Below are 72,089 nucleotides of genomic sequence, written 5' to 3' on the forward strand. Positions count from 1 at the left end.
TTAGTTGATAATTTATTTTGGCGAGGGTTGCTTGGAGACCGACTACCCCAATCCATGTGAAGGTTGGGGTGAGGCATGTGAATGTTGAGGTGAGGCATATAGAAGAGTGTCTGAAAGCTTAATTTAAAGTTTATTCCAAGCATCAGTTAGCGCGTTCCAACACAGAACAAGTTTAGAATTGGGTGGAGAAAGAGAAGTCCCTACTGTCAGATTACTGCCGCCCAGAAGAGGGGCCAGCTGCAGGATCCATCACAAGGGTTGTGAGCACTGGATCCGAGGTAATTATAAAGTAGCTATTTATTTTATTTATGGAACAAACCGTTATTGAGAAATTAAATAGGTCAAATTTCTATATATTGAATGTTAATGTCCAAATGAATTTAAGCCATAAAAATTTGTAAAGCTTAGTAAAAGGATTAGAACCAACATCCCAAGATCCAAAACAATTAATTGAGTAGCATGAATGTGAAGAGAGAACTAAGTCTATTATAGTACTATCTTTGTCAGTTTAACAACTTCACGATATAGACTTAAGGAAATTCCTCTTCATAACTATGGAAAAAATTAAGCAAGATATTTGAGGAAAAAGTAGTGAATGCAAAATTTTATTTGAAATTATAGTTATGTGAACTCAAGATTCATAATGGGGTATCATTGTTTGCACACATAAATTATCTAAAAACACTCATAAGGCAGCTAGAAGAAACTAGGGAAAAATAGAAGAAGAAGATGTTAAGGCTATTTTTTTAAATAGTTTATCTTCAAATTATGATAATGTTATTTTCACCTCAAGTCAATTATCCTCTTGATTATTAGATGACATGATTGAATCACTCTTAGCAGAATAGAAGAGGATGAAAACAGGTATTGTCAAAGGGTAGATTCAATAAAAAATAACTTAGTAGAATGTTTTTACTGTCGAAAACATGAACACAAAACATTCAATTGTTAAACTCGTGCTAGAGGGCTTCACTAGGGGAGTAATACCATACCCTGTGGGTTCATATTTGAAGATATATATTGAGGAAAAAATGACATAAAAATGGAGCTCAATGTTAATGAAAAAATATAAAGAGGTATCAAAAATGTTAATGTAAAAAATTATACCTACAATATCTAGTGAAATTAGGGGTTTTTTAAATTGTGAAGGTGTATTGGGTTTGTATTGGTAAGGGGTTAAATATTGTGAATTTTAGAGGTATTTTCCGATATGTAGTCAAATTGAGGGTATTGTTTAATATGCCACTAACCCACGTGATATGTCAGAGGTTCATTGAGTGAAGCCTCCATGGCCTGAGATCTCTTAAATGGAAAATTAAAGGAATCAACCAACATATTTGCCATTGAAGACTTGCCAACCTTGAGGAATTCTAAGATTGTGAAAATGTTAATGAATTTAATATAGAGCATCTCATGCTTTTCTAGAAAAACTATCAGTTATAGTATTAGTTAGATATTATTGAAGTGTGTAAGTAAGTGTGTGTGAAGAAAGGTTAGTTGCATAATTGATTGTCAGATAAGCTTTGTACTTAGACAAGTTACCTATATAACTCTAAGTGTGTATTTCCGTGCATACTACTAGGATGGAAACTTGTCCATAGAGATGTTCAGTATCTAGGCTATTCTTTAGTATAATCAAGAAACATCAATTTTGAAAATTTCATCAACGATGGTGAGAGGTAGGTATGTTTCAAATGGAGGTCAAGTGGTAGCTCATGTGGTGGTGAAAAATGAGCAGTGTCTATAAGATCCAAGACTGAACGTAATTGCTGATGAAGACCATATTAGGTTGATATGATTTATATGTAATTTGTTACTTATGTAATAATGTAAGTGTTAAAGGGGGGGGCTTGGAAATAACCCTTACTTTAGGAAAATAGGTAAGACTCGTTTGTTGAGTGAATTGGACAATTGAGATATTTTCTCAACAACAATCCTTCATTTTAGAGATGGTTGGATCTCATTAATACGATAAATACATGATGTAATTGAGTGATTCTATGTAATAGAAAAGATATTGTGCGTGCACACATCTCTCTGTTCTTTCTATTGCTAGTTTTCTCTATCAAGTTAATAATTGTGAGTGTTAAAAACACAGTAGCCAGGAGTTGAACTATCTTCTATAAATAGATGCTCCTATATTGACAGGGAATATTGATCAATACTAACAACACTTAGCTCTACATTGATTTTTTTTTGTCCAATTTTCAATGATTTTTATGTTATTTTAAATAAATTAGTTAGATACAATAAGAAATAATTATGATTTTATTCAATGTGACTTTAATTATATATATATATATATATATATATATATATATATATATATATATATATATATATATATATATATATATATATATATCTATATATATATATATATATATATATATATATATATATATATATATATATATATATATATATATATATTGATTTTGTTCAATTTTGGTGATAAATAGAAGTAAGGATTTGATCAAAATATGTTTTTAGCACATTTAATATTTATAAGCATTTGCTCACTCAGAAGGAAACCATAATATAAGCATATAACATGATATTATGAGATCCACAATGTCCATAATTTATTATAAGTTTAATCTTCTAATTTTTAAAAGGTTTAGATACTATGCATTCAATCTTGTTAATATATATATCCCATTATCTAAATCAATGCTAAAATATAGTATATATTAGATCATATAAATCATAACATAAACCATATTAATTAATCTACTTTGAGTTCTTATTGATAACATTCAATAGTTTTATTATGTTAGTTATTTTATTTGTTTTACAAAATCTCTTTACTTATATATCATATATATATAAATGCTATGACATGTCAATGTCAAACAAATTTAATTTAAAATTTTAAAATTTTTATTTCAAATATTTTATACAATTTCAAATTAAAATTGAAAATTTAATAAATCAATTATGTGTTATAATTATTTTTTTTATTATAATAAATATATGAAATTTATTAATCAAAACATTTATGGATGAAATATTAATTTATTTTTAGAATATCAACAAAATTTTAGACATAATATTCCTCGAAAAAAACCATAAAAACTTCAAAGATAAAACATAATAATAAAATGATAAATTAAAAATGTATTACGAGTGTAAAAAAATCCAAATTTCACCGAGAACTAGTCATAGAGCACTTCAAATTTTGAATGCACTATCTCTGAACGACTTTTGATAAACCAATGATACGACCGTGTAAAGGTACACCTCTCGTTTTTTCACTATGTCTGCGTGATATTGTTGCATTGATAAAGACTATATTGTTAAGCAATTATTTCAATTCTTTTAAACTTAACTGGCCTCTTCATTTGAGGACTACGAATAGATTTTAGATCAGCGAGCAGATGTACTATTTGGGTTGGAATTTTAAAATAGATTTACTTATTAAATTTAAAGGTTGGAATTTCATACTTCGTTCACTTGTTTTCACAATTTTAAAAAAAAATTGACATTTTTACAAATTTTTAAATAATACTTTACAAAACAAATCACCCAATAACAACTAATTTATCTATCAAATTACATCTCTATACACCATTACACCAAATTCTTTACTAGTTTGACTTTCATTCCATATAACATTGTCACTCCATGTGATGTGTTAGGATTTGAGTAATTGACACTGTTTGATTAAAATCGATTCACTTATTATAAAAGTAAATTGGAAAAAAAAATATTAAATATAAGTTAGAAAGTGGGAAGGAATGATGATTAATTTTATATTTATGTTGTAAATTGGATTTATGTCATATGGGTAGAAGATTGAAAGAATGATTGTTATTTTTATTTTTATTTTTTAAAATTTAATTTTAATTTTAATGATACAATAAATTTTATTGTTTTTTTTTTTGTGTAAATCAACGTATTATATTAGCGTAAGAATACATATTTTACAAAAGGTCTGCACGAACAGACAGCAGAGTGCCATTTTACATAGCATTCACCAAAAGATGACCCAAAAGACCAGCCAAACGACCCCGGGCACACCACGCAGGGCGGCAGAGAAAAAGGGGGTTGACAAAAGCAGTAGAGACCAGACCTCTAAACAACTAGAGCCGCGGACAATGAGCGATGAGTTCTTGAGCAAAAATATAACAAAACCAAGAAAACCCACCAGGGTAGGTAGATACAACAATTGACCCAACCTCACGTTTTGAGCAAGAATGATAGCCAAGACCCGTTACATTTCAAGAACAATATAATTTTTGGAGGTATCCGACGTAGATGCTGTCTTGGCTTTGCCTGCCTGAGCAGACGCTGGACGAGTGTTCTAAAAATCGCCAGTGCGCTCCTCCATCCTGTCCTCAGCATACCTGGCATCAGGACCTATAGTGTGCCTCAAGAGACTAATTAGAACCGAGAGTTTCTTTGACATGGTGTCAAACTGTTGTTCCAGTGCGCTTATCTTGAACTCCAAGCTTTCCAGAATTGCAATGTGCTCCTCTGACGCAGCTGCAGTCGCCTGTTGGGCTTGACGCACTTGGTCAGAATAGTTCCCCTGCATACTCAGAGCCTTGGCCAACATTGTCTTCATTCTCCACATCTCTACTTGCGTTCGCACAAACTGAGTTGCACGCGTTGTAATCGAGCCAGGGTCCTGAATCCAGTCAATCTCCTTCTCCAGCTCTTGAGCCTCCAAATTTTCCTCCTCCTCCGTGGCAATGGCCTCCAACTCCTCGATTTTCCGTTTTTCTTTCTGCGAGATGCGGGTTTCATATGCTTCGCAAGCTCTTTTTAAATCTCTGTTGGCCGAAGCATTACGACTTCCCTCTCCCGCCATGATTTCAACCACACTCGATAGGCAGCACAGCGTTCTTCGGCCGAAAAAAGAGAGTTTCAGCCTCCAAATTGAAGAAACAGTGCCTCTGCCTCTGCGTAGAGCGACTAATAAATAGATAAGATTGGGGGATTCACTGGCTGTATGCCGATCCATTCCCTGTTGCCAGCAGGTCTTGTCATCATTATTCCTGTGAGGTGGTGTATTATTTCGAGTATGGCTCGATCTCTTGCCCTTACGGTAACCTTCCTTGCTATCCTCCAAAGCATGCCAAGTGTACTATCTACTATAAGGGCGTCAGCGGTGCACATTCTTTTTGATCATGTATCGGATGCGAATGCCTTCCTCCTGCTCGAGCATTGAATGCTCCTAAACTGCCTGTCCTTCACTCCTCCGCCAACCTTTAAATCTACCTGCTGTATGCATGATCCTACTCATGTCGTAACCTTGCCTAAAGCGCTGACCCTTCGGCCTTACTTTTCATTCATCAAATCCTGCCTCGAGAGCAGGGTACACCTTTCTCTTAATTCCGAGCATATGACATCCTGCCAACAGCTGTCCAATATGCGAGTGGGGTTCTCTATACCATAATTCGCCAGATGGTCCGCGACTACGTTGGCTTTACGTCTAATAGCCTGAAAGATCAAACCTTTCAACCACCCCAAATGTTCAGCTATGTTTTCTGTCACTTTAGTGAGTCGCCAATGCTGAGTGACCTTACTAGCTTTGGCTCCTGCATACATCTTTCTGGCTGCTATTATCGCGAGCTGAGAGTCCCCCTCAACCACTGTTGTCCCTGCCTGTAAGTTTCTGAGAATTCTGAGACCCTATTCCATAGCTGCGAACTCCATCTCATTGTTCGTTCCTTCTCCTAAGGCTCTGCTATAGATATGCTGAATTTCTCCTGCGTTATTCCTTATAATGCCCCCGATGCCGGCCATTCCTGGATTGCCTCTCGAAGCTCCATCGAAATTTAGCTTGAGGAAGCCTGCAGGTGGTCATTTCCAGATACTCAACGTGGTACTCATCTCCTGTTGGTGATTCGATGTAGCCACACTCATTCCATTATCTAGGTTAAAGGATTTTAAAATTTGTAAGTCCTGATTTGATACTTTGTTATCTTGGTCTGCTTTGCTTTTGACAAGAACCGATTGTCTTACATTCTGTGTAATAATTTCTAGAACGTGAATTATATCTCTGGTTTCGTTTAAGAATACTCTCCTGTTCCGTTCTTTCCAAATTATCCATGTGATGAACCCCGACATTATTTTCCAAATGGTATTGATCCTCTGATTACTAGAAAAGTTGCCCCGCCAATTCTCAATGGTCTCTTGGATGGAATTTCTGGTTCTTTCCATTTGCTGCAAAGTGTTTTCCACCCAGTTCCACAGGTGGTTAGCCCACTCGCAAGTGTTGAAGAGATGATTCATAGTTTCTTCTTCCTTATTGCACATGGGGCACCTAGAAGGGCCACAAAACCCTTTCTTGCTGAGATTCTCCCATGTGAGAGTTTTCCTGCGCATTAGGATCCAGAGGACGATTTTAATTTTCGGACAGAATTGAGAATCCCAGACTTGGTTGCTCCATTGAACCTCTTCGACTAACTCTGAGTTTTCGATACACTCTCTGGCTTCTTTGAGCATGAAGTAGCCCCCTCCTTGCTTTCCCCATCTTAGTTGATCTCTATCATCAGCCTTCCTTATTCTTCTTTTGTTTAATAGATTCTGCAGGTTCTTGACGTCGCTGTTAGCCTCAGTTGAGTTTTCTGTATCATTGATCGTCCATTCTCTCCATTCCAGGTCACTACTATTAGGATTCCAATAGTGATTCACCGTGGTTCTCCCCAGCCCTTGATAATTTCTCTACAGTTCTGCAAACTCTGGCCTCTCTAATTTCGGGAGTTGTTGCTAGGCATCCTCCCAAAACAAGGCCGTTTCCCCATTGTGAATTTCCCAAAAGCTATTCTCTTGTACAATACCTCGATTACTCCTTGCAAGGTTCCAGATCGGAGATCCTTCTGGATTCTCTTGCATTCTGATTAAGTTTTGAGTGTTGTGCAGTGGAGCGTATTTTTGCTTCCAATGTCTAGCCCAAGGAAGATTGGGTTCCTTCAGCCATTTCCACCAAAGCTTAGCCCCACAGGCTCTATTGATGGTAAAGGGATCTAGCAGGTTTAACCCTCCCAATTTTTTGGGTTTGCACAATTTATTCCATGCCACTAGTGCCCACTTTTTCTTCTCTGCGTTTCCTGTCCATAAAAAGGATCTTTGAATCACCCTCATCTTCTGCAAGACTCCCTTGGGAGCAGGGATTATGGAGAGCAAGTATTGAGGAATAACTTGCAGAACTGCTTTAGTTAACACTAGCCACCCTGCAAAATTGAGAGCTCTATGGGTCCAGTGATGACATCTCTTCTCCAAATTGGCTAGGATCTTCTCCCAATGCACTTTTTGCCAATGTTTGTCTGTTAGGGGAGCGCCTAGGTACCTCGAGGGCAGACTTCCTTTGCCGAAGCTTAGAATGCTAGACAGATTTTTTTGCACAGCTAGATGCATAGTGAAGAAAAAGATGGTAGATTTAGATAGATTAATTTCCATACCTGAGGCTTCACTGAAAATATTGAGGATCCTCTTGTAGCCTAGGGCTTCTTTGACTGTAGGAGAACCATGCAACATTGTATCATCAACAAATTGTTGGTGAGTGGTTGCTGGAATATGGGGCAGGGGCTGTAACCCTCTGATCTTTCCTTCCTCTTTAGCGCTGCGAATGAGTCTGCTCAAACCTTCCATCATGATAACAAAAAGGAACGGTGATAAAGGGTCTCCTTGTCTGATTCCTCATGAGGGGGAGAATTGGTTGGCAGGGGAGCCATTAACCATAATAGAAAATTTGGTAGATTTAATTAGAGCTAAAATCCATTCAACCCATTGATTGGCAAACCCGAAAGCTTTTAAGATTGCTTCAAGGTAGTTCCAGTTGACCTTATCGTAAGCCTTAGATAAGTCCAGTTGCATCATCATGCCTGCGATTTTCCTGGATTGAAAAGTATGAATCATTTCCTGAGCCAGTAAAATATTGTCCAGAATTTATCTTCCTTCAACATACCTTGATTGTTCTTCTAAGATGAGGCTCGGAAGAATAGGTTTCAATCTATTGGCAATAACTTTAGAGATAATCTTATAAATGACATTGCATAAAGCAATGGGCCTAAACTTTGTTGGGGTGTTGGCTTCAGCTTCTTTGGGAATCAGGGCTAGGAAAGTTGAATTTAGAGATTTGAGAATTGAGGTCGAGTGCCGAGAGTCCTCCACCACTTCCTAGACCTCAGATTTGACAATTTCCCAATAGGCTTTATAAAAGATGATGGTAAAGCCATCAGGCCCAGGCGCTTTGTCATTCGGCATACTCTTCATAGCTTCTTCCACCTCTTCCAGAGAGATTTCCCTAGTTAATGCAAGATTTTGCTCATTGGTGATTGTTTTGGGAATGGATTTAATGAGTTCAGCGATTGCGTCTGTTCTGTCCACCTCAGGCTCCTGAGCTATGCTGTTAAAATGCGTAGTGAGCAGAGTTGAGATTCCTTGATGATTCTGAAGAATGTCTCCCTGATCGTTTCTGAGACTGAGGATTTTATTGGCGCCTCTATAGTCTAGAGCTGATCTGTGAAAGAATTTGGTGTTCTGTTCCCCTTCCTTTAGCCACTGAATACGAGACTTTTGCGTCCATAGGGTTTCTTCTCGTTGGCAGCGAAGCTTCCATTGTTGCATCAAAATTTTTTCTTGGTCTGTAGAGTCTGAGTTGCTATCTCCAGTTATCCATCCTTTGTGAATCTGCTCTAGCTGCTCCTCTATTTTGGCTTTCTCTTTAAATATATTCCCAAAAACTGTTACATTCCATGCTTTGATTTTATTTCTGATGTATCTCAATTTACCTTGTAATTTGTACATTTTGGTGCCTCTTATGTCCATCGGTTCATGCCACCACTTCTCAACAAGTTGAATAAAGTCCGGGTGATTAAGCCGAAACTTCTCAAATCGAAATGGATTGTTTCTAGGAGTGCCCTGGATCGCAGCCATTAGAGAAATGAGCCAATGGTCTGACCCTCCACTAGGTAGAATGTCTGATTCTACTACCACTCCCTCCATCAGAATTCTTTCAGATATAAGAAATCTGTCAAGACGAGAGGCAATTTGTCTTTCACCTCCCCTTCTGTTATTCCAAGTGAAGGCCCCACTCTTGGGTTGAATATCCACTAATTTAGCTGAAACGATGAAATCTAAGAAAGCTTCAGAATCTTTGTTGAGTCTCCTGATCCCTCCTTTCTTCTCTAAAAGTGAAGTGATCATATTGAAATCTCCTCCTATGATTGCCTTTGTGCTGGGATATCTAAGCTTCAGATTCAAAAGAGTTCTACGAAAAATGTATTTATCTTCTAATTTCTTATGTCCATAAATGTTGGTGCACAGATAAGTCTCTGAGTTGCCTATCACTTGAACTTCTAGAGCTATAAAGGATCTGTTAGCTTCAGCTGAGAGGATATTGATTACATGCGGATACCACAGGGTGACTAAACCTCCTTCCCATCCATGACTAGCAGTCTCCATATATTTCATTTGTCTACCTAGCTTTTTGCTTACATTATCAATAATATTACTTGCGCATTTGGTTTCTTGCACAAATACAGTATCAGGTTTTTCCTTTTGGACCTTCCTCTTTAAGAGCCTTTGTTTAGTTTGGCTATTGAGCCCTCTGGCATTCCAAGAGATGACTTTCATTTAAAACTAAAGAGAAAATTAGTGAATAAGAGAAAAAGCTTCTAGAGCTTTCATCTTACCAGAGTTTAAAAGCAGTAGTCCCAATTCCTACAGAGCCTCATTGTTGGATTTGTGCCCTCTCTTCTTCCTTTGTTTAAAGTTGGTTGAAGTGTGAAGTAGGCTTTTTGTATGGAGTCCCATTCCTTTTGCTACACCCAGATTCTTGTTTTGCCTATCCAGCTCTGCTTTCTGTCTTGCAACAAATAGCTCATTAATTCTTCTCACCTCCTCTTCCGGAATGTTTTCCATCCCTTGCTTCTTCCATTTTTCCACCATGTTTGGTAGGTTAACTCCTTCCTGCTCTAAAACCTCATTGAGCTCCATATCCTCACTTCCGGTGTCACTTATCAGCATTTCTGCATCTTCATCTGTCCCTTCTGTTACTTCCTGAGTCTGTTCTGTGATGTTTTGAATGTTTTCCTCCACTGCTTTGGTTGCATACTCTGTTGTATTTTTGTTTGCTTCAGAGGTATTTTGTTCCTTATTATGGTCCTCTGATTCAGTTTCAGTCTCCAAAACCTCAAAAGCATTACTGGTATTACCTTGTGTTGCGCCTGTTCTGATCGGTCGTTTCCTGTTTTCTCTCTGTCTTGCTCTTGGTCTTATGAAGGTATCCCTGTTCTTTTCTGCCTGCTCTCCCTTAAGTTCTTCCACTGATCTGTTTAATGGACATTCTCTTATTAAATGTCCATGCTCATGACACTTCCTGCAGCGAAATGGAATTTGCTCATAGTCAATAGCTTGGAAATAGTCCTCATCCCTGTATTCCAACCACAGTCCTTCATGCAAAGCCCCCGACACATCCAACTCCACACAGATTCGTGCACAGGACGTATATCTTCTTTGCAGAGTGGCTTCTGAGGCTTTGATAAAAGTTCCTAGCTTGTCACCTATATGTTTTAGAGCTGAGTAGCCCCAATAGTCTATTGGAAGGGAGAATAGGTGAATCCAGACTGGCACCTGCTTAAAGGTTTCTTTCTCTGGCACGAAGTTAGGCTTCCAAGGTCTCATATAGAGACCTGCTGAAGCAAATAAGTAAGGTCTCCCATCAGATATTCTATCCTTGTCCTCTAGATTCGAAAAAACAACAGTGAAAAAACCTTTGGCCCCTAAGTGTAGTCTAACATCACCTTTGGGTTTCCATTGTTGCTTGATCCATTGACACAGTGCTCTCTCCGTTGGCCATAGTCCCATGAACTTGCAGATCACTGCGTGTCTAGTCATGTGTTCTCTGTAGGCTTGAATTTCCGGGTCTGTGATCACCACCCTTAGGGCCTCTGTTGTTTTAGGCTTGCATGGTCCCCGGCTTTTTTTGTCATTGAGATTGTTTGGTTTGTCCCCTTTCTCCTCTCTCTCTCTTTCCAGTGCTTCTTCTTCTCCGTCTTTTTTCTCCTCTTCTTGTTTGTTCTCCTGAGTAATATGTGCCTACGCTGTCTTCTCCCTACTCCTATTGTTTGCTCTACCTTCACTCTCCTTTCCTTTCAGTTTCTGAGTGCTGTCTTCCGTCTTGTTCACATCTTGTCTCCTCCCCTTGTTGGTTCCCTCCTCTTTCTGTGACCTTTCATACCCTGTGATTCGCACACCTTCCTGTGCTATTTGTTTTTGCATGATTATTTGTCTGAAGGTAGGGGTCCCTATGGACCCCTCGTTGACCATCTGTCGGGTCAGGCTCTGACCCCTCCTGAGAAGCTCTGCTACTCTGATCCTGTTCCTCTCTAGGTCAAACCCAAGGTCTGCAAATTTCGAGATCTGTAAACCCTCGAAACTTCATGCTCGAATCGTTTTTCTTCGTATTTCTATACCAAATCATGAGTTCAATACTATCATCCATCAAGGTTCACAATAAATTTTATTGTAATTACCTTTAATGTTATTATTTAATTTTAAATAATTAAAATTCAATCATCAAAAACATATATATTTCTTATATATTATATAAAATATTTTTTATTAAAAATAAAATTAATTTTATTTATTTATTTATTTATATTAAAATATAATATCATTTTTATCTATTAATATGGTAGAGGATCTAACAATATTTTTTAAATTTTGAGGGGTCAGTGCTTTATGACTTTCAATATATACAATGTTATATGGTCATTAATGTGCGGGGTAATATATACACCAAATGCTTTATGACTCTCAGTATATACAATGTTATATGATCATTAATGTGCGGGGAAATATATACCACCAACTAGATTTAAGCAAATACAAAATTCAAACTATCTTGCACATTAATGGCCCTATACTAGTTGTCATGCTTTATAGAAGACAATATTGACGTATCATGAATCTCAAAACCTGTTATGACTATAATTAGAATCATATATATTATATAAGACAATATTGACGTGTTAACTCGGTATCATGAATCTCAAAACCTGTTATGACTATAGTTAGAATCATATATATTACAATGAGGCTAGCCTCTGGTCTCAATGGGGACATTAACATGATTGCAATGATAATAAATTTGTGTTTCCAATTTCCTTGATTCAGCTTACAATGGAGAATCATTAACCATAGTAAAAAAAATGTCGGTTTTGGCTTATCATTTCATTTGGTAAAAGTGTTTAGAGGCAAAAAGATAGAAGTTAGAAGTTATGAATTTCTTTTTCATGCATAATGAAGTTCTGGCATTATTATGAATAACAAAATAATTTTGCACAAAAAAACAAAAATGAATAGAGGAATAAAAACTTCACTTATATTACCCTGAATTCCAATATATATCACAAGTTGAACCAAGTGAAAAATAAAATACACCCAAAATAGAAATGTCAATACTTGAAATTAGGAAGTTTGTTCGTTTGTTTGTTATTTTTTTAAAATAAATATAGTGGGAAAATCAGGTTTTTGTTTTTGGTTTTTATTTTTTTTAAATAAATATAGTGGGAAAATCAGGTTTTTGTTTTTGATTTTTTGTTTTTAATAATATAGTGAGAAAATTTATTATTATTTAGTTGTTAAATTGGTTGTTATTTTTCAATATTAGGTAGATTGATTATCACAATTATTTAAGAAAAACTAAAGCACCTAAGATTATTTTGTTGATGATTATTATTTTGCTAATGATTACTAAGAGGTAAGCTTTTATTCTTGTTAGAAGTCTTTAAAACCATTAACCTAAAAAACCATGACAGTTAAGATTATTTTGCTAATAATTAAAAAAGACAAACTTTTACTCTACTCTAGCCAAAAATCTCTGAAACCATTAACCTATTTTATTACCTATGAAAAAAAATAAAAACCAATTTTAAAACATACTCCCATTCAAATCAATTAACAATTCAAATCCATAAACCATTACAGAAAATCCGTGGTAACTTTGTCTGACACTCAAATTAACAAGACGCATGCATAAATTATTTATTTCAACCTAGGGATTAAATGTATATATACCGATGTTAGCCCCTGTGAGGAGGAAGCAAGTCCATACTGTCAATTCGTAATATCAGTGGACCCGTCTTAATTCGGTAGTCTCTTACCTAAATCGAAAGGGCACTAACACCGTTCGGGGCTTACGTCATTGGATAAAAGTGCATTTTCCGTAGACATTGGAATGCTGAACTTTGTGGGCTGTGCAATTGAATGGTTCTGGAAATGTAAACTCTTACCTGTCTGTGTGACACCCTACATCTGCGCGACAATATTTTTTAAATAATGTAATATTGTAAGTTCAATGTACCTTCTTTGATCTTAAATCAGCATTAGTCAGGAAGATCCTCAATCGCATCCAGCATTGAGAAATCGACCGGCTGACAAGATACTGTGAAACAGTGTAAGCCCACAACATCACACTGTCATGAATTCTCAAAAACAAAACTACCGTGATCCGTTATCCACATGCTAAAGATTTCGGTCTAATTTTGTGGAATTTTTTTGGGTGCAGGAATTGTAGTAAACTAAAGCGGCAATTTGTACTAAATTAACTTAGGTTCACATCATTATCTTACGCTCACAGCTGACACCTGTTCTTTTATCAGATTTCTAACAAAGTAGACCATCCATCGACACCTACTCACGTTTTTAATCACATGCTAACAATGCTCTTGTTTTTATTTATGAAAGTTGTCGGAGCAGCTTGGAGTTATTGTTTACAAACCCCAAAGCTTCATTGATCACTAAGTGCTCCAGTAAGCGTGCCTGCACTTAAATAAAAGAGAAAAACGGAACGCATCCCTCTGCAATTTGCACGCTTCACCTAAATAAAAGAGAAACACTGAACACATTCCTCTGCAATCTGCACGTTGCCCCTATAAATAAGTGATACAAGCTTGAAAATTACCCATCAATGCATAACAGCATACTAGGGCAGGCTGTAGGCTCTTAGAGTTCACATATTTTCAGGCTTCAATCCAAATCCAAATCCAATGGAGAATTACTGTAGGAGTCTATGTAAATACCATCCGGAAAGCTCAGCATTAGCTTACTCAGAAGATATTCAGGCTCACCGTCATGAATACACACCTCCTCAAGCAGAGGATGCTCAATATTTTGAAATTGATATTTCATCCCCCGTATCCCCAATAACAGCCACCTATCCAATCCGAAATTCTGGCTCAAGCTCAGACGAGGATCATAGCGAAGATGAATTTGAATTGAACTTCTCTATTTGTAGCTCTAATTCCCCAAACCCTAATCAGTGCCTTTCTCCTGCAGATAACTTGTTTTACCAACGCCAGTTGCTTCCCCTTCAACTAATACCTACACCTCTTGAATATGATGTTGATATTAAGGATATCCATACCTCACTGCACTCTTCTAGTAACGTCCCTTTAGGAGTCAAGTCCCACTTCCCCAACTTGCTGAAAACTGCTACCAAGTTGAAGATATCTTTGTTTGGATTTAGAAAGCCAGCTAAAGTCGATATGGATTTCCAGTCTACTTGTGCTAAGTGTGGTACTGATGTTGGTATGGACACTCCTGTGCCCAAGCAGAATAGATTACTTACTCTGAAATTGAAGGTGGTGGAAGTACCACTGATGTCTCTATTCACTCGAGATAATTCTAAGGTTGCCAAGAGAGATGGAAGCAATTGGTTTCTGAAGAAATCAGAAGATTCTGATTATGGAGAAGGACACTGTAAAAATATGGATAGGGATAAAAAGAGAGCTAAGGAGATTGTTCAAAAGTATGTGAAGAAGATCAAGCCTTTGTACGTTAAGATTTCACAGAGGTGTAATGAAAAAGTTAGGTTTGGAGATCTGGAGAAACCCGGAGGAAGGAATGGAGTGAAAAATGGTAGATATCTGGATTCAGAGAGAAGTGAAAATCAGATGTTATTCTCATGTGGTTCGCCCTCATATTTCCCTGGTAACTTGAAGCTGCTTTACAAGCATTTGGGTAAGGGGAAACAACAACCTTCTGAAATGCAGCAGAACCTTCCTAAGTACCGCAGTAGTGAAAGCGCATTGATGGAGGTGCAGAGTGCTATTCAAGGAGCCATAACCCACTGCAAGCAGTCCATTGACATGAATGGAAAGTAATATGGTAACAGCCCTACTCTTGGCACACAGCCCTTCCTCTTATTGATTTGCAATGCTGCTTGCTGAAGCTAATAGAGATTTCTCTTGTTGTTATGTGTGCTTATCTTGGGGTGCATTTTTGTTATTGTTTTGCAATGCTGCTTCATGAGACTCATAGGGAGTCGTCTTCTTGTTATGTACGCTTATCTCAATGTGAATTCCCCTTATTTTTTCATTGTTGACAGTGATCCCTGTAGATCCTGATAGGCATCACTGTCGACCACTGTTACTATTTTTTAACAGCGGCCCTTTCAAACTCTTCTAGTGTTCCTTTCTCACTTTCCTTTCCTAAGCAAATTATTTTTGATTTAGAGCTGGCGAAGTTCAAGTCTTAGGGCTTAAATGCATGCCCGCAAGCTTAGTAGACACCCAAGTTCTCACCTTCATTCCGTATCCTCACAGGCATTATTCATATTATTTCCATGGCAGTGCCTACTTACCTTCATATGCATTCTTCGTATTGTTTTTGCATCAGTCCCTCCTGATCCTGATAAGCCTTCATCTTTTATTTTTGTTAATGCCGTAGTGACTGCTGATACTTATAGGCATTCATCTTGAAATTGTAAGCATATATTTTACCTAATTGTAAGCATTCATCTAATTATTTATTGTGTTCAGCAAGTGACTGAGATGACCTTCAGTCAGATACTTAATGGTGCCCAGGGAGTGTGAGCTTCGATAATACTTTTTTTAACTTTTTGTTAAGACATTGTTTATATGGATCCTAGTAATTGATAAGGTAACAGATGCATCTTTGCTATGTAGAGATGTTGTAGCTTCTGAGTTAAACCATCTCTTTCTCCAATTTATAAGTTATGGCAGGGATATATGGGGACATATAAACTTGATAGACACTTTAATTATAGCCATTTTGGACAGTGCATTCTTCCTATTCTTCATAAGCAGCCTGTGCAGACCACCCAAATCAGAGTGATAATGTGGGTCTCAAAATGAGAGATTATAGATGCCAAATAAACGTGAATTATGCTTGAGCCTAAAAGATATTGAAATTGTGGAGATTAAGTTTTAGTTAAATATTGTTTAGGCTTTGTTCCCAGGCTCCGGCCTGATTCAAATTACGCAGTCTCTCCTCTATCCGGTTATCAAATTGCTTTTAAGACCATCAGTTATTTCTGTGCTATGTCTCAAATATGAACTCCACATATAATACTCTATTAGCATGGGTCTAAAAGTTTTACATTGTCTCATTGCGCAGATACACCAAACTGTCCAAATTCCGGATGCTCCATTGAGACCTAAGCGGGCTGTTATGGAAGATGACTGCAAGATTATTGCTGGAAGTACATCACTGTATACCCGAAAAAGTGTTGCTGAAGGTCTTGCGGAACGCTGCTGTAGATATTCAAAGGAAACCAAATGATTAGAAGCACAGGACAGTGTGAATGGCCAATGTTTTGACAATACCACTCTTAAGTGTCATATTTTTAAAGTCAGTAATTTTTTAGTTTGATGTCATCAACATGTATTAATAAAAATGGGTACCTACCATTCTAGTGAAAGATTTTTAATATTGGAAAGGCTTATTGTGTTGGTATTTAAATAATGTGAGTTTTAGAGGTATTTTCCAATATGTAGTCAAATTAATAGTATTGTTTAGTATTCCACGAACTCATTTGATATGTAGAAGTTCATTGGGTCAAGCCCCCTTGAGATATAATTCATTCTACCAAGGTTGAAGCTTGAAACTTTGGCTACAGACCTGTATTTCAGAATTTTCGAACTCGTTGCCAAATGCAAGCAGTTAATCTGCCAACTCAGTACTAATTTCTGTTTTTTTTTATGAAAGTCAACCAAATTTGCATTGCTTCACCAAAATTCACATCTAAAATTCATTTCAAATCCAAATTCATTGATTCAACTTTGAATATGTTTGTCTCTCCATTCCCCCACTTCCTATAATTCTAGGTTTTCATTTCTCATCTCAAAAATGCCTAATCTGCCAAAATACCATAAAATTTTCTTCTTTACCTAGTATCAAAATATTTTTTTAAGGATTTTACCAAAATGCCCACCCAGTCTCTTTAAATGAAGGGTGAAAATGTGAATATGGTTTACACTTTTCAGTAATGAAATTTGAAAATTTGACTCTTTTATCCAATTGAAGCCCTTAAAATTCATACAAGCTTTGTGAATTCTGATTTGGAGGAAAAATTCAAATTGTGGAGTAAAAATACAATTTTCCATTAAATTAAATACTCATCCTTGCAATTTTTAGTACATCTTAACAAGTATGTGTGTGTCCACTTGCAATAACTTAGTCTAGTATATATATATATATAAGAGCAAGATGTACATAGTGAGAACTAACATATGCATATTGAAACCTCTTTTTATGCAAAATTATATTTTTTATTATTTTTCAAAGTTGGTGAATTAATATTTGATTTGCATTTTTGAGACACATGCATTGATCAAGTATTTTTTTGTACTATTTTAATAGATTCAAAAACCAAGAATACTTTTATGAAGAGAATGTTATTTTTTGAAATTATTTAGTTTTGTATATTTTATGTTAATGTTTTTCATTAAGCCCTTTTGAAATTGTCCAAAAAAAATTCAAGCATAACATTTAAAAGAAATTAGATGAAAATATCATATGAATTAGAAAATGTCAAACTTATATGTCATTGGCTTAAAGTTTAGCTCACAAATCCAATGTCATCAACTCTGCCACCTAAGAACAAATATTGCCTAAAGTTCACCACGCTACAAGATGACCTTGCACATAAATCTACAGAAGAGGAGCTAAAACTCTATTTTTTAGGCTCTCAACAGCTAGATCAAGCACTTAAAAATCTCCATCGAGTGCTTTAGGTAAAATTTGAAGAAAATCTCTTGATCTAGCCCTTGTTTTCACGAGGGGTGAAGAGCTGGATTGAGCTCTTTTAATAATTAACCCCCACCAATAACCAAATATTAATTGATAATTTAACAATTTAAAAGAACTAGATCAAGCCTTTTTTAAAATTATTTTGATAATTTAAAGGAGCTCAATTGAGCTCTATTTTCAAATATCTAGCCAAAACCAACAAGGCTCCGGATCAAGTGCCTAAATAACCACATGTTACACATGAGCTTGATCCAGGGTTTGTTTTGTAACTTGATCAAGTAATATTTAAGCCCTAGAATAACTTAATCTAGGAACTTGATCAAATAATATTTAAGCCTTCAAATAACTTAATCTAGGGCTAAAATATTGCTCGATCTACTACTTATAAAATACTCAATTGAGCTTCTTTTCTCCTAATTACACCTCTCTTGCTTGCCAAAAGGTGTAAACAACAATTGTGGGTTGACCCTGAATCAAAAAAGAAAATTGAAAACTCAATTTACTTTTCTACCATGTTGAATACTAAATGCATGCCCTAGTTCTCCTTTATTCATCTTTAAATGCATCTGGTTGGTCTACAAAACTGCTCTCTAACACTGCTTTTAACATTTCTAGTAACACTGCTTTTAACATTTCTAGAAAATACATGTCATCATCACTAAAATGCTGGCCAAGATATGATCAAAGACTCAAAAAGAAAAAAAAGAAAAAAAAAGTTTTCACAGATGTTTTTGATTTTGCATTCAATTATCTACAAACCTATTTTATAGCTGCCCTAAATCAACTCCTAACTTCTACTATACTTGAAGAAAATTTTCCCTTATTTCTAAGGTTGCACACCGAGAGCAATGTCAACATGCTCAAGTTATGAAATATAAATTGGAATACTTTTGAGTATTCCACGACCCTATTGGATCCGTTGCATCTGCACTTCAATTTTGGTTTTTTATATCAAACATTGATTTCAGTATCGATATGTTCCACTTAGGAATGCTCACACTAGAAAAGTTAAGTTTAAGAAATCTCCTTAAGCAATATATTATGTTATCCATGAATGGAAAAATAAAGGTGAAAAAGTGACATACCGTGAGAGATGTGTTGATATTACATATGATTCATATATACAAAAGATGAAAGAAAGGGGATGACCTAAGATACTCCCTTAGCCACTACAGTGAAAGGTTGGGCATTGCTTTTGCTTTCATTAAAACAACTTTAGAGCATGTCTAGTCTAGATCTTGAAAAAAAATGTTCACATGTGTGGGGACTAGCACATTGATAATAAGTTTATCTCCAAGATTGTTAGCCATGGAATCTCAGTAGTTTATCTCCAAGATTGTTAGCCATGGAATCATAGTAAGAGATTCTACGCACTTTCTTATTTCAAAAATTGACTCCACTCCTGTGGTGATTATTGGTGGTTTTGATTGATTATTGGTGGTGTGGTGATTATTGTTGATATTGATTCAGCAAGAAATAGACCACATGATGTTTAAGAAAAACAATGGCTATGGATAATTTTTTGTGCAATGTGAAGTCTGCAAGGAAAATCTATTATAAATAGATCATTGTCTTTATCTACTGGCTGGGAAGTAAGGAAATTGATAAAACATAGTGTTATGCATTAACAATATAATATCAGACTCATTAATATCATGCACGAACAAATTATTTAAATTCTTGACATGTCTCATTTGAAAATGAGTCCAATGCAATATTATGCGTTATGTTTCATTACGTTGGAAAACAAATCGAGGTATTCTATAAAACAAGAGAAATATGTTTTAACACCAAGTTCCAGAGGTATTTCATATATTTTATGTCAAAATAAGGAAAAAGAAAATAATGCAATAATTAGGGATGAAAGTATAGAAGTCCTTAAAACATATTTCCTATGTCTGAATGTAATTATATCCAAAATTCAGAGTATCAAAGAGAATCCCAAAGAGAAAATTATTAGTCTCCCTTTATAAGTTTTCTAAAATTGAGTCTCTAATCCTGCCATAAAACAAAATTAAGAAAAGCCTTGCGTATCCTCATCTCTCTCACATATCGTGAAACGTCATCAGATTGTTCGAATTCAATTTATGTGTGATAAATGTATCCGATACAAGAGTTTTGGAAATACATTACTGTCCATATCTGTTCTCTTAAATAGTCCACGGACAATTTACCAATTCTCGTGCCTACGACAATTTTCAAAAAGAGTAGAGTACTGATTGAAAATATGGGATCTGAACTTGGATTACAAAAGAGATATCAATTTTTTGATATTTGCATGATTGTCCAATCATGGGAGAGAAATGTATGTTCCTGGATTAAGTTTCTCCTAAAGATGATATACTTGAGGGTGATCAGTCAAGTTCCATGGGAAAGAAGAAGATTGATGAGGTTTGCTGCATATTAGAAGAAGAAAGTGCCTACCTCATTCTTAGGTGTTTGAGGTCTTGGTAATTGTCATGAGATTGAATGAGGTGTTTGAGGTCCTGGTAATTGTCATGAGATTCATTCTCTTGTTGGAATTTGTTTTCACTAGGAAAATGTATTGGGATAACCAGCGGAAAAGAGATGCATGTGCCATGCAACCTTTGCAAACATAAAGAAAAAATAAAATATGAAGATGCTAGCAGTTAGTAGGTTCATAAACTGAAGGTCGCTGAAATTCCATGTTTTCCCATGATATACATAGACAAGATGTTCTAACATTTAATGTGTACCGTGTATGTTATTTTTAAAATTATATTTATCATATGCCATTTAGCGTGTACAATGTAAGTTATTTTTAAAATTATATTTACCAAGGAGCCCAGAATAAATAAGTATAAGATGTAGTTCTGTGAACTTGTGATTCTAACCGCTCTGCTTGATATTATGGGTTAAGACTACGAAAAAAATAGAGTTTTGCACAAATGAGGCTGAGGTAATGAAGAAGCTAATCATTTTCAACAATTCTGTAAATTAGTGTTCAGGCATTCCAGTGTCTAGATATCTCAGTGAACAAATGCTCATGTTTATGTTTTTGTCTTTGTTTAAGATAATCTTATAAGGTTATGGGTCTGCTATGTAAAAAGAGTTTGAAATAGAAGAAAGCTCGAACTTGGATGGCTTTGATTTTGATTATTTTCTTTAGTTTATGGGGATGGACAGAATCAAAGATTCCATTTTAGCTTCCTATGGTAGGAAAAAATACCCATTGGAGGTTTATTGTGCAATCCTCCTCTCCTTCCAACCATACTTCAGCAGCAGGGAAGAATAGCACTGTCTTTGCTAATGAAGATAATCTGATCAGCTTATTCAAAAATATGTGTATGGACCATTTCCATGTCTTTACATACGCATGAGAGAATATGATGGAGAGAGGTATAAGGAAAGGACTAAGAGTTCTTCCACCATTGATAGCCTAACGCTCTGCAATTCTTAGATGCTATGGGAAATTGTACATAAGCTTGTTCTACATCTTTCCTATACACAAAAATGATGTTTGTCTTTGAGAAATCATCATCATTATTTGTTGCCAGATCTGTGTCATCTCCTTTGAGATTTCGGAAAATGGGATTGGAATCACGCAGCTCAGACTAGCAATCTGATTACTGGCCACGAAGTTTGATTAGACTTCCTATGCGTGATGAGCACTGCCCAGCTGATAAATATGGGGGAAACAAATGCACAAGCGTAGAGGAGCCTATACAAAAGTGCAAAGGTAAGATTAGCTTTTATTCAGATTTTCGTTATAATGTGGAAAACTACAAGAGGAGTTTGCTTTTTATGAATGATGATGAAGGAGGGAGACCGTTGGGACCGTGCTTGTTAGATAACTGTGTTGGCCTATTACTGTTCCCGACGACATTTGGAATGAGGCTTTTGTAGACGAATAGGAGAACTAGCTCTTTCGCGCAGGAGTCAGAGTCTAGATGGCGTTTAGATCAACGGTTTACAACAATCTAATTGGTTAGCATCTATAGGATTGTGCAAAGTGATAGTGGGAGGGGAGTGTTGTAATTAGCATTTGTACGAGATGTTGCAAAGGAAACCTGTAAGGCATAAATTGAGGAACAATCGCAAGGCATAAATTGCAAAGTGATGGTGGGAGGGGAGTGTTGTAACTAGCGTTTGCATCAGATGTTGCAAAGGAAACCAGTAAGGCATAAATTGAGGAACAATCACAAGGCATAAATTGATGAACAATCTGGACATGAGAATGGGCAACTCTAAATAAGATGCAAAGATGTAGCAAAAATAAAATTCTAAAGCTATATAGAGTTAAGTTGATTTAGGGTGCCTAAGACTATATTTTCTATTAATTATTGAATTAATATTGCATATAAACCTCATAAAATTAAACCAACTTATAATTCAGGGCTCTCATCTTTGAGTTTGACTTTTGGTCATTAACATGGTGATGCCTTGTCTCAACCACTAAACCACATGCCAACAAACAAAAGACTTTAAAATGTTACGATCATTACCATAGTAAACCAAATGACTCTACGCACAAGAATTTATTCTTTACTGGAAGAGCATATTGCTTACCCATATCCACAAAAAGAATGCAAAGTGGTTACCCATATCCACAAAAAGAATGCAAAATGGAAAGCATTTTGCAAAATAGAACCTATGTTATTATAACTTGTAGCATTGTTCCAACCAACAAAACTATCTGCACATTTTGGAAGATCAAATGGCAATAAGTTTTGAAGAATTCAATCAAAAAATGTCCAAGATCATTGACTCACATGATTAATGGTACCCTGTCCTATGAATCTAATATTTTTATGCACTTACAATTAAGGGAGCAAACAAGATCCAGAGAATGTATACCACAAGCAACAATAAATAGTCTATTTGATAATCCTTACTAGTCTCAGGAAAAACAACATTACTGTTTCTTAAATGCTTTATAGTCAATACAAATATTGTACAACACAGTGTTCATACTGTTGTCAATCAAGCAATAGTTCTGATTGATAATGCCATCAGAATCCTTCAATGTTATACAATGATTAATGCACCAAACATAGGTGTACCAGCAGCAACGACTTATATAATTTTACTGATGTTGTCATGTCAAAATCAATGTGTTACAATTAAGTCACCTTTAAGCAGAATCTAATTGCGATTTCTATAGAAGGTTATATGTCTTATCATTACTCATTCTAACTAAAATAACTTTAGTGCTCACTATTAACACCTCGACCACAATATGTAAATATGATGTAATTTTGTAGAACAAATCTTCCACAATAGCCTCAAGAAAGGATGCAAATTGGTGTTGGACTGTTTATCTTGGATAAGCTTAAACTGTGCATACATAATTCACTCATACCAAGGAAGAGTTGAAAGCTTAGACAATGCCAACTCACAGAAGTTGCCTCAAATTTGTAAATTCAGATCTTTGAATTTGTTTGCAACAACTCTCCAGACTTACCCTTATAATTATGCCAAGACTCTAACATGAAAAATGTGCCAAGCATTGTCACAAATCTACCTTCCAAATGCCCTTAAGAGGATTCAAAATAAACCCATCGTTTGTGCCCTCGTCAGTGTCTAGTTAGGGAATCACTGGTCAACCTTAAATTCTTGGAATAGCTTCAAGGATTAGGCACCAAATGCTTACTTCATGCACAGACTAGTTAATTACCTTTTACCAAACTTTTGTTTGAGCATTGGAGCTCAATGTTCATAAATATATGCCTTCAATCACTGAGATAAACTAGTGTATGTGCTCAAAAAAGGGAATCCGAACGACTAGCGAAAAACAAAGATCTCAAATAAGTGTCGTTGGGACCCACAAATTACTTCAACGAAGATGCCATAGTTAAGTGGATTTTATTCTCAAAGGAATACATCCAATCAGAAGGAGAATGTTAGTTTAAACAATTGTGGATATGTAGAATGAAGACTTTGGAAGCAGGGTAGAGTATTGAAGATTTACCATTCACATTAAGTGATCTGAAGTTAATCATGATTGCAACAACTTACAAATATAATTATAAACACAGAGATGCACCAGAAAAACACTTCATTTCATTAATATAAAAATAATGAACTATGCTTACAAACATAATGGAAATAAGATAGTTCACATGATGTTAGCTTATCTCTGAGAAGAGATGTGGTGGCTACATCCCTCTGAATTGTGTTACAATAAGGCTCAAGGGCCTATTTATTATTGGAAAACATGAGAAAACCCTAAACAGCCAAACCCTAACCCCACAAGATGTAACACCAAGAGTTTGTGGACCTCTTTGGAGTTAGTTGGGCAACCAACTTCCCGGTGTCGTAACATTTTCATATTATCTCCATTTGGCATGTATGATACCTTGTTGGAAAGGTCTCTCTTAGTGCTACAGGTTTCGTTGTAGGCCCCTATCTATAGTTATGGACCTGTCATAGACCCCAAAAAACATCATTTAGGGGGTCAAAACTGCTCTGAAAGTTCACGACCCGAAAAAAATGCTAAAAATAGTAAATGCTCAAGTGAACAAGGAAACAGATGAAACTGACTGGGGGGTCTAGGTGGAATAGGCAGGTGGCCACCAATATCCACCTGGATCATTCTTCCCCTTAGGAAGCAATGGTCCCCATTGCGTGCAGAGGCTCCATGAGGTGAGAAAATTTCTGTTGAACCTGGTCCCTAGTGAACCAGTTGCCCTCATGAAGGAGTTAGCATGCTTTGAAAACTCGATATAGTTGTATCCACTGTTGGCGAGTGTTTTTGATCTATGTGTCCATGATCTGATCAGTTGTGGTCTGTTCCATGTATTCCAGGTTGAGCTCCATTTGTGTGAGTTGTTCTGCAATGTCAGATGTGTTAAACAATGGTGGAAACTATGGCCGAAGGCGATCTACATTGAACACTGGGTGAAGACCAAGGAACGGTGGGATGCTGAGCTTGAAGGCATTGTCAACGATGGACATGGTGATGGTGTATGACCCATATCGGATTAGGTGAAGCTTGCGGTGGGGTCCAGGAAGGCAATCTTTCTGCGAATGTAGCCAAAATTTATTGCCCACCCGGAACTTGTGCAACACTCAATGTTGATCATGCCGCTACTTGTACTTAGCATTGGCTCTATCCAATATATCATGGACCTGCTCACGGATGTGTTGAATGTGCTCATTAAGGTTGTTAGCCCTTTCAACTTTAGACTAAATGTGAGATGAATCAACCTGAGTGGCTGCAAATGGTATGGCCACATCAATGGGGCATAATGGTTGAAATCCTAGCCCTGTCTGAAAGGGGTTGTGGCCTATTGAGCTATGGAGAGATTTGTTGTAGATGTGTTGGACATAGGGGAGACTTTCATTTCACGTGCATGGATGCTTCGAGTTGTACATGTGCAGAATGTGTACAATCATCCTATTGACAACCTCTCTTTGGCCATCAGTTTGGGGATGGAAAGTCGTGGACTTAGTAAGTTTTTTATCCAGCATCAACTAGAGACTTGACCAAAATGCATGCAGGAATTTGTTGTCCCGATCTGAGACAATGGACTATGGGATCCAAAAGTGTACCCATATTCGCTCAAAGAAGAGCTTAGCAGTGGCCTCTTTAGTGATACTCTTCTTGCAGGTCACCATGATGGCCATCTTAGAGAATTTGTCGATGACAATGAAAATGCAATCCTTGTCGTGCTTAGTAGAAGGAAGGCCCGACATGTAATCCATGGAGGTAGATTCCCAAGGCCAGCTAGTAGTAGGTAGAGGAGTATAGAAGCCTTGCTTCTTCATGGATGGTTTGGAAATGGTAGAGTCGGTGTAGGATCTAATGTACTTCCCAACATCCTTACGAAGTTTCGGCCAATAAAAATACTTTTGCTATACCGTGACTTTTTTATCTACTCCGAAATTTCTAGCAACCCAACTGTAGTGCGCCTCTCAAATCATCTTGGCACGCTCACTTGAAGGAGAACAGATGTGTCCCAGGTGGCATAACAATGCATCCTGAAGGTGAATATTTGGAACTTGTTTCCCTTCCAGGAGTGTGTGGTATATGTTGTCGAATTCTGGATCGCTCTTGTAAAGATGTGTCCACCTCGATGTCTCATGACCATAGGAGTCGATCACAGTAATCAACGCCATGACCGATGGTCAGCTGTGGCAATCAACAACATTATTGGTGTTTCCCTTTTTATACTTAATGTTCAAATGGAACTGTTGCAAATAGTTGGACCATTTCCGATGGCGATCATTCTACAACTTCCCTTGTGTCTGTATGAACTGTAGAGTTTGGTGGTTTGTGTGGATGACCATTTCCTTCCACAGAATGTAATGCTTCCATTGACGGTAGGCCTGCACAATGGAATACTTTTCTTTTTTATAAGTGGGGTACTTTCGAACTGTGTCTAAAAGTGTCTCATTGTGGTAAGCCACTGGATGCCCGTGTTGAGTAATAACTGCACCAATAGCATAGTCAGAGGCATTTGTCTCAATCTCAAATGGTTATTGTATGTCTGGTAATGTGAGCACTGGTGTAAAACAAAGGCGATTCTTCAACTTAGAGAACGCTTATTGTTGGTTTTTTGACCAAAAAAATTATTTTCATTCCACCCTTTGTGACTTGACTTAAAGCTAAGTGATATGAGAGAACCCCAACACGAACCTACGGTAGAAATTAACAAGACCAAAAAAGCTACAGAGCTCTGTGAGAATGGTTGGGGTTAGCCAAGCCCGAATGACTTGTATCTTGGATGGGTCCACATGTACACCTTGCTCATCAATGATGTACCCCAGATATTGAACTTGGGTCAGGCCAAAGGTGCATTTCTCCAAGCTAGCACACAGCTTGTGTTGTTGCACAGTTTTAAGGACTTGTCGAATATGGTGGAGGTGTTCTTCCCAACTCCACCTAAAGATCAAGATATCATCTAAATACACCACCACAAATGCATTGGTGAAGGGTCATAAGGTGTCATCCATCAGTCTCATGAAAGCTGCAGGGGCATTCTTCAATCTGAATGGCATGACCAACCATTCAAAGATGCCCTCCTTGGATTTGAAGGCATTCTTTTACACATTGGAGTGGTCGATAGGCACCTGGTGATAACCTGACTTCAAGTCAATCTTGCTGAAATATTTGGCCCATTTGAGCTCATCGAGAAGGTGATCAATTCGAGGGATTGGGTACCTATTTCGGATAGTGATCTTGTTCATCACCCGATAGTCAATATAGATCCTCCAGGTCTCATCCTTCTTCTATACCAATACAATCGAGCTCCCACTAGGTGATGAGCTTGGCCTGATGTTCCCTTTCTTTAATAGTCCCTGAATCTACCTCTTGATCTCATCGTTCTCCAAAATAGAACGTCGATAGATCGATTCATTGGGCATCAGTGTGCCCAAGGTCATATTGATGGAGTGCTTGACCTGACAGTGCAAAGGTACCCCTGTGGGTGAGGCTAAAATATCCCTATACTCCTCCATGACTTTGTTTATCTGTTGCTGTTGTGCAAAGGAGCCATGCTTGGAAGCTATGGCCACAACCTTCTTCTTGACCTAGGGCTGAATCATAAGGAAAAAAAATTTCCTGGTCTGGGAAATGATCTTACAACATTGCTTTACAATGATCAAAGAGATGGCAGTAGGCGGGGCTACCTCCGATATCCTATACAACTTATTAGAAAAAGTAATAATCACAGGGCGAGGTCTAGACTCATATACAGTATGTTTCTTCCACAAGTATGGTTTTCCTAACAATACATCACAAAATTCAAGAGGAGCAATGTCACACAGTACCTCATCTATGAAGGGCTTGATGTTGTAGGGAAGGCAACACTACTTGTTGACATGGAGATCTCGTCCTTGGTGAAGCCACCTGATGGTGTACGACTATGGATATGCTATAGTTTTTAGGCATATCCGCTTCACAACCTCTGCTGGAATGGGGTTCTTTTGGCTCGCACTTCGACAATGAACTGTAGCAGAGAGCCCTTCACCCACATTTTTTAGTGGAAGAGGCATTCCCCCTCGTCTAGATCTATAGGCTCAATCTTCTAGATATTGGTGGTGGCCATGGTGGCACTGGGCTCTGCATCAATGATCTGCTTCGCTTTTCCAGTTCCCTTATCAGGTTCTGATTCAGAGTCGGAACCTTCGTCTCATTCGGAAGCTCTCAACTCAGCCACTAGTGACTGCTTGGCCTGACAATCTCTTGTATTGTGAGTGGAGCTTTTATGGATATCACACCATTTTCTCGTGTCCTTCTTCATCTTCGAGGTGTTGTTCTTTGTTTGCGGTTTCGATAGGCTGTCCTGGGTAGCATCGCCTTAGCTTGGTCCTTTGTTCTGTGATTTGGGGGTGCCTTTTCCTTGCTTTGGATTCGTAGATCCAAAGTCCCGCTTCTTCTATTTAAACTTCTACTCAATCTTGACAACCTACCGATACGCCATGATGAGTGAGGAAATGTCTAGCAACTTCATCTCATCCTAGATGTACTTGTGTAGATAGTCATGGTACTTGAGCACCAAATGCGCTCAGTATCCTTTATACCCAGCTTCGTGCGAAGGGTATGGAAAGTATTTATGAACTCTAGCACATCTTGGTCCCTTCCATGTCGTAATGTGGTCTACTTTATGTATTTTCCTTCATAGCTCCCGATAGGGTAATATTGTTCCTTGATGGCGTCTTAGAAACAATTCCAAGTGGGTATAGCTAAAAATAACAAGGGTTTACTCTCTTCCTTTTGCTCACAGTAGCTTTCCCACCAATCATTGATGTGTGGGGCGCCTTTAAGAAGTGAAAAAGTAATCTTTTCCCAATTAGAAAAGTCATGAACTGAAAAATATCCTTCCAATAGGTTTAACCATTTATCTACAGTGTCTGCATCTATCAAGCCTTCGAATATGGGAATATCGAAGTTAACTTGTACCTTAAAAGGAGTGGCACCTCCAGAGTGGCTACTAGATGAAGATGCATCGTGTGTGGGTAGTCGTTGAAGGATCTGGGCAAAGTTATCCATCATCGCGTCCCTCTGTCACTCGAGGGATTCCTCGAGCAAAATTTTGAAAGGATCTCTTGCCCCCTCATCTTTATTTTCTTCCACCATGGGAGTTCATCAGGTTTTATGAGGTTGATCTTGCAATGGTTCAACCAGATCAAGCCCTAACTCCTTATACCTTGACCTCGTTGGGGACATGCAAAGAAAAACAGAGAAAGAGCAGACCACTCTAATACCATTGATCCAAACTTAAACAAGAATGCAAAAACTTAAAAATATAATCATAAACATAGAGATGTAGTAGAAAAACACTTCATTTCATTAATAGAAAAATATTGAACTATGCTTACAAACAAAATGGAAATAAGATAGCTCGGGCAATGGTAGCTTGTCTTTGAGAAGAGATGTGGAAGTTACATGTCTCTGGACTATGTTACAATGATGCTCAAGGGCCTATTTATTATTGGAAAACATGATAAAACCATAAACAAACAAAACCCTAACCCTGGCAGATGTAATACCAAGAGTTTGTGGACCCGGTTGGGGTTAGTTGGCCAGCCAACTTCTCAGGGTCGTAACTTGGTCATATTATCTTTGTTTGGCGTGTATGATACCTTGTTGGAAAGCTCTCTCTGAGTACTACAGGTTTTTCTGTAGACCTGTTCCTATGGCTATGGGCCTACTGTAGACCCCAAAAAAAATCCATTTAGGCAGTCAAAACTGCTCCAGAAGTTCAGGACTAGAAAAACTGCTAAAAATAGTAAATGTTGAAATGAACAAGGAAACAGATGAAACTGACTGGGGCGTATAGGTGGAAAGGGGGGTGGCCACCAATATCCACCTGGATCATTAAGAAGAATAAATATTATAGAAAAATCACATTATTTACCATTCACATTATTTTACACGCCTAATTCCCATTGAGCTCGATCACACCCGTCTTCTATCAAAATTGACTTGACATAGACAACCCTTGATTTCCTCTTTTCCTTTCTCTCAAGATCAGATCGTAATATCATGCACTACTCAAGTTCTACAGATAGTCCAAACATCTTCAACCTAAGGAGGATACAGAAGTAAACAACCTCGGTGTCATTAATATTCAATGCTAAAGAATTTCATTGCCACAATTATGCTTGTTGTTGGGAAATTTTTCTAGAATCATTTTGCCAATATGTTTTTGAATGTCATGTTCACCACTACTCTGTGAAGACAAAAATGTACAACAATTTTCCTTTTAAAGGTACAATCTGGTACAAGGTGGTACTATCCTCGATGTATGTTTCTAATCTAAGAATGATATCCTAGTGGTAAGTGACCAAGAGATGTTAGCCCTAGTCAATAGTTTAACTACATCTTACCTGGGTAAAGCCACGATCTTCTGTCAAAAGGACTTGTCATAAACATATATAAAGTTAAATTGATCACACTAAACTATGAGTACAGTAAGTTGCTCAATGATACAAAATATAAGGTAAGGAAAATCCAACAAGCACTCAGTTGGCCAACATAATATCATAAATCTACATGCTCAAATACATGATTAATATCGTAACCATCATAAACTAGTTGAGAACAATATGTTCAAACTTGGCTGAAAAAAGAGTCATACAAGGACTAAATTCTTAAGTATACTTACCACATCTGAACCATTAAAACCATATGGTTGTCTCAGAGCAATAATACAAAAAATGGTAAGACAACCTGCCAAAAGAACTTTAACAATGTAATGATGTCTTTTCCCTGAATCTACATGATCCATTTCTGTAAACATATTTGCATCAAATTAGTTATTTTAAATTCCATAGATTCTAACCAATAAAGAGACTATTTTGAAAAATAAATTCTTCTAGGAAATTCAAATGCAAAAAGCCATGACAACTAGAACATTCCCATGAATAAATTTGCTAAAAATGATATCCCAAATGTTTAAGTCATGAATAAATAAATCACTTGTTTCAGATAGGTATCCAACAAAGTGGGTTTCACTATGGGAGGAAACTTCAAGGTTAAACACACTTGATCCTAGAGTCCTGGGATGAAAGACCTTTCTAGGAAGTCATGGTTACTGGAGTGCAAGCCCTAGAGCTAATTATTGATGCTACTTGATTCATTTTGTTAATTTTAATCCCACTTCTTCAGCCCTCTGAGCGTCACTTGATGCAATGAGTGTTGAGTGGACTATTCAAAATCATGTGAAATTGGTCATTCCACAAATCCTCATGGAATATGGGTCTTTCCTTAATAATTTAATTAATCCACAAGTACAAACTGCAAGATTTGAGGTCAAAGATGGTATAAGGAAGCACAGTAGAGTATTGAAGATTTACCATTCACACTAAGAAAAATAAAGATTACAACAAAATCCCACAAGGAGGACTGCAGATAATGCATCAAGGGTGTGTGTTACTTAAAATTCAACATAATTTCTTTTTCATGGAAAAATTTATAGCCAAACTTAAAAAGTGATTGCATACTTACCGTAAGATGATTCTGATTATGATAAAAAAAAATGTTATGAAAACAAGATCTTAGGCCAAATTCGTATGCAAGCATAAATTCAAATCTAAATAAGATGAAAAGATGTAGTAGAAATGAAATTCTAAAGTTGTATAAACTAAAGTTGATTTAGGGTGCCTGAGACTATATTTTTTTATTAATTATTGAATTAATATTGCATATAAATCTCATAAAATTCAACCAACTTATAATTCAGGGCTCTGATCTCTAAGTTTGACTTTGGGTCATTAACATGGTGATGCCGTGTCTATACCACTAAACCACAGGCCAACAAACAAAAGACTGCAAAATGTTACGATCATTACCATAGTAAACCCAATGACTCTACACACAAGAATTTATTCTTTATTGGAAGAGAATATTTCTTACCCATATCTAGAAAAGAATGCAAGATGGAAAGCATTTTGTGGAATAGAATCTTTGTTATTATAACTTGTAGCATTGTTCCAACCAACAAAACTATCTACACATTTTGGAAGATCAAATGGCAATAAGTTTTGAAGAATTCAATCAGAAAACATCGAATATCATTGGCTCACATGATTAATGGTATCTTGTCCCATGAATCTAATATTTTTATGCACTTACAATTAAGGGAGCAAACAAGATCCAAAGTATGTATACCACAGGGATTATAAACATTGTATTTGATAATCCTTGCTAGGCTCAACAAAAACAACATTACTGATCCTTAAATCCTTCACAGGCATACAAATTATGTAAAACAAAAGGTCCATGTTGTTGTCAATCAAGAAATATTTCTGATTAAGAATGCCACCAGATTCCTTCAATCTCATACAATGATTAATGCACCAAACGAAGGTGTACAATTTGAAACGACTTATATCATTTTATTGATGTTGTCATGTCAAAATCAATGTGATACAATTAAGTCACCTTTAAGAAGAATATCATTGCAATTTTTATACAAGGATGTATGTCCTATCATTACTCATTCTGCCTAAAATAACTTTAGTGCTCATTGTTAACATCTGGACCACAATATATATGTATGATGTAGGTTTGTAGAACAAATTTTCCATAGTAGCCTCAAGAAAGGATCCATATTGGTGTTGAATTGTTTGTCTTGGATAAGCTTAAATTGTGCATACAAAATTCACTCATACCAAGGGATAGTTGAAAGCTTAGACATTTCCAACTCACAGAAGTTATTTCAAATTTGTAAGCTCATGTTAGGCCCCTATACTACTAGTGTAACCCCTTATTGTTATTAGTACAACCCACTTATTATATTGTTGTACCCATGTAGTGCCCATATTGTTACTATTGTGCCCCATAGAAGCCCACTATTGTTATTATTGTGCCCTTACATTATTATTGTTATGTTGGCTCTTATTATGTTATGAACCCTTAGACTCCTATATATAGAAAGGAGGTCTTTTCATTTGTAACATCAAGGAATCATTCATTTGTGTAATGTAAAGAAGGTTTCCCCCTCGAAGAGGCTAAATTCTAAGGTGTTGATCTATCTTTTCTATCTTTTTGAGAGCCGGTTTCATAACATTTGGTATCAGAGCTTTAGATTCTAGGGTTTCACTGCTCCATAGGTCATCGTGGCATTTTCGCTATAACTTTTTTCTGCGACATTTCAGAAGCTAAAAAAAAAAAACACTTGAGAAGAAATCGTACTGAACCTCGTGTCCAAATTTCAGAGCTTTTTGCACTATATATTCAGAGATATGATCTAAGGAAGTTGGTATTTTTATAGACTCCTGAATTACATTCCAAACAGGTGACCTAGGGAAAATCATCATAACATTCTCTCTGTGCATCGGATTGAAATTTCGTAAGAAGGTACAGAAAGAGAACGGACTGTAGTTTCTTGTATATATTTTTCAGTGCCAAAGGTTGAAACAGTAACACGTGGCACTTCATACAAGTTCGCTCTTCTGGAAAGGTCTATAATCAGGTCATCTTGGGAGATTGTGCATAACTCTTTCTTGGAGAATCCAATTTGGATAAGACTGGTGGCATTGGAAACAGGACATAGAGGACTACTACAGGTTACAATTTTAGAACTTAAAGATCCGAAAGTACAGAGTTACAGTCGTTTCAAGAGCGAGCTCCTAAAATCAAGAAAAAGCAAGATGAAGAAGTTTGATGGCAAGGATCCGGTAAATTGGATACTTCAGATGGAGCAATATTTTGATCTACATGGTGTAACACTGTTACAAAAGGTATGTGTTGCATCTTCATATTTATAACTGGATCAATCTTTATGGTATGAAGTGCTTTGTTCTCGTAAACAACTTGTTACGTGGTCAATTTTCACGGAGAAAAGGATAGCACATTATGAGGATACAAAGAGCAATACCTTTTTTAGAGCAACACCACAACAATTGAAAAGAGTAAAAGGGCTTTGTGACATAGTGGAAAGCAAAATTATGGAAACCAAGAAGCATACCCCTCACAACTATAAAGATGGAAGTGTTGTTTCTCCTAGCCTTCCACAACCTACAAGGGTTACACCACAACAATTGGAAGAAAAAAGAGAAAAAGGGCTTTGTTACAATTGTGATAGCAAACACACTAAAGGTCATAAGTGTATTGAGAAGAAATTATTTTACATAGAATATGAAGAGGAGGAAGAAAAGGATCAAGAAATATCAAAATAAGAAGATATACGCCAGGACCCCACCCCAGAGAAAGAAGAAATGAATCAAACCATATCTTGTAAAGCAATGGCAAGAATTACCACTCCTCAAACTCTCAAGATAGAAGGACATATCCAGAAGAAAAATGTGCAGGAAGTGAAAGATCACTTTGAGAAAGAAGAAATGAATCCAACCATATCTTGTAATTCATTGGTCGAAATTACCACTCCCCAAACTATCAAGATAGAAGGACATATCAAGAGGAAAAATGTTCAAGAAGTGAAAGATCACATCGAGCATCAAGAAATGAATCTGACCATATCTTGTAAAGGATTGGAAGAAATTACCACTCCTCAAACTCTAGAGATAGAAGGACATATCAAGAAGAAAAAGGTTCAAGCATTGAAAGATCACATCGAGCATCAACAACAAGTTCTCCAACTTTTAAAGGATAACGCCACTTTGGTGCAAAATCAAATGAAACAACAGGTAGATACACATTGTAGTGAAAAATGTTTTGATATAGGTGATTGGGTATTTTTACTGCTACATTTCAAGCAAGCTATTTATGAGAAGGAAATGTTGGCAATACTACATGCACTTAAAAAATGGCGACCTTACCGAATGGGAAGACTCTTCAAGGATGAGGATGTGGAAGCATTGTTTTGTGCTATTTCTATTATCCAACCAGATTGGATAAACGAAGCAAGGGATGAATGGAAGAAGGATGAAGAAGTATGGCCACTTATTCAAAAGTTGCAAAAGATCCCAATTCAAACAATATTGCTAGAAATTGAAGAGGAAGGAAAAATGATATTGGAACCTGGAGCAGTCTCAAAAACAAGAACCCGACAGCTACGAAATTGATAAATTTCAGAGTATCTCATCAAGTGGAAGAAATTACCTGCTAAAGATTCCACATGGGAGGACAAGAATTTTATATAGAAGCATCAAGAACTACTCAAGCATTGAGGACAATGCTTTTTGAAGGAGAGGGGCATGTTAGGCCCCTATACTACTAGTGTAACCCCTTATTGTTATTAGTACAACCCACTTATTATATAGATGTGCCCATGTAGTTCCCATATTGTTACTATTGTGCCCCATAGAAGCCCACTATTGTTATTATTGTGCCCTTACATTATTATTGTTATGTCGGCTCTTATTATGTTATGACCCCTTAGACTCCTATATATAGAAAGGAGGTCTTTTCATTTGTATCATCAAGGAATCATTCATTTGTGTAATGTAAAGCAGGTTGCCCCTTCAAAGAGGCTGAATTCTAAGGCGTTGATCTATATTTTCTATCTTTTTGAGAGCTGGTTTCATAACAGTTCAGATATTTGTATTTATTTGCAACAACTCTTTGGACTTACCCTCAGAATTATGACAAGAATTTAACCTTAAAAATGTGTCAAGAATTCTCACTATAAGAATGGATTAGAACGAAATGGTTTTACATAACTTTGCCAGCATAAAGCCTCTTACACATAGGTATTGCATGGATACTTACAGCCTGGGGTGGAAGCTAAGTTTTACTAATATAACAAAAAAACTATCTTGAATATGGTGTTTTTTTTAATTACGAATAGATGAAAGGCTAAGATAGATAGAAATTTTTAATATTCATCAAACCTAGGTGGAAGACATATTTGTCTCTTCATGTAACACTAATCAAATGTAATGGAAAACAATAATGAAAAATAAATAGTTGTTTTGCCCCATCGAAAAAAATATGGAGAAAGAAAAGAAACATACCATAGAGAAAACCTAACCTGTATGAATGGCATGCTTGTCAGATCTTCTTTAGATGAACTCACAATTTTCATTTGAAAATCTGATCATATGTAAGCACTCTGGTGCGTTTTCCAGTAGAGTGTGAAAAATGTGAGACATGTACAACCAACAGTACAACCACTCTTCTTCTTTGCCGATAGTGTTTCATTGTTTAAATCAAGTAATGTTTGGCATTTTTTTTCTTCAAGCACAACATCAATAATCATATTCAAAGTGATAAGCCATTGCACTCTCAGCAAATGTAGCTTGATTTATCATTTTGTGGGATTTTCATATTGATCAGTCAATTTGTGGTGTGAAGTAATACTAAGATTATATATTTTATGTCCAACAAACAAAGCCAAGGGAAAAAGCATTTGCAAGTATATTGTTGTTGAGAGAAGTGATCTACCAACATCTAACCACAACTAATTTAGTATTTCCCTCTAGAACACAAGGAGTATATGCATTATATTATCTTTAAGTGAATTCATTTCAATAAATTTGATTATATCTATGATGCAGATTGTGATTTGACATCTATGCATTAGTTTTAAGTGTGAAATTCTTCAAACAAATTCACAAATGCCTTGTCAATGCAAAAAATGGATTCACCATGAAATAGCAGTAATGATTGCATAGATATCCCATACAACACTTCTTCGGATGGGTCAAGCACAAAATTCACCTTCCCATTTCTGTTATCATGTTCTTTGTCTTTAACAATGGCAACATTATGAGGGCTTCTCATATATGACAATGCTCCATTGATCCTTGGTCCTACCATGCTCACCGTATCTTTCCCTTCCAAACCTCCTCTTTTCAAATGCCTACTATTGCATCTCTCAACATTAATATCCTTGCTGCATATTTTCAGAAGGGGCTCCTTCCTATTGTTGCTTAGATAATGATGTAGAATCTCTAAATTAACACCTTGATGTCTACAACAACAAAAAATGGCAATGAAAATTCAGAATAACCTAATAACTTCTATTTTACCCAAAGAGACACAACACCTTGCAAAATACCATCCATAAATCCACAAAACGACTTCAAATACTATCAATGACCCTGAAATCCATGTGAGAAACATTAATCCCATTCCTTTTTGCAAAAATGTTTAAATCCAAACCCATTAAAGCCCTTACGGGCAATACAACACCATCAAAACCTCTTAAACAGAAAATTAATCTCAATCCTATTACTAAAATAGAAATCCAATGCCATTAAAGCCCTTATAATCATCACAGGACCCATAATCTCATAATATAAAAATAAACAGCTTCATGTTGTTAAAATTAAAAACCCACTCCCTCATGAAAAAATCAATATTAAATAGCTATCAAACAAAATGCACCAGTACATGCAGATTCCATAAAACAAAAAAGCATTAATGACCACCTAAATAATCAAACCGCAAGCATTTGATTTGATCTAGTGGTTATGAAGAATCTGATACCAAACTTGCATAACAAAATAAAAATAAGTCTTTTTCTTCTAGATCTTCTTCAAAAAATTACCAAAGAGCATACTTTTGTTTGGTTTTTTTCCAAGAAAATATTCATATATTTATGCATAAAGACCAAAGCAGCTTTGTTCATCAAATACAAAATGTGCAACTGCTTTTGTATCCTCCATCCTGAAACCAGAAAAAATAATTAGAAGAGATATATAAGACCAACCTCATAGCAAAAAAGGATTCAAACAACAGAGAATCTGATTAACAATATCCATATAAAATTCTCCCTCAAATCCTTCCATTACCCACAAAAAATAAAGGGAAAAATCACTTCAATGGGTGTCAAAATTACAGCAAACTCTGTTATTAAAAAACCAGTTAAAATCCATGACAAGCATCATTAGATACCAACATTGCAAGTTAACTCAAATCTAATGAGAGGATTATTGAACCTTCTTTGAATAATTTTGCAGCCTTGCAGAGAAAAATCAATGCAATGAAAAACACCGAAATTTCCCTCGAGTGCCTGTTAAGTGTTGTAGAAGTGGCAGAGCATCGTGCATAAGGAAACAAGATTTATTGAATGAGAGATTTGGCTTTCCTTACACTACATCCTCAAACTGAAATTGAAAGCCCTGTCGAAACCGAAACACTCCCTTGTTGTTTTTCCTAGTCACCAAGCCCAAAAAACAATGAAGAGAATGTTGTTTAAACGCTCGAGAAAGAAAACTAGAACAAAAAAATGAATATTTACCCATACAATGCCTTGTACAGTGCGATGAGTGTCCTGGACAAAGGTGGAAACCCCGACTTGTATACAATTTTTTCATGTTTTAACCTAACTATTAGGGTTTTTTTCTTAACTATTAATCCAAGGACCTTAAAATTTTCAATGGTCTAACATCTGATCGAATGGTGCAGATTAGTACATGGTGGCAACTGGGGAAGTTGTTTTCGGAGGGGAAAGCCTTACAGCGTAAATATATGACAAAATTTAATTTAGAAATAGATCCATAATCATAGAAGATTCGACACTTAGTCAAACAAGTTTCATACACTCGTGATCCTCCACCATATTTTAATATATCTTAGCTCAATGTATTTGTGCAAAGTCAGATATTGGATATAAGTAATTTAATGAATATTTTGAATATAATAACGGCATGTTAAATTTATTGTTTTTTATATTAAAAAGGGTAAAGAGTTAAGCTAAATATTAAAAATAAATAAAGAAAGCTATAATGTAGAAAAAACTATAGATCATTCTTAGTTGGGGATTTTTTTGAAATGTTTATTAATAAATATGTTTTAAAATTTAATATGTAATAATATATTTTGAAATGTCTCTTGATATATATTTAAAAAATATATAAGATGTAATAATCTAAGAAAAATATATCTGTTATTGGTTCCATTTAATCCAATATTTATAAAGGGTAGTTTTATTGCTCATATTCATGTCCAAGTCATTTCATGCATAGTGTACTTTTCCTTGAGGTTATCCTAAGGTGAGTTGAATGGTATTTTGTAATTGAGTATGAACCTTTATTAAGATTTCTAACTATGTTTTTAATCTTGGACCATTTCATTTCTAACATTTGGATTTGCTTTTTCCACTCAATCAGGGTATTCATTACCAAAACATTTTGAGACATGAGTTGATGCTCATTTTCATGAACTTTGGTGACTATTTAGTCAATAGTTGTTTTATTATTATGGAGAAAATCCTCATGACCAAGAAGAATTCTATGAAATTCTAGAGCCTCTCTATCGTCTATCTTGGGGCAATAATACCAATTAAAAGAGAATTTAAAGTCTCTAAAACTGCAAGTTCCATAATGCAACCTTTATCTTCATTTTAGGTTTTAAGAAATGTGCCAAGGGGGTAGGCTGGGTGAGAGATGAAGTCCTAACACCAAACATCAAGTAACACCACCAACTTTATAATCCAAACACCTAGAACCCTAAACGCCAAGAAAACAACATCATCCTAGAACAAAGCATCAACATAGCACCACAACACCATCTAAACCATTTGCATTATATAAGAACTCCAAAGCACATAATATAGAGATAGAAATAAGTTCTTACTAAAAAGGCCCATGAGCCCATAGCACACAATCACTCACAATGATCCATGACTAACCACAAACTACGTTTTTATCCCAATTGAGTTTGGATTTATTATGCCAAAGGATTCAAAATGCTAGATAAGAATTAAGTCTAGCATGTGGAGCACTAGTGAACAAGTCCCTTCACTTCGTGTTTCCTCACTTATTATTGCATGATGATGGGAATATCCTAACATTTATTGATTGTGAAAATGATGATCTATCTCCATGATTAATAAAACACTCTAGTGAAAATGATGATTTTTCTTCTAGATTAATAAAACACAAATGAGCTTAGATGATGCTTTCAATATGAAGAACCCCATTTTTCTAAGAACTTTAGCATTTAACTTGGTTGCTTCATTTGCAAAAGCATTTATGTGTTGATTGAGTCCCTTAGGCCTAGAAGAAAGCAACCTCCTTGAATCTTGGGATCGTTAGTTTGCTATCTAACAGAGTCTTCTTAGAATTCACAATGTTGATGAAGACAATCAAAGGTTTTACTCTATACATTCACTAAAATTAGATATACAAGGAAAGTATAAGCCTTGACCTAATTATCTATGGATATCCTTAAACCCTTCAAATAAGTCAATTTTTGTTGTCTCTAGAAATCAAGGTCTACATATATCCCATCCTCTCTATAAACAAAATTCTTATCAATTAGAGAAACTAATAATTTTTAATTTAAAAAAAAACAAGAATAAAACTATTGATATTTCATTTATGAACTTATGTTTAAATATAATCATAATTATACTCTAATTTAAATTTTATAATTTTTTTTATAATTATTTGTTTTTAATATATATATATATATAGATATGAATTTAAAATGCAACCCAATTATTGAGTTTGATTGCTAAAAGCAAACAAATTACTGTATGGAATGTTTTATGAAGCCAATCATTTTTTAATGTTCACAGCTAAAATCAATTTAACAACTATATGAAATATTTGGTGAAATTTAACAAGAAGTATTGATGATTACAATTTAAAATCCAATCCATTTATTCAATTTGGCACTGAAAATTAATTTAACAATTGTATGAAGTGTTTGATGAAGCATACTCATTTATTAAGATTGACCACTAAAATCAATTTAACAACTGTATGGAATATTAGATGAAGTTTAATAACAAGTATTGACTTTTTTTACAATATTTAACCAAAAAAATTACTTTTCAAATTCCAACATTTCCCTTGATTCTAATAGATTAAAAATATTTATCACCAAAATAAAGTTGTTTGGAAAAAGGGGGAAGACTTAATGTGACGATAAAAAGGATGATTGTTTGATATTTATAGATGGGTAAGATATTAAATTTTGAATATGGCAGTTATAAGTTAAATTTATTTTGATTTAGGAATACTTTTGAGTTTGATTGATAGTAATGAAGTTTATTATTTAACCTGACTATTGTCAATTCCAAGATATTTTCAAAATCTACAATTACATAAAAATAAGCATATTCTTACTTCTTGAATCATCGTTCATGAAACATACTAAAATTTGATAGCATGAAGATCTAGCAGATTGAGATTGAGATTTGATGCCAACATGGAGTTGAAGTTATTCAAATATTTTTGTTTGCAAAATTTATGTTAGAGTTATCACTGCTACATCTGACATGACTGTGCAACAGGTTTTCATGATGTCTACGTGATTTTATTGCAAAAGATAAAGACAAGGCATTAAGGATGCACTTGTAAGTTGCAATGGCTCTTTCATTGAAGGACTTCATGAGTTGTTTCTGAGATCTCTGTTATGATCAAGCATATACACTATTAAACTTAACTCCTTACTAGTTTGACATTCATTCCATGTGGCATGTTACAATGTCAGTGAATGGCCACACATAGGCAGTCCTATAATGCAATCAGAAACTGAGGGAGAGATGTCTAATGTTGTGCAGGGACCAATAATTGTTATAGTACTAGTCCCACCAAGCCACCAGAAATTGAGAGATGTGCAATCAATATTCAAACAAAAATAAATAACATTAAGTGCAAATATCTTTTTATTTATGTCCATAAATATTCCCTTAATACTTAAGAGACAAGTCATATGTCCCAACTAGAAAATAGATAAAACCATAAATCCTTCCAATATGGACTATTCCAGAAGTACAAAGTAGCAGTCACTTTAGCCCCCATTGATAAAAACTGAAGCCATGTATCCCAAATGCATATCCATACCTGCACATAATAAAAGTGAATCTATGTCATCCATAATTGTTGTGTTATTCAACATTTAAGCCAATTGTGTTCAATAAGTGACACCCAACCCAATAACTTCAATAAATGACACCCAACCCATTCTATTTCCCATTAAAATAGATCAAAGCACATGGATCAACAAAAAACAAATTTCAAACCATTGGATCACATCCAAATAAATCCAAATCACACATTCAAAATGAATCCATTGCAATCCATGTTTATCCTTGCCACCAATTAAATTCAAGTGCAAATAACTATAAAAGAAGTTCAACCACTACTGAAGTTGCATGTTTAACTTTCAAACTATTCACTAGCCCTAGAGACAAACCATCATAGAACTTTTGACAGTATATTCAGGTTATTTATTTCAATTACAACACAATTTTCTTACAGTTTTATTTTCATTTCTCATAGTTTTTATTTCAGTTTTCTTACAGTTTTATTTTCATGAAAATATATATTTTTTCTATTCTTTTATATTATGAATCATTTTCAAGTTGACTGGAAAATATGACATAGCGATAAAGCAATGTATTGACTAGTATGGCTAGCTACAGATGAAAAAGAACATAGCTCATTTATAGTTGAACATCAACCTTTTCTAAAGTCCAAATTCCAAGCAACAAGGATTTCATTTAAAGTTCTACACATTCATCCCAAAGCCAAAACAATGTCATAAAAACTAGTTCCTCAATCAGAATTAATTGGAAAATGAGGCTACTGGCTATAATTTAAGAACAACTAGATGACCACTTAATTTAACAAGGAGTCTCCACAAAAATTTAAAGTTTGTCTAGGATTTTGCACAATTTTATGACATGCAGAAATAAACAGTGGAAAAGAATTTAGTGATAAATGACAGCAGTTCCTTGCTCAACTGGATATTAGTGACAAACTTGGAATGGAAAAAATAGACATAGAAACTCCTTTATGCTTCCCTTTCTTCCAGTACTTGTCATATTTGTTGAGACATGAAACCATTCTAGATGAAATTTAGATTAAATTTCTAGTGAATAAGATGAAGATCATCATTATTTTTAGAAAATGCAGTGATCTTTGTCATTTCTCTCGGTTGCATTTGAAGAGGAAATATCGATCAAAATTTTCAATTGTTTTCCCTTGTAACATATTCATAATCACTATGTTTCTCTATAACCTACTTACCTACTTAGAATTCAAATGCTCAAGATACTTCATCCGTCTTTTAAATTTGTTTAAACCCACATTATCCTTCCCTTCATCAACTGTGACATCTTCAAATGGAAATAAAGTACAATAAGTTTGTCATTATCATGCTCTTTAAAAACATTAGCAAGAAAAATAAGTTTTTCATTGTCATGTTCTTCAAAAAGATCAGCAAGAAAATTGAGGTTGTCATTGTCATGCTCTTCAAAAGCATCAGTAAGGAAATTAATGTCAAAATATTGAGTTGACCATTATGTCTTTTTTATAACCCATTGACGAGAGATAAAGTCTAATGGGAGTGAAAAAATTTAGAAAATTTTCCTTACTAATTATTTTTGGCTACCATATTTCGTTAATTTTTCCTTACTAATTATTTTTTTCTACCATCTATTCATATATCATGTATAATTTATTGGAAGTAAAAAATTTGGTAAGATTTTTTTCTCCCACCCATATCTTTGTCTGCAAGGTTTTTTTTATACATATGAGTGTAGTCGGGTTTCAATAAATCATCTAGGAAATGATATGGAGGGACCAACTCAATTCTTTGTAAGTTTGAACATCTACATAACATCATAGACCTTTGGCCTAACCGTAGACTTCAAATTTGATATACTAAATACAATAAGATTTAAATTTGACATATTTGAACCTTGTAACAAATTATATATTAATCCTATTGTAATCCTATGATTTAGTGCTCCAAATCCATATAAAGGGCCACTGTATAACAAAATTAACTAGATTACAACAAAAACTTCTTTTTCTAGGTAGTGCACTTTATAACTAGGTCCAAGAACACAGCTAAGGCTACCCTTAGTAGCTAAACAACTTGAATAATTACCATATCTTCCCAATACAAACCTAGGATGTGTGTGAGTGTCTCCAACTTTGTCGAACATTAAATGGAGAATTTACGGTTTTCAATATTTAAGGATTAAATTTATTTCAAACAACAATAAGGTAGTGCATTTTATAACTAGGTCCAAGAACACAGCTAAGGTACCCTCAACAGCCAAACAACTTGAAAAATTACAATATTTTCCCAATCCAAACCTAGAATGTCTGTGACTGCCTCCAACCTTGTTAGACTTTAAATGGAGACTTCACAGTTTTCAAGGTTTAAGGATTTAATTTAATTCAAACAACAGTAAGGAAATGCACTTTATAACTAGGTCCAAGAACACAACTAAGGCTACCCTCAACAGTGAAACAACTTGCACTTTATAAATAGGTCCAAGAACACAACTAAGGCTACCCTCAGCAACCAAACAACTTGAAAAATTACCATGTCTTCCCAATCCAAACCTGGGATGTTTGTGAGTGTCTCCAACCTTGTCAGACTTTAAATGGAGACTTTACAGTTTTGAAGATTCAAGGATTAAATTTAATTCAAACAACAGTAAGGTAGTGCACTTTATAACTAGTTCCAAGACACAACTAAGTCTACCCTCAAAAACCAAACAACTTGCACTTTATAACTAGGTCCAAGAACATAGCTAAGGCTATCCTCAACAGTCAAATAAATTACAAAATTACCATGTCTTCCCAATCCAAACCTAGGATGTGTGTGACTGTCTCCAATCTTGTCAGACTTTAAATGGAGAATTTACAGTTTTCATGATTTAAGGATTAAATTTAATTGAAACAACAATAAGGCAATGCACTTTATAACTAGGTCCAAGAAGACACCTAAGGCTACCCTCAGCAACCAAACAACTTGCAAAATTACTATGTCTTCCCAATCTGAACATAGGATGTCTGTGATGATTATGAATAACAATAATGACAAACATGAGGCTAAAAAAATTAATTCAAACAACAGTAACTACCACATCAACATCTTAATTAGAAAAGGAACCAGATGTCACTTTTTATAGTTTAAATTCCTACTAGAGCTTCCTTCATGTATGAAGAGTGTTATCTATAGGAATAACAATAGTATTGACAAACTCATAACCATTCCCTATAGAGCTTCTATTGAGCTTCTATTGACTGTCATGAAACTAAACAATATTGACAAACATGAGGCTAATCAATTTAAGTCAAATAACAGTTTATGAAAAAAACTAAACCAGATCAACATCTTAACCAGAAATATCACCTTGTTTAGTTGAAACTCCTCCTATAATGCATAAAATATTTTATCCAAAACATATATTGATATAATTGAAGACATACAACCAATTCTAGGTCAATTTCAACATATTGGCAGTAGTTTTCCAAGTACAAATACAGTCATGGTATTTTAAGTGTAAAAACAAGTTATCAAAACAACAATCACTAATAATTTTGAAGACATACAACAAATTCATTCTATAGATTTGATTTTTCAAGGATATTGTAAAAAAGGCATATGTACGAAAATCTCTTAAGTTGCTACTAACATACATGTTGATAATTGCCTGTAATAAAGAAGAAATATTTGTGGCTTGTACGAAAGCATAATTTTCAATTATTATTAACTAAATGCATGCAATAATTTTGTAGGTAGTTGCATTTATGGAAAGAGTTAGTTATGTTTCTTGTACAAGGAGAAGTTGCAGGAGAGTGACAAGGGGTGCCTAGTTGTGATTCCCTTCATTAGATGAGGATAGGACAGGTGATGTGAATATCAACAATGCTCCAAGAAATGTTGTTGAGGATGACCATGCAACTGAAGCTGATGTTGTCACACCATCACTCACAGATCCATCATCAACCACGCTCCAAAGGGCAAGTTCAACTAAGAAGACCAGCGCTATAAGAGGTTGGAGAAAATAAGAAATGTTAATTGCAATTGACAACATAAAGTTTAATGGATATTAAGTTCGGGCATCTGGAAAAAAACATGGAATTCCTCCCTCATCAATACATTATTGGATAAATGTGCTCACTCATACAAAACGTAGAGGGCCTCTTACAGTTATGGCTGAAGAGGAGGAGGTCGAGGTGGCTGAGTGGTGTAAATAGATGGCCCAATTGGGACATGGGCTAGATTTGATACAACTCAAATTCGCAGTTGCTAAAATTTGTCAAGGGAGGCCAAACCCATTCAAAGATGGGTTTCCTAGTAAATCATGGTTGTTTGGGTTTAAAAAAAGGCATCTAGACTTTGTATTGCATACAAAAGATGGCCTTGACATAGACAGAGCATTAAATTTGCACCCTGTAGTTCTATGTAAGCTTTGTGACACTTTTTCTAGCCTACATACGATAAACATTCTTATGGTGCAGACCATATATTGAACTGTGATGAAACAAGTTTACAGGCAGGAAGGAATTATGGCATGTGGGTAATCTCCAAGAGAGGGAGCTGAAATGTGCCAAAGATTTTTCTTAAGAGCAGGGAGTGGATAATTATTGTATGTTGTCTCAATGAAATTGGTGCTCCAATACCAATATTTCATCTATTCAAGGTAAAAGTCGACTGAAAAACTATACACAAAACTGTAAAGTAGGTGCATGTATGGATGCACATCCCCATGTATGGACAACTAAAGAAATCTTTTTAAAATTAGATTTCTCACTTTGTTGCATCTATACCAAATGGTGTCTCACCTGATAACAAACCCCTGTTGATATTCGATGGCCATGGAAGCCACATTGTTGAACAAAAAATTTGGGCATCGACCTGTTAACATTGCCCACTCATACCATTTACATATTGCAACCCCTTGATGTTAGTGTTTTTATCACTATCAAGAACTATTTCAGCTCAGAGTGTGCCAAATCGATGGAAAAGAATCCATGGGTTGAGGTGAAAAGGTTCGAGCTAGAAGAGCTTGCAAGTAAAGCATTTGAAAGGGCTCTGACATCATCAAATATCAAGGTTGGATTTAGGAGGATAGGAATCTAGCCGCTGAATTATGAATCTCTTATGCATGATACTGGTTGTAGTCAAGCATTTCATGTGGATGGACAAGAAGAAGGGCATGTACAAATAGGTGTTGAAGTGCAAGAAGAAGTAGATGAACACGATGATGTGGTTGTAGCTAGTGATATGATTTCCCTCCCTCAAGGACACTTATATGGTGATGATGATGAACATGTATGTGAAACACAATATAATCATCAACAAATTCATAGTAACATGGAGGTTGTTTTACCAACTCAAGTACATGAAACCTCTGTTTTTGATATTGTTAATGACATTGTTGAACATGCAGTTGACAATGAAGATGCATTTGAAAAGGATATTGTTGATATTGCACTAGGAAGCAACAATGACCAATTGACATTGCCAAACCAAGTGACCCCACCATCATGGCTAGCAAAAGCCATGATTAATTTGAACCAACATTGTGTCTCAAGAACCAATGAACAAAGCATGAACATGCATTCACAACCAACATAATTGAACCATGAAATTGTTCATTTTTTGTGGACAATAGATAAATTGAATAAGATGAAGCACATAATGAGGGAATAAATTAAGATAACAATATAGTTCAATCAGTTTTCTTGGATACTGAAAGGGATTTACCAATCAGTGAAATGCAGGTGGGAGGGGTGGACAAGTTACTTGTTTTGTTCCTAAAGCTACCAGTAAAGAGAGTGTCAATGAAAAAAAGCAAGGAACACTGGGTAGTCTTCGTTTGGGCTGAAGGTCATAGTTACTCACCTCAGAAGACTATATAAACCTATTAGTTGAGTCTGAAAAAAATTAATTTGAAATTTAGGAATTAAAATAGAAAAAGAAGGATCTAGCCAAGGAGAAGAAGGTAGCAAGGATTGTTGCGGCACAATGTCGGGCATATGAAAGGCTTGAAAGAGAGAAAGCAAGGAAGATAAGGACCAACAAAAACAAATAGAAAGACAGGAAAAGGAATCAAGAAACACTAAACAAATTCTTGAAAAGGAACAAGGGATGACCGATATGGTTGAGAATGATGCAAGCACAGCTGATGAAACCAAAATTATGTCAAACACATTGGACAATATTGCAGATAATACACCATTATTCCAAGACCTCATAAATATTTAGGTGCCACACTATCAAAATGGAGGTTTTCCCACTTTTCTTATTCCTACCAGAGGAGGTGCAAATTCTATGTACGCTCGTCACACACCTCCACTTAATGCAGGGGATAGTAACGCAAATGTGAGGTATGGGTACTTAATTCCTCCACGGTTGGAAGGTGAAAATTGGACTCAATCATATGGAAATAATAATCCATTTCCTAATCAACACTTTTTACGTAGGCCAACCCACTTGGCTCAAGCAGGTAACTCAGGGAGTTTTGGCATTGAAGATTCTCAAAGGCCATAAAAAATAGGGGTGCCATATTTTTTTGGTTGTAACCACATTATGATGTGGATTTTGGATGGATTGTCTCTTTTTCTTGTCACAAAAAGATTTTAGAATACAACCTAGGTTGTTTTAATTCATATTGTTTGTGATATTGTAACAAAAATCTGTTTTAGAAGGAACATCTATAGTTTATTATAATGTTGAAATCTTACGCAAGAATGCAAATGGGATTTTCTATTATGCCTTTACACACCAAATGATTTACACCACATTTATAATTGAGTTGTAAATATTATGAAAAACGAGTGAATAATGAAATCTTGAACAAGGCACTTCTTTTAATATGAAAAATTCATAAGATAGTGAACAATAAAAGTACCTAACCTAACACTTCATATTAAACATCGTTTATTGTAAGTTAACTTAGAAGACAAACTAAGTGCATGTGTGGTGAAGCATCAACAAGCCAAATAAAACATCAACTTGCTAAGAGAATAATTAAATGACAAACAAGTGAATAATGAAATCAATAAGCATCAATCGTGTTTTTAATTAAATGATAAAGCATTAACAAGCATCAACTGAGTCTCTAATTAAATGACAAATGAGTGAATACTTAAATCTTTAACAAGTCACTTATTTTAATACGAAAATTCCATAATACAGTGAACAGTAAAAGTACCTAACCTCACACCTCATATGAAACCTCGTTTACTGTAAGTTAACTTAGAAGACAAACAAAGTCCATGTGCGGTGAAGAATCAACAAGCCAAATAAAACATCAACAAGCCAAGAGAATAATTAAATGACAGATGAGTGAATAACAAAATCAACAAGCATCAACTGCGTTGTTAATTAAATGATAAAGCATCAACAAGCATCAACTGAGTCTCTAATTAAATGAAAAATGAGTGAATAATGAAATATTGAACAAGTCACTTCTTTTAAAATGAAAATTCCATAAAACAGTGAACAATAAAAGTACCTAACCTCACACCTCATATGAAACCTCGTTTATTGTAAGTTAACTTAGAAGACAAACTGAGTGCATGTGCGGTGAAGCATCAACAAGCTAAATAAAACATCAACTTTCCAAGAGAGGAATTAAATGACAAATGAGTGAATAATGAAATCAACAAGCATCAACTATGTTATTAATTAAATGATAAAGAAACAAGAAGTATCAACTAAGTTGTTAATTAAATGATAAATGAGTGAATAATGAAATTTTCAACAAGTGATTTATTTTAATATGAAAATTCTATAAAAAAGTGAAGAGATAAAGTAACTAACCTCACACCTCATATCAAACCTAGTTTACTATAAGTTAACTTAGAAGACAAACATCGTGCGTTGAAGCATCAACAAGCCAAATAAAGAATCAACAAGACAGGAGAATAATTAAGTGATAAACGAGTGAATAATGAAATCAACAAGCATCAACTTAGTTTTTAATTAAATGATAAAGCATAAAAAAGCATCAACTGAGTTGTTAATTAAATGACAAACAAGTGAATAATGAAATCTTGAACACCTCACTTATTTTAATATGAAATTTCCATAAAATAGTGAATAGTAAAAGTACCCAACCTCACAGCTCATATGAAACCTCATTAATTGTAAGTTAACTTAGAATACAAAAAGAGTGCATGTGCGGTGAAGCATCAACAAGCCAAATAAAAGATCAACTTGCCAAGAGAATAATTAAATGACAAATAAGTGAATAACAAAATCAACAAGCATCAAGTGAGTTGTTAATTAAATGACAAACATGTGGATAATGAAATCTTGAACAAGTCACTTATTTAAAAAATAGTGAACAATAAAAGTACCTAACCTTACACCCCATATCAAACCTCATTTACTGTAAGTTAACTTAGAACACAAACAGAGTGCATGTGCGGTGAAGCATCAACAAGCCAAGAGAATAATTAAGTGACAAAGGAGTAAATAATGAAATCAACAAACATCAACTGAGTTGTTAATTAAATGGAAAACGAGTGAATAATGAAATCTTGAACAAGTCACGTGTGTTAATATGAAAATTCCATAAAACAGTGAACAACGAAAGTACCTAAACTCACACCACATATGAAACCTCATTTATTGTAAGTTAACTTAGAAGACAAATAGAGTGCATGTGCGGTGAAGCATCAACAAGCCAAACAAAGCATTTACAAGCCAAGAGAATAATTAAATGACAAACGAGTGAATAAAGATGGATAGTGATTTGTAGATTTCATAAAGATGGGGGAAGGTGGAGGACAAAACCAAAATTATGTTTAAGAAGGTAACGAGGAAATATTGTCTCATAGAGGTGATAAAGAATCAAGGTTGTTGAGAGAACTAGAGGTAGAAGAAGAGATGGACATTGCATCTGAAGGGAAAAAGATGACTTTTGGTGGTAAAACTAATTATGTATATGTAGTGCTTTTAATTCAAGAGCATGAACAAATTTTCCTCCAAAAAGAAATCTACAGGCGATAGACAATCCCAACAGGTTTTCCTAAAAGAGGAAGAAAGTGTAGGAATTGCTTCTCATAAGCAGAGGCAAGCATAAACAATTTTTCAACCCTATAAGCAACATATAAAGATAGTCATGGCATAAAAAAGAACAACGGTGACTTGTGGATGTTGCCATGCTGAAGGAGGAGAATAGCTCTGAAAAGATGAAGTGGAGAACCTCATAAAAAGAGACGAACAACTATTATAATTTATGAGAGACTTCAACTTTGTAGATGATGGATAGTCATTTGTAGATTTCATGAAGATGGAGGAAGATGGAGGACAAAACTAAAATTATGTTTAAAAAGGAAATGAGGCAATATTGTCTCATAGAGGTGATAAAGAATCCACTATAGGCAGGCCACCTTCGAACTCTCCTTTACCATGTGTTGTCAAGACACATAGAAGGAAGATTTGCAAGCTGATGTGTAAAGTCAAGATGCAGCTGGACGGTGGGAATATAAATCTAGCTTCTTAGCTAGTAGCTAGGCCCTTGCCTTACAGGTATAGGTTCAATATTTTATAGGAGCATGGGAGAGTAAATTCGCCTTCCATTGGTTTATGTATATGCAGGGTTTCTAAGTCAAGAGCATGAACAAAATTTCCTCTAAAATGACCATAAGAAAAAGAACTCCATAGGGGATAGGCAGTCCTAAAATATTTTCTTAACAAAGGAAGAAAGTGCAGGAAATGCTTCTTAGAAGTAAAGGCAAGCAAAAATCATAATAGAGGAAGAAAGTGTATGAGTTCTCTTTGAGGGAGGTTCTGTTTGAGTTTCTAAAATCAATGTAGGGCCATAAATCCCATTCTTTTTTCTGACAAGCACCAAGTTGGTGACCCAAACCACGTATCTAAAAAGGATAATTGCTTGTCATCACAGAGCTTTTCTACGTCCTTTTATAAAAGAGGACACAACAAGCAACGCTACAAGCAAGTAGAAATTGTAACAGAGTAAGAAAGTCTAGGTCCTTCTCAGAGGCAGAGGTAAGCAAAAATCGTAACAGAGGAAGAAAGTGTAGACTCTTTTCAGAAACACTGACAAGCAGAAATCATAACTGAGGAAGAAAGTGTGGGAATTCTTTTTGAGGGAGGCTTTGTTTGAGTTTCTGAAATTAATGTAGCGTCGTAACCCCCATTCTTTTTTCTAACAGGCACCAAGTTGGTGACCCAAACCACATATCTGACAGGGATAATTCTCTTGGCATCGTAGAGATTTTTTACATCCTTCTATAAAAGAGGACACAACGAGCAACACTACAAGCAAGTAGAAATCGTAACAGAGGAAGAAAGTGCAAGGAATGCTTCTCAGAAGTAGAGGCAAGCAGCAGAGGCAAGCAGAAACACGTTTTCAACCCTACAAGCAACACTACAAGAAACATGACATATAAAGATAGTTATGGCATCAAAAAGAGCTAAGCCCATGAATGAATAACCATAAACTTGCTACTATAAACCATGCAACAAGAGCTAAATTCTCAACAGCAAATTCAAGAGTTGAAAAACACAGTAGTGCAAGAAGAGCTAAATTCTCAATAACAAATTCAAGTGTTGGAAAACGCAGTGGCTGGTAGGATTTAGAATTCTACTGTAGAACTGTAGATGCCACCACCATGTCCAAATGTCGCCCCAAACCTCTCCATACCTCTTATGAAATAGCCATACAAATTACTTGCAACACAGACTTGCAAACATAGCAAAAAAAAAACCTAACATTTGCATAATAACCTTAAAAAAATTACAACAAATTCGCAAAAAAAAGCCCATGAATTTCAAGACTTACCTTCATGGACCTCAAAACCTGCATGTTGACCACCGAACCTGATAGAATCTCCCAATGGATCCTTCACAAACAACAAGCAGCGAGGATGAAACAACAACAAAGGTATTTGTAAACTCACGACAGTGCAGAACAAACAACAACAATGCCAGTGTTAAACCTCTTCAAAACAGCTAAAGGAACCACACCATAAACGAGAAATGAACAACTGCAAACAACATTGCCCGACATGGTAAAGCAACCACAACCTAAACCTTAAAAGAGAAACGAACCACTGCAGAAAACATTGCCCAGTGAGTAGCTCCAGAATGGTGGAGCAGGTGAACCAGTTGTGGGGCAGAGAGGAGCCATCGTCGGCGTAGCGCATTGCCCACACACCGAACTAGAAGAAGATAACACACGGGAGTGAAGACATGCCACAAGATAACACATGGCATCGAAGACATGCCACAAGAAGTGCTTGAGGAAACCCTAGACTACGGAAAGAAGGGTTTATTTAATGCACCCACCCACCTCAACAGGTTTCACGTCCCAATCAACAAGTGTCCCTCCCCTAGATCTATATTTTATGAGCATAATCTAAGCTGTTACAACTAGTACTAGTCATAGGGAATTTCAAATTTTAAATGCACTTTCTAGATAACCAATATTTCCAAATGTATTGAGCCATAAATAAGGGGGGCATATATGCCCACTGTTGAAATAAAACAAATATCAACAAATATCCATTGATAGGCCTATACTTCCCCGCCTATTAATAACTCTATAACTTGATAAATAAACGTTGCCCCATCTCTCAACATATTTTCATGACCCAATGATATGACTGTGTTACAAGTACGCTTCTCATTTTTTCACTATGTCTGGGTGATCTCTTTGCAGAAGATAAAGATAATACATTAAGCAATTACTTGTAAGCTTCACCAACCTATCTATTCGAGCCTTACATACAGTTGTTTTTGAGATCTCAGATCAGCGAGCACATGTACCATTGCACCGAACTCTTTACTAGCATCACTGTGATTCCATGTGACATGTTAGGATTTGACTTATTGACACACTTTCAATTAAATTAATTGAGGCTGGCTGCACATACAATCTTATAATATAATTCTACAATATAGTTTGAAAGTTAATTAGGTTTATCTTAAATGATTGTTAATTTTTTCTAAAGTGAAGTTCAATTTTGTAATACTGTACGTGTGCGATATGATAAGTTTTATTGTAATCCAATTTGTAATTATATTATTAAATTTAAGTAATTAAATTTTTTTTCAGAGCTAGGAAAATCTATAACTCAGTTGTTAAACTAGAATCTAGCACCATTCGATTTGCACCTGGTGTCTGTAGTTTATACGTGAAGTACAATCGTGTGCAGGGGTTCTCGGGGTTACGTCATTGGATAAAAGTGCATTTTCCATAGACACTGGAATGCTGAATTTTGTGGGATGTGCAGTTAAATGGTTCTGGAAATGTAAACTCTCCCATGTCTGGGCCACACCCAACATCTGCGCGACATTATTTCTCAAATAATGTAATATTGTAAATTCAATGTATCTTCATTGATCTTAAATCAACATTTCTGATGAAGATGCTCAATCCCATCCCTGGCAGCGGCTTCCCAGTATTGAGAAAGCGACTGGTTGACAAGATACTGTGAAACAGTATAAGCCAACAACATCACACTGACATTAATTCTCAGAAATACAACTACCGTGATCCATTAGCCACATTCCAAAGACAACGATATTTATGGAGTGTGTCGGTCTAATTTTGTGGAATTTATTTGGGTGTAGGTATTGTGGTAAACTAAAGAGGTGACTTTCTTGGAATTTGTCTGGGCAGAGTTTTTAATTGATTTATCTGAAATTTAAACAGAAAGTAGAAAATTTTGCTTAAAATTAAAATTGAGTTAGAAACTGGAAAAAATATAATTTGTTGTTAATTTTATACAATTTTAGTATTTCAGCGATTTTCACATGTAGGATTCATCTCGAGTATATTGTTGGATTGATTTCAAATTTTATTGTTGTATCACTTTGAACTCTGAAAAATGTCTTACTCTGATTCTAACTATTGGATATATTTTTGTTATCCATTTTACCTGAAATTTAATCCAAATTAGAAAACTTTGTCTGAACTTAGGTTAGAAATTTGGAAAATGTGAACTTGAACCTATTGAGTTGGTAAAATCCTAATATTCTAGAGATTTTTATTTGTTCAGCTCATATTGAATATATTGTTGTACTGGTCTCAATTTTCTTTTTGTGATACAATCTCTTGAAACCCAATAAAATATCTTATTATCTGGTTATATTTTTTCTATTGATTTTGCTTGGAATTAATTAGAAGTTAGAAAAAATTGTTTTAATTGAATTTGAAATTGGCAAAATTGTAACTTGGATGTTCATTTTGTACCATTCTTGGAATTAATTAGAAGTTAGAAAAATTTGTCTAAATTGAATTTGATATTGGCAAAATTGTAACTTGGATGTTCATTTTGTACCATTCTAGTTTGTTAGAGACTTTTATATATTGATTATAGTAAATAACTTATCTTTATTCTTTAATTAAAGTTTTTCCGTTCTCCATGACGATTATGTAGCAGGATGATTAGCTCTCCTATGAGGCTTGGATGATGTGTTCTCCATGGTGATTGTGTAGCAGGATGATTAGCTCTCCTGTGAGGCCTGGATGATGTGTTCTCCATGGCGATTGTGTAGCAGGATGATTAGTTCTCCTATGAGGACAGGATTGATTAGTTCTCCTGTCGAGGCATCCTACCCATGCAGTCTAGGACTCATGGGAAGTACCTCTCATCTGATCAATGAGTAGAGAAATGAGGATAGGGACCATAGTAGTACCGATGGACACATCGTTGTATCTACCGCACTCCCTATGCTAGGATGACCTTCATTGATTTGGGATCAATGATGCTAGTTTGGGACTAGTTGTAGGAGTTATACCTACTATGACGCTGGCTTTGGGTCAGTTGAGAATGGTCTAGGACCAGTGGTACATACTCTGAGATTGACTTTGGGTCAGTGTAAGACTGGTTTGGGACTAGTAAGAGTGGTACATACTATGACGCTGACTTCGGGTTGGTTGAGACTGGTCAGGGACCAGTGGTACACACTCTGAGACTGATGATACTAGTCTGGGACCAGTGGTAGGAGTGGTACGCACTATGACGCTGACTTTGGGTCGGTTGAGACTAGTCTGGGACCAGTGGTATACACTCTGAGATTGACTTCGGGTCAATGGATAATCGTATGACTCATTCTCGATCAATTCTTCTTCTTCATGGTTCAGTAGGGCTAAGTTGAGCAGAACAGAGCCAACAGAGCTGAGCAGAGCAGAGCAGAGCCAACAGAGCTGAGCAGAGTTGAGCAAAGCAGAGCAGAGCGAGTAGAGCCAGCAGAGTTGAGTAGAGCAGAGCAGTGCAGGGCACTGATGGCAAAGATAGTACAGTCAGACATATGGATCAATATATGGATTTCTTCCTAGTTGAGAGGGAGTTAAAATTGGCAACTAGGGCCAAACTTCATGTGGGTCAGCTTATTTATGATAGCTAATATTTTTATTAGATCCATCTCGTTGAGAGGAGTAGGATTGATCTAAAGATCATCTGATTCCGATAAGTATTTATGGAGATATGAATTTATTTTGATTATGGAATTATTATCAAGCTGACCAGCAATTTGAGTAGGCTCAGAAGCCCAATAGACATGCATATTCATCATCTACGTTTTAGTATAAATTGGCAAGGACTTGAAGTCATTTGCACATAGACTCTTTAGGTGATCTCCTCTCCACGTCTTGGGTTTTTGGAGAAGGAGAGATACTAAAGAGTATGATGCCCTAGCTACAGTATGATGCCCTAATCCATTAGCAATGGAAATAGTTAAGTGATTCCCTAGATGCAGTTATACCAGTCATGAAAAGGAACTGCAGTCAAGGCATGGAGCCACAGTTAGAGGAGATCTGGCCACAGTAATGGAGCATCCCTAAATGCAGCAATGGCAATATATATTCACAGCAATAGAGATATATACATACTGTAATGGAGTCACCTTATCCGCAGTAAATGGAACATTCTTATGCTAATCATAAAGACCTATATACAGTTCATGAAGAGAAAATACACGTTGTTCATCATGAGGATATTTCGCTGTAAATGGAGACATATACGCAGGTATATGTAGACATCTATTCCGCTGTAATTAGAGACTTATATGCAGGTATATATAGACACCTATTCCGCTGTAAATGGAGACATATACGCAGGTATATGTAGACACCTATTCCACTGTAAATGGAGACATATGTGCAGGTAAATGTAGACACCTTATTCACAGTAAATGGAGACATATACGCTGGTAAATGAAGATACCTTATATGCAGGCAAAGGAGACACTTCACAGGCAAAGAAGACGTATTAGGTACAGTCATATTCAATGGGATAAGGACGCAGCTGTGATCTATGAATTAGGTCAATACGTGAAGCTGCTTTCAATGCATAGAGCCACAGTAAAGGCATGAAACCGCAGTCAAGCAAAGTCACAGTCAAATGGATTACTGTCTTGCTATAACTCGATGATGAGATAAGGATTCGATGAGGAGATCCTTGGCTTATGTATCATCAACGTATTCCTGTGGCAAAGAGGATCTATGAAATCCTTCAGTGGCATTATCAATGATCATGGACAGCATGATAGATGAGATCATGGGCAACATGATGTATGGGCAGCATGATGAATGGGCAGCATGATAAATGAGATCATGGGCAACATGATGCATGGGCAGCATAATGTATGAGATCATGGGCAGCATGATGAATGGGCAGCATGATAGATGAGATCATGCGCAACATGATGCATGGGCAGCATGATGTATGAGATCATGGACAGCATGATGTATGGGCAGCATAGTGATCATGAGAAGCATGATGATGCATGATGTAGCATGAAGGTGTCACACGGTAATGTTCAACAAATGAACAAGAGGTAGCACTATGAGAATCAGTTGAAACAGAATGTCTTCAATTGATCTCATCATTATAGGAAATGATCTATGCTCAGATCTAGATAAGTCAAAGTATTGACTTCTGTTGTAAATGTACTATCTCTCTCACTTTCTCTGCTGAACTTTGAAGAACATAAAAGAAGAATTGATCAAGCGTTTCCCCACATTGTGGGGTTTGTCCTTGGCTAGCGTCACATCTTTTGTCCTCTTGTCTTGGTTTGTCTTCTGCAATTTATACTTATGTTCTATCTGCAGTTTACTTTATGCTGATGTGATTGCTAATATGGGAAATAAATCTAAATAAATTGCTCTAGCATAGAACATACCTAAAATTAATAGAAAAACTAGTGAATAATGAAATCTTGAACAAGTCACTTCCTTTAATATGAAAAATCCATAAAATAGCGAACAAGAAAAGTACCTAACCTCACACCACATATTAAACATCGTTTATTGTAAGTTAGCTTAGAAGACAAACAGAGTGCTTGTGTGGTGAAGCATTAACAAGCCAAATAAAACATCAACTTGCTAAGAGAATAATTAAATGACAAACAAGTGAATAATGAAATCAACAAGCATCAAATGAGTCTTTAATTAAATGAAAAATGAGTGAATACTGAAATCTTGAACAAGTCACTTATTTTAATATGAAAATTCCATAATAGAGTGAACAGTAAAAGTACCTAACCTCACACCTCATATGAAACCTCGTTTGCTATAAGTTAACTTAGAAGACAAACAAAGTCCATGTGCGGTGAAGAATCAACAAGCCAAATAAAACATCAACAAGCCAAGAGAATAATTAAATGACAGATCAGTGAATAACGAAATCAGCAAGCATCAACTGAGTCTCTAATTAAATGACAAATGAGTGAATAATGAAATATTGAACAAGTCACTTCTTTTAAAATGAAAATTCCATAAAACAGTGAACAATAAAAGTACCTAACCTCACAGCTCATATGAAACCTCGTTTACTGTAAGTTAACTTTGAAGACAAAGAGAGTGCATGTTCGGTGAAGCATCAACAAGCTAAATAAAACATCAACTTTCCAAGAGAGGAATTAAATGAAAAATGAGTGAATAATGAAATCAACGAGCATCAATTGCGTTGTTAATTAAATGATAAAGCATCAACAAGTATCAACTAAGTTGTTAATTAAATGATAAATGAGTGAACAATGAAATCTTCAACAAGTCATTTATTTTAATATGAAATTTCTATAAAACACTGAAGAGTAAAAGTAACTAACATCACACCTCATATCAAACCTAGTTTACTATAAGTTAACTTAGAAGACAAACAGAGTGCATGTGCACCAAAGCATCAACAAGCCAAATAAAGAATCAACAAGACAGGAGAATAATTAAGTGATAAACGAGTGAATAATGAAATCAACAAGCATCAAATGGGTTGTTAATTAAATGATAAAGCATAAAAAAAGCATCAACTAAGGTGTTAATTAAATGACAAATGAGTGAATAATGAAATCTTGAACACGTCACTCGTTTTAATATGAAATTTCCATAAAATAGTGAACAGTAAAAGTACCCAACTTCACATCTCATATGAAACCTAATTTATTGTAAGTTAACTTAGAATACAAAAAGAGTGCATGTGCGGTGAAGCATCAACGAGCCAAATAAAAGATCGACTTGCCAAGAGAATAATAAAATGACAAATAAGTGAATAACAAAATCAACAAGCATCAACTGAGTTGTTAATTAAATGACAAACAAGTGAATAATGAAATCTTGAACAAGTCACTTATTTTAATATGAAAATTCTATAAAATAGTGAACAATAAAAGTACCTAACCTCACACCTCATATCAAACCTCATTTACTGTAAGTTAACTTAGAAGACAAATAGAGTGCATGTGCGGTGAAGCATCAACAAGCCAAAAGAATAATTAAGTGACAAACGAGTGAATAATGAAATCAACAAGCATCAACTGAGTTGTTAATTAAATGACAAATGAGTGAATAATGAAATCTTGAACAAGTCACTTGTTTTAATATGAAAATGAGAATAATTAAGTGACAAACGAGTGAATAATGAAATCAACTAAGTTGTTAATTAAATGACAAAAAAGTGAATAATGAAATCAACAAGCATCAACTAAGTTGTTAATTAAATGAAAAATGAGTGAATAATGAAATATTGAACAAGTCACTTGTTTTAATATGAAAATTCCATAAAACAGTGAACAATAAAAGTACCTAACCTCACACCACATATGAAACCTCATTTATTGTAAGTTAACTTAGAAGACAAATAGAGTGCATGTGCGGTGAAGCATCAACAAGCATCAACAAGCCAAATAAAGCATTTACAAGCCAAGAGAATAATTAAATGACAAACGAGTGAATAAAGATGGATAGTCATTTGTAGATTTCATGAAGATGGAGGAAGATGGAGGACAAAACCAAAATTATGTTTAAAAAGGAAATGAGGAAATATTGTCTCATAGAGGTGATAAAGAATCAAGGTTGTTGAGAGAACCAGAGGTAGAAGAAGAGATGGGCATTTCATCTCAAGTGAAAAAGATGATTTTTGGTGGTAAAACTAATTATGTATATGCAGGGATTTTATGTCAAGAGCATGAACAATAGACAATCCCAAAAGGTTTTCCTAAAAGAGAAAGAAATTGTAGGAATTTCTTCTCATAAGCAGAGGCAAGCATAAACAATGTTTCAACCCTACAAGCAACATATAAAGATAGTCATGAAATCAAAAAGAACAACGGTGACTTGTGGAAGTTGCCATGCTAAAGGAGGGGAATAGCTCTCAAAAGATGAAGTGGAGAACCTCATAGAAAGAGAGGAACAACTATTAATATCTATGAGAGATTTCAGCTTTGTAGATGATGGATAGTCATTTGTAGATTTCATGAAGATCGAGAACAAAAGGAAAATTATGTTTAAAAAGGAAATGAGGCAATATTGTCTCATAGAGGTGATAAAGAATCCACTATAGGCAGGCCACCTTCGAACTCTCCTTTACCATGTGTTGTTAAGACACACAGAAGGAAGATTTGTAAGCTGATGTGTAAAGTCAAGATGCAGCTAGATGGTGGGAATATAAAGCTAGCTTTTTAACTGGTAGCTATGCCCTTGCCTTACAGGTATATGTTCAAGCTTTTACAGGAGCCTGGGAGAGAAAATTCACCTTTTGTTGGTTTATGTATATGCAGGGCTTCTATGTCAAGAGAATGAACAAAATTTCCTCTAAAATTACCATAAGAAAAAGAACTCCATAGGGGATAGACGGTCCTAAAAGATTTTCCTAACAAAGGAAGAAAGTGCAGGAAATGCTTCATAGAAATAGAGGCAAGCAAAAATCATAACAGAGGAAGAAAGTGTACGAGTTCTCTTTGAGGGAGGCTCTGTTTGAGTTTTTGAAATCAATGTAGGGCCATAACACCCATTCTTTTTTCTGAAAAGCACCAAGTTGGTGACCCAAACCATGTATCTGACAGGGATAATTCCTTGACATTGCAGAGCTATTTTACGTCCTTTTATAAAAGAGGACACAACAAGAAACACTACAAGCAAGCAGAAATCATAACAGAGTAAGAAAGTCTAGGTCTTTCTCAGAGGCAGAGGTAAGAAAAAATCGTAACAGAGGAAGAAAGTGTAGGTCCTTTTCAAAAGCACTGGCAAGCAGAAATCATAATAAAGGAAGAAAGTGCAGGAATTCTCTTTGAGGGAGGCTCTGTTTGAGTTTCTGAAATCAACGTAGGGTTGTAACCCCCATTCTTTTTTCTAACAAGCACCAAGTTGGTGACCCAAACCATGTATCTAACAGGGATAATTCTCTTGGCATCATAGAGATTTTTTACATCCTTCTATAAAAGAGGACACAACAAGCAACACTACAAGCAAGCAGAAATCGTAACAGAGGAAGAAAGTGCAGGAAATGCTTCTCAGAAGTAGAGGCAAGCAGCAGAGGCAAGCAGAAACATGTTTTCAACCCTACAAGCAACACTACAAGAAACACTACATATAAAGATAGTCATGGCATCAAAAAGAGCTAAACCCATGAATGGATAACCATAAACCTGCTACTATAAACCATGCAACAAGAGCTAAATTCTCAACAGCAAATTCAAGTGTTGAAAAACACAATAGTGCAAGAAGAGCTAAATTCTCAATTACAAATTCAAGTATTGAAAAACACAGTGGCTGGTAGGATTTAGAATTCTACCGTAGAGCCGTAGATGCCACCACCATGTCCATATGTCGCCCCAAAGCTCGCCATAACTCTTATGCGACAGCCATACAAATTTCCTGCAACACAAACTTGCAAACACAGGAAAAAAACTAACATTTGGGCCAAAACCTTAAAAAAACTACAACAAATTCACAAAAAAAGCCCATGAATTTCAAGCCTTACCTTCATGGACCTCAAAACCTACATGTTGATCACCAAACTTGATAGAATCTCCCAATGGATCCTTCACAAACAACAAGCGGCGAGGATGAAACAACAACAAAGGTATTTGTAAACCCCCGACAGTGCAGAACAAACAACAACAATGCCAGTGTTAAACCTCCTCAAAACAAGTAAAGAAACCACACCCTAAACGAGAAACGAACAACTACAAACAACATTGCCCGACATGGTAAAGAAACCACACCCTAAACCTTAAAAGAGAAACGAACCATTGCAGAAAACATTGCCCGGTGAGTAGTGCCAGAATGGTGGAGCAGGTGAACCAGTTGTGGAGCCGAGAGGAGCCATCGTTGGCAGAGCGCATTGCCCACACAGTGGACCGGAACAAGATAACCCATGGCACTGAAGACATGCCACAAAATGCGCTTGAGGAAACCCTAGACGACGGGAAGAAGGGTTTATTTAATGCACCCACCCACCTCAACAGGTTTCACGTCCCCGTCAACAAGTGTCATATGACATAAATAGGGTCTCCACGTCAGCATGGATGAGAGGGCACGGATATAATGGCATCCCTCCCCTAGATCTATATTTTATGAGGATAATCTACATTGTTACAACTAGTACTAGTCATACAAAATTTCAAATTTTAAATGCACTATCTCTGGACAACCAATATTTCCAAATCTATTGAGCCATAAATAAGCGGGTCAATATATGTCCACCATTGAAATAAAACATGTCTCCAGTGATACGCATGTACTTCCATGCTTATTAACATGATAAATAAACCTTGCTCTATCTCTCAACGTATTTTCATGACCCAATGATATCACTGTGTAACAGTTACGCCAATCATTTTTTCACTATGTCTCGGTGATCTTGTTGCAGAAGATAAAGATAATACATTAAGCAATTACTTGTAAGCTTCACTAACCTATTTATTCGAGGTTTACATACAATTGTTTCTAAGATCTCAGATCAGCGAGCACATGTACCATTGCACCAAACTCTTTTCTAGCATCACTGTGATTCCATGTGTGACGTGTTAGGATTTGACTTATTGACACACTTCTCGCTGCACAAGGCATCTTTAAGTCGATTGCAGATTCTCCGAATATGCGGGAATTTGATGGACATGGGCGCGGTCAATTTTTTCACTGCCCCCATGTCCGTCAAATTCCCGAATATGCGGGGAATCTGCAATCTTGACCCCCATGTCCGTCAGATTCCCGAATATTCAAGGAATCTGCAATCGACTAAATACAATCATATAATATAATTCTACAATATAGTTTGAAAATTAATTAGGTTTATCTTAAATGATTGTTAATTTTTTTCAAGTGAAGTTTAATTTTGTAATACTGTAGGTGTGCCATATGATAAGTTTTATTGTAATCCAATTTGTAATTATATTATTAAATTTAAGTAATTAAATTTTTTTTCACAAGAAGGAAAACCTATAACTCAGTTGTTAAACTAGAATCTAGCACCATTCGATTTGCACCTGCCGTCTGTAGTTTATACGTGAAGTACAAACGTGTGCAGGGGTTCTTGGGCTTACTTCATTGGATAAAAGTGCATTTTCCATAGACATTGGAATGTTGAACTTTGTGGCATGTGCAGTTAAATGGTTCTGGAAATGTAAACTCTCCCATGTCTGGGCCACACCCAACATCTGCGCGACATTATTTCTCAAATAATGTAATATTGTAAATTCAATGTATCTTCATTGATCTTAAATCAACATTTCTGATGAAGATGCTCAATCCCATCCCTGGCAGCGGCTTCCCAGTATTGAGAAAGCGACCGGTTGACAAGATACTGTGAAACAGTATAAGCCCACAACATCACACTGACATTAATTCTCAAAAATACAACTACCGTGATCCATTAGCCACATTCCAAAGACAACGATATTTATGGAGTGTGTCGGTCTAATTTTGTGGAATTTTTTTGGGTGTAGGAATTGTAGTAAACTAAAGAGGTAACTTTTTTGGAATTTGTCTGGGCAGAGTTTTAATTGATTTATCTGAAATTTAAACAGAAATTAGAAAATTTTGCTTAAAATTAAAATTGAGTTAGAAACTGGAAAAAATATAATTTGTTGTTAATTTTATACAATTTTAGTATTTCAGGGATTTTCACATGTAGGATTCATCTCGAGTATATTGTTGGATTGATTTCAAATTTTATTGTTGCATCACCTTGAACTCTGAAAAATGTCTTACTCTGATTCTAACCACGGGATATATTTTTGTTATCCAAAAATTAGAAAACTTTGTCTGAATTTAAGTTAGAAATTTGGAAAATATGAACTTGAACCTGTTGAGTTGGTAAAATCCTAATATTCTAGAGATTTTTATATGTTCAGCTCATATTGAATATATTGTTGTACTGGTCTCAATTTTCTTTTTGTGATACAATCTCTTGAAACCCAATAAAATATCTTATTATATGGTTATATTTTTTCTATTGATTTTGCTTGGAATTAATTAGAAGTTAGAAAAATTTGTTTTAATTGAATTTGAAGTTGGAAAAATTGTAACTTGGATGTTCATTTTGTACCATTCTTGGTATTAATTAGAAGTTAGAAAAATTTGTCTAAATTGAATTTGAAATTGGCAAAATTGTAACTTGGATGTTCGTTTTGTACCGTTCTAATTGTAACTTGGATGTTCATTTTGTACCATTCTAGTTTGTTAGAGACTTTTATATATTGATTATATTAAGTAACTTATCTTTACTCTTTAATTGAAGTTTTTCTGTTGATTTCACCTCAGTTTTGATAAAAATATAGAAGAGTTTACCTAAGTTGAAAATTGAAAAAATGAACAATTGGAATTATAATTTTAATATTCCTAAACTATTTCTCCATTAAATTCATATTTAACTTACAACACAGTATAAGGTGGATGCCTGAGCGTTAAAAATGAGATGTTAAAAGTGAGATGTGTAAGCCTTAAATGTGAAATATGTTAAAAGTTAGATGTTATAATATTTAAAATTTAATAAATTAGAAAAAAAAATTATCTGCTTTATCTAAATTAATTCTCGTATAACTTAACCCTAGATCCCGTTTTTTAGTGCCTGAGAGTAGTTGTTATCTCGGCCTTTCAATGGTTGTGACCCTGCTACGGAGCTGCTCGGGCTGCAACGTTGCTCGAACCAGGCGCTCCCAGTTCTTCTCAACCCTCGCCATGGCTGCAAAAACTGGGACGCCCTAGGGCATGGCAAGCGAAGATCCGGAACCGAATTTAGCCTCACAGAATCACGCAGGACAAGGCACAGTGCAGCTTAACAGAAGATTCAATCCCCGTGATGGAATTCGATGAAGGGTTTGCAAGTTTTCCCCAGTATTATCAGAACTGTCGATGCAGAAAACGCACAGCGAAGTGAAATTGCAGAAAACAAACATCGAAGTGATTTTTTTTTTCTACAATTAGAGTGAAATTTAACTGCTGGCAGAATGTTTCACTGGGTGTGAGCTGCAAGTAAGTAACCTCCACGTTGAGCCGTTCCCGCGAAGCATTTAAACGGTTGTAATTCGATTTACGCAGAAAACACACTGAATTATCAACCATGGCTGACCAGCTTTAAGTGATACCTTTGCCTGCTCAGCAAAATAACTTGGTGATACTGGACCTATTGACGTAGTCTGCTCCATTGATTTCAATTTATTTTGTATCGCTGCAATATTAGAACTATTGCTTACAGTGCATGAAGACATATGAGAACTTTCATCCACAAAACGACCAACTAATGGACGGCCAAGGGCCAATCTACCATTCATACTCTCTTTGGCCTTTCAGCTTCCTGCATACAACATTTGGTTCGAGCAGTAAAATTAGGAAATTATCCCCGAGGAATGTATGCTCTTTATCCTACCAATTTCAAGTATGTTATTGACTTTCCATTGGTACTTGTATCTCTTTTGTTGAACTCTATAAATGAAATGCCACGTGGTTGTAATGCTGGTCAGGCATGGTTTGGTTGATAAATGTTTAATTTATATTTTTCTAACAAATGTATTACATTTAAATTCTATAATTTTAAAGATTTTAACTAAATTTTAAATGAAAGGTACCATTTAAATTAAATTTTAAATAAAATTAATTATTATGTTATGGATTTAGGGTTTTAATTATTTTGTTGCAATACCATGGTCATGGTCTTATATAATGGCTTATCAATACCACATGTCCAAAATCCATAACTTATTTCAAAATCAAAATATTTTACAAAAACTTTATTTTAATTTAATTTTATAACATTTTTTAATTAATTCTAAAAGTAAAAAGGTTATAATTACTTTTGAGGTATATCTAAACCCTCCATCCTCATCACTACTAAAAATATTTTCATAGAGATTAAAATGAGGTTTTAATAAAATAAAAATGAAAATGTTTTTATATATGTTGAAAATGCAACAAGAAAAATTTAATTTAATTTTGTCCTTGAATTAAATTAGGAATAAATTGTAACTCCACATCACATGACAACTTGTATTAGTTAACTAAGTTAATTTGACTTGGTCGGTTCAGTTAATTCGAGTTTAGGGTCTAACTTGAGTCATGTAGAGCGTGTCCTACATTATAAGAGCCTTAGTTGAATTTATTTTGAGTTGGAATTAATTAATTAAGTCAATTTAATTGAGTTAAAATGAATTAAACTAGTTCCAACTGTTGGAGGAACTAGTGGGAGGTATAGGAGTGGGGTGTTGCCTACAATGATCAATCAGTTAACTGATTATTCACTCATAATTACCTCATGCATGTCTGAGATTTATCCAATTGAGATTGGAGTTCATGGACAGTGTACTATCAGTTGTATAATCATCTGAATTATGCAAGTGGTGCATGCAGTCAGACGAAGGCCTATGATGGATTGCGCAATTCCTTTGAGGAATTTACCTAATTAATAGGGGGTTAATTCCCAAGGAAACAACGCAGGGAAATAGGGATTTGGGCAAGTGAGAAATTCGTTAACCATTGGCCTAGGCTTGTTTAGGAAGCAGTGAGATAGATAGAGATAGTGTAGAGGTTGCTCGAGCTTGAGAAAAGCATTGTAATATTCTCATATTTTCTGACTAATAAAATATACATATAGCAAGGGTTTTTAGTTGTAGATTTCCCAAGGAAATCATTGTCTAATGTGTTGATTGAATTCTTTCGCTTGAATGCTTCATGATTTCGCGATCATTTAATTGTTTCTGCTGATGAGTAGAGTAGATTCAAGTCTATTCTTTTAGTAAATTACAATTAGCAGTTTGAATATACAAGGGATTTCTACAATATATATACATATGCGAAATTTATTTAATATAAACAATATTATAAATAAGAGAGAGAGGAGGGGAGAGAGAGAACGGGAGAGAGATAGATCTGGAGGGTGAAAGAGTGGGAGGGAAGAACAAATACATTGAGAGAGAAAGAGGAAGTGACAAGGGGGAGATGAAGATGGAATGAGGGAGAGAGGAGACGAGGGAAGAGAGAGAAAAGGAGAGGACAAAGACAAGGACATAAGGGGAAGAGAGAGACACGAAGACATAGATATGGAGGGAGGAGAGAGGGGGAGATCGAGAAGGAGAGAGAGAGGGAGATAGTGACTTAGTTGGAGGGTGGAGAGAGAGTGTGTGATGGGTGGGAGAGAGAGGGAGGTCGGAAAGAAAGGGAGAGAGGAGAAGGAAGAGAGAGAATAATTGAGAGAGAGGGGAAGAGAGAGATGGAGTTCGAAAGGGAAGAAAGACATAGAGAGAGAAAGATGGAGAGGGAGAGGGAGTGATAAGGGAGAGATGAAGAGATGGTGAGGGAGAGAGAAGAGAAGGAGAGAGAGGGGGGAGACAAGGGGAAGAGAAAGAGAGAGAAAGGGAAGAGACAGAGGGAGAGGAAGAGGGAGGGAGAGAGAGATAGATAGATATGGAGAGAGAGTGTGTATGTTTTTAGTGTAGATGCCGATTTTGGTTTTTCACTAAAATAGATGTATTGATTTATTGTAGTTGTTGATTTCTAATCCTATTTGATTTCTTGCACTGGATGCATTGATTTGAGTGTAGATGTCGATTTTTAATCCTAATTAATACTTTACACTAGATGCATTGATTTCGGTGTAGATGTCGATTTTTAATCCTATTTAATACCTTACACTAGATGCATTGATTTAAGTGTAGATGTTGATTTCTACTCCTATTTGATTACTTGCACTCGATGCATTGGTCTCAATATAGGTATTGATTTCTAATCCTATTTGACCGCTTTCACTAGATGCATTGATTTAAGTGTATATGTTGATTTCTCATCCTATTTAATACCTTAAACTAGATGCATTAATATCTTATTTGATTTCTTAAACTGGATGCATTGGTTTCAGTGTAGATATTTGATGTGGGAGCATGTGACTCAGAGGGAAAAAGTCTTCCAACTTATTCCAAAAATCCAAAAAAAACTACAGGCAAGGGAGTGGGGTCCTTTAGCCTACAATTTCCATGTTTTTTTTTAGTTAAAAATAGGATAAAATAGAGAATAAAACATGCTATTTATGACACAGATGGATAAGCTGTAATAAAGCTTTTATGCTTTAAATCATCCCATGTAAAGCATGCTTTTGTAACGGATAAGGACCGAGAGGGCCTATCCTTTAATTATAAATAAAGAGGCAAGCGAGACTCTCATCAGAGAAGAGAGGAGCGAGTGCCAAAGCATTATTATTTGAAACTTTTCTCTCGGCGTTTCTAATCCAATGGTTTCTGATAATATGCATGCATAGCTTATTATCCTGTGCATTGACAGTGTTGAATCGTTTTACTGTTTCCCGCATGATGCCTACACTGTGTAATTAAACATTGGAGTCGTTTCCCTTTCATTTATGCGTCCACAGGCTTTCAATCATATTTTACAATTTCCACATATACTTCTGTTTACATTAAGAATTCATGCAATTTTTCTTTAAGCGGCACTGTAGCGGACGTGAAATATTATCAATATTGGTTCTTACCCTTATCGGGTCTGAACCAATATCGCATCGCATCGGAAGGCCTTTGTAACTGTGAATGGGCAAGCTCCGATATATCGGAGCCAAATTATTATAAAGGGGCTGTATATAAAAGAATCGGGTCCGCAAAACCCCAGAACTGTGTGTTCCCATAAACGGACCCGAAATACTATAGAGGACAGTTGAAGGTTCGTCGGGTCCGTAAGATCCATACATATTAGATCGTTGACGGTAACCGCCGATATACATCGGACCCGAATTCAATATAGGGGGGAGTATAAGAGGTGTCGGGTCCGCGGCATTTCGGAGGCCTTGCACCATAGTATCCGCCGATAGCGATCGCCGATGCGATATCGCATCGGGGGAAAAGGAAAGGGACAATATAAGCGTCGATAGTGTTTTAAAGTAATTCCTTTGGAATTACTGCCCGACAGTGTATTGCATAAGTCCTCCCATAATAAAGTCGCCGATAGTGTTGGGTGTATAATCCCTCTTATAAAGCCTCCGATAGTATTTTGGGTTAATTCTATTAGAATTACTGCCCGTAAAGCCCTGTTTTGATGAATTAACAATGAAGCTATCAGTTTAATGACTGATATGCCAAAAGGAGAAGAAAAGGGAGTTGAGGCCGATATAGAAGAACTTGCTACCAGATTAGGGAGGTTATCCCTAACGCCTACACCCACGCCATCAATAGTGGTATCAGAGCCATCAACTGACATTGAATTGAATCTCAGGAGCAGGAGAAGGATGGCTTTTAGAGTTGGAAGAGGACGAGGACGTGGTGGAAGAGGACGGCCTGTTACAAATGCTAAATTAATGGAAATAGTAGAAGAGCTGTGAACTAGATTGGATGCGTTAACTTCAGATAGAAACATAGACGATGGAGATGCCGCTGAACCTAAGGATGAAGCTACAAAGGAGGAAGCTGTACAGGTTACTCCTGAGATGAGGTTCTTTCAGTCAGTATTGAAATCCACAGCCAGGCCAAAGACCGAGGTACCAGTATACCAAGGAGGACTGAATCCAGAAGAATTGATAGACTGGATCAATTGCATGGAGAAATTCTTCGATTATGAAGAAACAGAAGATGAGAAGAAAGTGAAGTTTGCTATCACCAAGTTAAAAGGCCATGCAGCGCTTTGGTGGGATGGTGTGCAGGCGGAAAGGAAGAGACTTGGTAAGCAACCAATCAAGAACTGGAGCAGAATGGTAACAAAGTTAAGAGGTAAGTTTTTGCCAAGTAATTATCAGCAAACATTGTTTAGACAAATGCAAAATCTTAGACAGAGAGCTTTAACAGTAAAAGCTAGCTAAGGTTGTGATAAATGTGGTACAGAAGCTAGTATGGACTCTCTTGTGCCCAAGCATAACATATTACTTTAAAATTAAAGGTGGTGTAAGTACCACTAGTGATAATTCTAAAGTTGCCAAGAAAGATGGAAGCAATTTATTTATGAAGAAATCAAAGGATTTTGATGATGGAGAAGGATAGTGTAAAAACATGGATAAGGATAACTGTTAACTAATCCTTCTGGATTGTAAATTTATACTTTATGGAAAACAAATTGAATAGTTCCCCTTTAAAAAACTTTATTGAAAACAAATTGAATAATTCCCCTTCAACATTTTTTCATGCTCCCTTATTCTATTTCTTAAAAAAAAAACTTTATGAACACTGAGCGGTCATTTTTTTTCTTTTAAATAATTTTTTTATGGAAATCTTGATTTATTTAGCTAGAATTCCCTTCAACGATGGATTCCAAATTATAATATGAACATTGTTGAGGAAGGAAAATGTATACAACTACATCCCAATGATCACTCGCAGAGATACCAAAGCTTGCAGATTATGCTCTACAGGATGTCCTTTACATTCCACAATTTCAAAGAGATCTAATGTCTCTTATACATATTTGACAACAAGGACATTGCATACATATCTTCGATGGCATCACTGAGATACGTAGAGCATGTGATCATGCAGTTATTGTTACCGTTGTTGACGAAGGTATGCTTTTAAAATTAAATGGCACTTCATTTACTCTAACGAATTCTCATGATAATTCTGCTCTTTTAGCACAACAAGGTGATACTCAATGTTACAGTTTATTATGGCATGGTCATTTTGCTCATATTATTTATAACAACCTAAAAATTATGAGAAAGAAAGGTATCAAAGGATTTCCTACAATTCCACAAAAGATGACATCATGTGATGCTTGTATTTTAGGAAAACATTGTAAGTGGCCTTTTCATAGTTCTTCTTCTAGAGCTTCTAGAAAATTAGTTCTCATGCATTCAGATTTATGTGGAAATAAATATGTGTAATCGTCAATAAAGAAAATAAGAAGTTCATTATTTCTAGAGATGCTATTTCCATTGAATTAAATAAAGATAAATCCACTGTTGACAAAAAACTGACTCATTTGGAGAATTTTTCATCTAAAAAGTTCTATTTTGAATCAGATAATGATGTACCACGTACTGAAGGGGGGATTCCCATTCTAGACCAGTCTGTGGTTCTTCCATCTTTGACTCATGAGAATGTTATTGTTGAAGAAAATTTGGATGAAAGTAATTTTTCTGTAGGATCATAAATTTCTCTTGAAGAGCCTATTCTTAAGCCTGTTTTTCAATATGAGCAACCAGCGCAACCACTTCAACAACCTTTACGAAGATCCACATGTGTTTAGAGATTTACAAGAAAGTATGATGACTTTGAATCAATAAGTTCTTCTAAAGGTGATATTACTTCGAGTCCAGGTAACGTTTCTCATGAATGTGAATTTAATCATTCTATAATTAGTGAACTAATACATTTTGAAGAAGCTATTAATTGTGATGAATGGGCGAATGTGATGAAAAAGGAGTATGATGCACTTATTAAGAATGGAACTTGGAGGTTAGTGAATCCTCGTGCTGGTGTCAAACCTATTGGTTGCAAGTAGATGTATAAGATCAGATACAAGGAAGATGGTTCGCTTGATACATACAAAGCAAGGTCTGTAGCAAAAGGCTACACTCAGGAGGAAGGTGTTCACTACACAAAGTCAATTGCTCCTATAGCGAAACGGGGCACAATTAGAACTTTGTTTTCTCTTTCAGCTCAGAATAGCTGGAAGATACACCATATGGATGTTAAAATAGCCTTTTTGAATGGAAATTTTAAGGAGGATGTTTATATGTTTAAGCCAGAATGTTTTGTTGTCAAGGGAAAATATCAAAAGGTATTTAAGTTGTTGAAGGCTTTGTATGGACTGAAACAAGCATCACATTCATGGTATGAAAAATTATCTAAACACCTTCTCAAGTTGAATTAT

At 35.6% G+C, this 72,089-nt stretch overlaps 1 protein-coding gene across 1 annotated transcript; it reads left to right on the forward strand.

Annotated features, from left to right (window-relative positions):
- The first annotated feature begins 13,946 nt into the window (after positions 1-13,946).
- On the forward strand, positions 13,947-15,122 carry LOC149160325 (putative membrane-associated kinase regulator 2). Its single transcript, XM_089434581.1, has one exon. The coding sequence runs from the start codon at positions 14,007-14,009 to the stop codon at positions 15,120-15,122; it is 1,116 nt and encodes a 371-aa protein (XP_089290707.1). The 5' UTR covers positions 13,947-14,006.
- The last annotated feature ends 56,967 nt before the right edge of the window (positions 15,123-72,089 follow it).

The sequence above is a fragment of the Pinus tabuliformis genome, chromosome 5_2 (assembly GCF_031772625.1).
Source record: "Pinus tabuliformis cultivar Carrire ecotype Pingquan chromosome 5_2, CPIR1, whole genome shotgun sequence".
Classification (NCBI taxonomy): domain Eukaryota; kingdom Viridiplantae; phylum Streptophyta; class Pinopsida; order Pinales; family Pinaceae; genus Pinus; species Pinus tabuliformis.

Coding starts and splice junctions, on each gene's coding strand:
- LOC149160325 (XM_089434581.1), top strand. CDS start 14,007: ATGGAGAATTACTGTAGGAGTCTATGTAAATACCATCCGGAAAGCTCA.